This window comes from Helianthus annuus, chromosome 10 (assembly GCF_002127325.2).
Source record: "Helianthus annuus cultivar XRQ/B chromosome 10, HanXRQr2.0-SUNRISE, whole genome shotgun sequence".
Classification (NCBI taxonomy): domain Eukaryota; kingdom Viridiplantae; phylum Streptophyta; class Magnoliopsida; order Asterales; family Asteraceae; genus Helianthus; species Helianthus annuus.
This window is the reverse complement of record NC_035442.2, coordinates 30,216,938-30,289,026: the sequence shown is the minus strand read 5'-3', so window position 1 is coordinate 30,289,026 and position 72,089 is coordinate 30,216,938. Positions and strand designations below refer to the sequence as shown.

At 34.9% G+C, this 72,089-nt stretch overlaps 5 protein-coding genes and 1 long non-coding RNA gene across 6 annotated transcripts; 2 read left to right on the top strand and 4 right to left on the bottom strand.

Moving 5' to 3' along the window:
* Nucleotides 1–14,166: 14,166 nt before the first annotated feature.
* LOC110881081 lies at nucleotides 14,167–15,609 on the top strand. The gene is made up of 3 exons (XR_002559581.2): nucleotides 14,167–14,255; nucleotides 14,916–15,003; nucleotides 15,518–15,609. It is a non-coding gene; the product is annotated as an uncharacterized LOC110881081 (long non-coding RNA).
* A 15,018-nt stretch (nucleotides 15,610–30,627) lies between these two features.
* LOC110884354 (two-pore potassium channel 5) lies at nucleotides 30,628–35,250 on the top strand. Its single transcript, XM_022132061.2, has 2 exons — nucleotides 30,628–31,746; nucleotides 34,917–35,250. The coding sequence occupies exons 1-2, from the start codon at nucleotides 30,758–30,760 to the stop codon at nucleotides 35,065–35,067; spliced, it is 1,140 nt and encodes a 379-aa protein (XP_021987753.1). The 5' UTR covers nucleotides 30,628–30,757; the 3' UTR covers nucleotides 35,068–35,250.
* Nucleotides 35,251–49,694: 14,444 nt separating this feature from the next.
* LOC110880916 (ATP-dependent DNA helicase PIF1-like) lies at nucleotides 49,695–50,099 on the bottom strand. The gene has a single exon (XM_022129343.1). It carries the CDS (start codon nucleotides 50,097–50,099, stop codon nucleotides 49,695–49,697), a length of 405 nt encoding a protein of 134 aa, XP_021985035.1.
* A 10-nt stretch (nucleotides 50,100–50,109) lies between these two features.
* On the bottom strand, nucleotides 50,110–50,754 carry LOC110880915. Its single transcript, XM_022129342.1, has one exon. It carries the CDS (start codon nucleotides 50,752–50,754, stop codon nucleotides 50,110–50,112), a length of 645 nt encoding a protein of 214 aa, XP_021985034.1.
* LOC110880914 lies at nucleotides 50,751–53,322 on the bottom strand. Its single transcript, XM_022129341.1, has 4 exons — nucleotides 52,926–53,322; nucleotides 52,580–52,759; nucleotides 51,540–52,472; nucleotides 50,751–51,298 (listed from the first exon to the last, which is right to left on the bottom strand). The coding sequence occupies exons 1-4, from the start codon at nucleotides 53,320–53,322 to the stop codon at nucleotides 50,751–50,753; spliced, it is 2,058 nt and encodes a 685-aa protein (XP_021985033.1).
* A 33-nt stretch (nucleotides 53,323–53,355) lies between these two features.
* LOC110880913 lies at nucleotides 53,356–56,942 on the bottom strand. The gene is made up of 6 exons (XM_022129340.2): nucleotides 56,790–56,942; nucleotides 55,762–55,858; nucleotides 55,379–55,669; nucleotides 54,555–54,833; nucleotides 53,986–54,424; nucleotides 53,356–53,866 (listed from the first exon to the last, which is right to left on the bottom strand). The coding sequence occupies exons 1-6, from the start codon at nucleotides 56,940–56,942 to the stop codon at nucleotides 53,356–53,358; spliced, it is 1,770 nt and encodes a 589-aa protein (XP_021985032.2).
* Nucleotides 56,943–72,089: the final 15,147 nt, after the last annotated feature.

Genomic DNA, 72,089 nt, shown 5'->3' with positions numbered 1-72,089 from the left:
TGGTCATATGCTAGGAGACGAATAGGTGTTTGACTAATCGCCATCTTAATGAAACTATAGCTTGTGGGAATGTGTGCAGGCGTTGGGTACTGTCAGAAGTCATTAATGAAATCAATGATTACTGTAACGTCGCCGTTCAGAAGGTGGCGATTTGACATTAATCATTATGATTTCTTACACCTCCCTTAATTATGCTTACGTCAACTCGTTTCAGCCTTTATATATTTATTATTTCTTTTTACCAGATTTGGTAAAAAACAACATGAGTCGCAAATATTGTCTACGGAGGGTTTCCGAAATCTTGAAGACCCTTGACGCTGCTGATGCTATGGTCTGTCTTGGAGATCAAATACCGGACAAAGCTGCCGGAAGTGAAGGGTTTCTTTGCACCGTACCTCGCCTGGGTAAAGGTAAAGATGATGCCCCATTCCTTACTGGGATTGGTGGCAATGCAGGTGTCATGCTATTGTTGGCAGATGCCTTGATGCAGGTTTTTTCGTTCGATCGGAGAAGTCGATGTACGATGGTGTACAAACGGCGCCAAAATGATCATCGTTGTGCAAATCCGTCCAGAGCCCAGATGATGACGTCTGCTGTGGGTGATGAGGAGAATGATAACGACTGGATCGTTGACCCTCACCCTCTGGAATGGTATGGTGAAGCATTACACAGTCCTGTAGAGGTGTTGGCCATGTTCCCAGATGTGTAGTTTATTATAACTTATTTTGGGATGTATGTTCTGTTTTGTAAATATCGTTGATGCACTGTTGTGCTCATGTATTTTGTTAATGTGCTTATTGCACAAGTAACTTGTTGATGCACTGTTGTGCATGTAAATTTTTTGTTAATGCGTATGGTGCGCAAGTAACTATAAGATGTGTTTGAATTACAATGTCTTGCATGTGTATAATTACTTTGTTTAGGTAAGGCGAATAAAGATGGTATAAAGCTCATGTGTGAACGTAGGTCTGGATCGTGTGCGGGACTCGTATCCGTGGACCGTTCATGAGACTTGTAATGTGTTACCATAGTGTTTTCGCGCTTAACAAAAGAAATTACATGCATTTTGTAATAAACAATAGAACATAATGGAAGTAAAACTTTGTACTGATTGGATAAGGCGCGGGGGCCAGTAGATACAAAGTAAATAAATATGATAATTATGTTGCATACCCAAGCGCTGACTGTTGTACTGTGTTGGCGTTCTATGTTGTGCAAGTACGGATGGGCCAGCTACATATAGCATATGCGCAACTGTTGCGCGTTCCAAGTGCGTGGAATGTCTGTTCCATCAAGCTGTTTTAGGTTATACGCGCCTTTTCCTAGGACTTCATGAATGACGTATGGTCCTTCCCATTTGGGCGTGAGTTTTCCTGGCTTCTCAGCGTTGGAGGCTTCATTGTCTCGTAGAACGAAATCTCCTGGTAGAAAAGTGCATATGCGCACTCGAGCATTATAATATTTCTCTAGCTTGGATTTGTACCTGGCTTCGTTGATGGCTGCGTTTTCGCGCCTCTCTTCAAGGAGATCCAGGTCGATTCTGCACTCCAATTCATTATTTTGCGTTTCCATGGCTAGCATTCGTGGTGATAGGAGGCCAATCTCCGCTGGAATTACTGCTTCTGAACCGTAAACGAGGCTGAATGGTGTTTCGCCTGTGCTGGTTTTCGGCATAGTGCGGTGTGCCCATAAAATGCTTGGGAGTTTGTCTACCCATCTGTAACACCCCGTGTTTCCGAATGTCAAAGTCAAAGTCAAAGTCCAAGTCAACTTTGACTTCTTTGACTGTAAGTAGTCTATTTTATGTTTTACTTGTATTATGTGGAGTAAGTGTTGTTAACCAGAATGAATCGGAGTAATCGAATGTTTAATCGACGCGAACCGACTTACGACTGTGAATAGTAGGAAGTAACAATGCGATAAAGTTAACTAATCAGTAATCAAACCGATCTAATCATTATCGAACTCGAATCTCGAATTACGCGAACTTTGGTTGTTTTACGTGTGTGTGCCTTATGTGGTACCTGTGCGTGTTTACTTTATGTTTTGTGTGGTGATCAATCGAAACTCGAGTCGAAACTCGAAACTCAAATAGAATGCAATCGAAATTGAATGGTAACGTAAGGACGGTGTGAAATATAGATGATTGTATGTTAGATATAGTAGTTGGGACTGAAAGTAATTTGAATAGAAAACTCTATCGTACTCGTATCATCTTCAATCGAAATCGAAATATCAGAGATCATCGCACTGAACACTCGAACCAGGCTGTTGATCGATCAGGCTGTCAGCCGATCGAACAGCCCAGCCGATCGGACGAACTGTCCGATCGAGCAGGCTGTCCGATCGGGATGCCTGGCTGATCGGCCAGCCCTTTCCTCTTTTGGAGCCTATAAATAGAGTTGTCATTGTCATTCTTTCCACTTTTGGAAACTCTCTGACCGACCAGCTCGTGCTCCTCACCTTTTCTCAGATTTCTTCCAATTTCGGTAAGTTTTCATCCTAAATCTTGTACTTTCTTGATCAATGCACACTCCTACACCTTTCTATTTTTCAAATCTTGATTTCTAACCGTGAAATCATCAAGATCTAAGCATTCTAGGGTGATGTCATCATGGTGTTCTTCAAGAACATCATGTTTTGGCCTCAATCCACCATGAATAGCTCGGATCTAACCGATTTCCACATAAACAAGCTAGGATCTATAAAAGATTTGAACATTACATGGTGTGGAGGATTGAAAGAAGGATGTCCAACTTTCTTTCAACACTTTTACACTTAATGTCGTCAAACCGATAAAGACGGAGCTTGAGTCAACTCACCAATCATTCTAGTGGATGAGTGGTTCAAGATTCGGATTCTATCTACGAGGTTCACCGACTTCGGGTTAAGCATCAAACTGCCGTTCCGAACAGTTCACCGGCTGGACTTGGGTGATTCCTGTCCGAGCAGGGGAAACAAGTAAGAACGAAGGTTCCATGGTTCAGCTCGTTGTCAAACTACCTCGAAATAACGTCAAATAACCAAACAGCCAAGTGTTAGACGAACAGGCCGACCAGGTCAGGATGCTGACCGAACGGTTAGGCTGTCCGTACGAACAGCCCAACCGATCGGACATGTCAGCCGATCGACCAGGCCAGCCGATCGGCTAGCAAGTGGCCCCACACTTTGACAAATTCCATGAAGTATAGTATTGAACGAGGTGATGTTCGATCGAACGAGCCGTTTGATAACATTGCTCATCGGATCATGAGATACTATGCTACAACCCTTAATTGATTTTCAATTTGTTCGACGTATTGGAATGCCACCCGATCGAGCATGCTGTTCGATCGAGCATGCTGTTCGATCGAGTGACATCCTGCTGAGGACCACTACTGAAGTTCCTAACCGATCGGTTAAGTCGGCCGATCGAACAGACCGTTCGATCGATCGACCTGAAAGGTTAGAACACTTCACTGTTCTCAAATACTACAACGAAAACTTCAAAAGGTCAAACCATCATACACAAACACATCTTACTCAAAGGAAGAAACAATCCAGTCGAACAGTCCAGCCGATCGAGCCCACCTGCCGATCGAACAGATTGTCCGAACAGACCTTCTAGCCGAACGAACAACCCGTTCGATCGAACTTGTTGTTCGATCGACCAGGCTGTTCGACCCACTTACACTTGTTTCCATGTTACGAGTATTCACCGTTATGCTATCGAACTGTTCAGGCTAACCCTACTCTCAAGCGCTCCCTTCAATCCATCAACCAATCGCGGTGAGTATACTCGATCCCTTTTTGCTTTTAGCACTTTTGGGTGTTACATACGTTGCTTATATCAAAACACAATCGATCACACTACTCAAACTATTTGAACGCTAACCGACTTGCATGTATTACGTGACTAAATGAATGCTTGTTGATTGTGTTTACACGTGGAATGCTGTCTACCTGCCTTAACGACGTAGTACTATAGTTTGGACTCAGCACCCGTTCACACGGGGGTTGTTAAGGACAATTACTTGCATGGATTACGGTGGTAATCATGTATTGCGAACTGTCTTGGACAGTCAACCCGCAGTCATTGGTATCGATAGATCCATGTCGATAATTAACATGCTTCGTTTTCCTCTATGTACGTGCTGGTTATGCGTAAACTATTCGAAATCTATATGCTATTATCAAACTTGTATGCTCACCTTTACATTATATGTATTGACTTTATTTTAACGTATGTGGCAGGTGTTTAAGATGTTTGCTTGCTAGGAAAGCGAGGCTAGAATAAAGCTCTAGAGGCTCCCAACAAATAGTTGTCTGTCAGGAAAAATCAACTAGAGTATAGTTGTCTGTAGATCTTGTCAGGCTGGGTCTTTAAGAGCATTTGAACAATATTTATTTGTCTTATTTAAATCTGAGTTGTTGGAACAGAATATTTGACTGGTTGTTATCTGTAATAATTTGTTTGTTATTTGGGACACGGTATGGGACGTGTTATTTAAACTGAATAGTGATGATAATTGTTATGGAAACTTCTGGACAATCTGTTTCGCTCAGTTCCATGCCCCGATGATTCCGCCATCGGTTGGGGTATGACACCATCCCCTTCTTGCGGTTCCTAGTCTTGCTTTTATGCCGTCCACGATCTGCTTGTTGACACTTTCGACTTTCCCGTTCGCCTGTGGGTGCGCCACAGAGGCGAAACTATGTTCAATGTTCATCTCCTTCAACCATTTTTGTAGATCTTCTAATGCAAAGTTGGTACCATTGTCTGTAATGATGCGCAATGGTAATCCGAAACGGCAGATGATATGCTCCCAGATGAATTTTCGGATTACCATCGCGGTAGTTGATGCGAGGTCCTGTGCTTCTACCCATATAGTAAAGTAGTCCACCACTACCACTATATATTTTACTGCGCCGGGTGCGTCGGGGAAAGGACCTACTAGGTCGATGCCCCATTGCTGGAAGGGCCATGTTGAAGTGACTGGGACCAAAGGGTTCTTTGGGCGGAGTGTCTTTGGAGCATGGCGTTGACATGACGTGCACTTGCGCAAAAGTTCTACAACATCTACATGCAGAGTAAAGGATTTGAGAGAACCTCGATGCGGACTTCTTTTGCGAGGTGTTTAAAGCTTGTAGCAGCTAATTTGCTTAACGTATCCGCGTGTTTGTTCTCGCTTCTGTTGATGTGGATTCTCTTGAAGGTCTGAAACTTGGTTGATCAGAATTCTTGCCTGTTCAAGGTATAAGGCCATTGCTTTGCCTTTTGCGTCATAATGGCCATTGACTTGCTCTACTACTAATTTGGAATCGACATGTGCTTCAAGATTTTTTGCTCCCATCTTGAGTGCCAAGCAGAGACCTGCTAGGAACGCTTCGTACTCAACTTCGTTATTGGTACTCTTAAAGTCTAGACGAATGGCATATGTGAGTTCATGGTTATCAGGGCTAACTAGGCGAAGGTGTGCTCCTGCACCGTCGTCATTTGAAGCGCCATCTGTATGTAATGTCCAAACGCTGTCATCGAAGACTGGGTTATGATTTTGTATGGCTTCACATTCCTGGAGCTTGTTGTCGGGGACTTCGGTAACAAAGTCTGCTAGGACTTGTCCCTTAAAAGCTGGTCGAGGTTTGTACAAGATTTCGTACCCACCTAGCTCGATAGCCCATTTGGCTAACCTTCCCGCGACATCTGGTTTAGACAAGACTTGTCCTAGATGATAGTTGGTAAGGACGGTGATAACGTGGCCAGAACAATATCATCGCAGCCTGCGTGATGCGTGAACTAGTGCGAGGACAAGCTTCTCCATGATAGAATAGCACGTTTCTGGACCAGTTAGCATTTTGCTAATGTAGTATATCAGAGTTTGAACTCCGTCCCTTTAGACCATTAGCACTGCGCCGACTGCTACTTCTGCTGCGGTGAGGTATAGGATTAATGGTTCATCTTTTCGCGGAGCTGTTAAGGTTGGTAGTTGAATCAGACATTCTTTCATTTGCTGGAAAGCTTTTTCCGCTTCTGGGGTCCATTGAAACAAGCTCTTTTTAACACAGTTGCGTAACGTACTGAAGAATGGATATGACTTGGCAGCGTGATTTGCCTGAAACCTGTTGAGCGCCGCTAACCGTCTAGCGAGACGTTGCATCTCTTTGATGGATGCTGGTGACGGCATCAGTTGAATGGCTTCCACTTTCTCGGGGTTAACCTTGAAACCATCTTTGGTTATGATAAACCCTAGGAATTTACCTTCTTCCATTCCGAATGAACATTTAATCAGATTTAGCTTTAAGTTAACTCTGCGCAGGTAGTCAAAGGTGCGCTGAATGTTTGCGAGCATAGATTCTTCTTCCCGACTCATGATAACGAGGTCGTCCATGTAAACTTCTACTGTTACGCCAATATCGTCTCCAAAGACTCTGTCCATCAGACGTTGATAAGTGGCTCCCGCGTTGCGGAGGCCGAAAGGCATTTTTTTGTAACAAAATATACCTTTGTTTGTGCGGAAAGCCGTTTTGTCTTCGTCCTCTTTCTTCATTTGTACTTGATGATATCCTTTATAGCAATCCATGAAACATTTCCAACGGAAGGATGCTAAGGAATCTACCTTCTTATCTATCTTTGGAAGGGCGTAACAGTCTTTTGGGCAGGCTTTGTTAAGATCCTTGAAATCGACGCACATGCGCCACCCGCCGTTGTGCTTCTGCACCATTACTGGGTTAGCTACCCAAGTTTGGTATTGTACTTCGCGTAGAATCCCAGCTTGAAGTAATTCGGCTACTTGTTCGTTCATTGCGCGAGCCTTTTCTGTACTAAGACTGCGGTTCCCTTGCCCGACTGGTTCTGTAGAAGGTCGAATATTTAAGCAGTGCTCTGTTATTTCTCTTGGTACTTTGGTCATGACCGCTGGGGACCATGCGAAAATATCCATATTCTCGGATAAGAGTTCTTTTAATTTTGCACGGATTGCTGGTGAGATGGTATGCCCTAAGAGAATGGGTTGGTCAGGGTACTCTTCGTTGAGGACCCACTTCTCTGGTTCACTCGATAGTGATGGCTTCGCAACTTTGACTGGTGGCTCGTCGTCCACATACATCACTTCTTTGCTGGAAATTAGAATTGCTACTCTAGTTTTTGTTGGGAAACCGCAAGCGGCATGTGGTATGGAAGTAATCATGCTAAACTCCCTCTGTGAACATCTTCCCAACAATACATCATGGCGTGATGTAGCTGGCATAACTATAAAGTTGACTGTGACAGTGCGCGAGTGCTCTCCGTCTGAGAGTGTTACAGGAAAGGAGATTTGTCCCAGCGGAAAGACGGCTTCATTGCAGAAACCAGTTAGAGGAAAATCGATTGGTTTCAAGCGCGCCTTGTCCTCTGGGTCTAATTGTTTAAAGCATTACTCGTAAATTATATCCATGGAACTACCCGAATCTATGAACATGTAATAAGTATTATAATGACCGAAGATACCAGTTATGATTATTGGACGTTCCTCTTGAGGAACTCTTGGAACAACGGGGAAGACTACTTGTTGCTCTCGCCAGTGCTGACTGTAACATCCCGAAAACGGGTTTGGTAATCAAACCATGTTAATAATAATGAACGGGTAAAATACCATTAGTGGTAAAATTAACCGGATGAATATAAGGATTTAAATAAATAATCCAATATTAATTAAAAAGGAGGATAAATACTTTGAGAAAACAAAGTATATAAAAGGCCCGAGTTAACGGGACCTAAAATAAAACGGGATAAGTAACACCCCAAAAATATATAGGTTTTATATACATATTAAATAGCGGTTATGAACAAGATAAAAATTAACTAGGAAATAAATAACCTAGTTAATTACAAGTCTTGTAGTTATGAGAAACCTTGGTTAAAACATGTTATATGCAACAAGGGTAAACTAGAGGGGCCAAAAAGGGAAAGTTAGAAACTAAATGTTATTAAAATTAAAACACTACACACATTGTGTGTGTGTGTGTGTGCGTGTAATCGACCAGAGGAAAGGAAAAGGGAGCTAAACCCTAAATTGTCAAGAATCATCAAATTGAAGCTTGATTCAAGGCCAAATCGATGCATGAACATGAATTAATGATCACCCAACCTAGGGGATCATAAGGTATGTAAAAATTTGATGATTCGTGAAGTTGCAAAATTTGAGTTAGCATCATAATTCGCGAATTATGTAAGGATTAGAGGAGCTATGGCTAAATTAGTGATGTATACATGCTTAGGAACTAAACCCTAAGTGAAAATCATACATATGATGCTATGAATTGAATGATTTGGTGATAACCTATATGTGTGCTAAGTGGGTTTTATGACAATAGGATGAACACTTGAATTAGAGTGTTAAATTGATGAATAATGATGTTATGATACTAGTACTAGGTGTAGTTCATGAACACTAGAGATGGAGGTTTGAATTTTGATGTTAACCTTGGTAAAAATAACTAGTTATGAACTAGTTTGTAAATGTGTAAAAGTATGCCCATTAGGTGTTTGATAAAATGCCTAAATGAATGCTAAAATGTGGAAATTTCGGGTGAAACACATATTTGAATTATATGACAAAGTATGAGAAGTATGAACCGATAAGGATTCAAAGCGTAAAGTTAATCTAGACTTAATTGCGTAAATGATCAAAGTAGTTAACTTTTGATAAGTTAAGTTAACACATATTTGAATTATATGACAATAGTTTGACACCTAACGAGCTAGGTGGAGGCTTGGGAAAGAAGCGGTCAAACGAATCAAGCATGAGAAGAAAGGCGTATTCGGGATGCGAGGTAAGTTAAAGCTTACACCTTTTTATTTAATATCTATTGGTTTTATAGATTATGAATAATCAGAAGTCACATTTGACTTATGATGTTTTGACCAGACATGCGCGGTTCGAAACAAAATACAATAATGATAAACCATGTTGAATGGTTAAAAAGAGCTAATAAGGTCATTTAGTCATGCAATGACTAATAAATAACGAGTTTTGAATGATTTACCTTATAAGGTAAATCAATACAATTAATAAGGGTAAAACGGCAATGTGGTCACTCGTTGACGATAACCGTTAGTTTTGAAGGACACTTTATGGCGTAAGATATAAATGGGTCAAAATAATCAAGAAATAGATTTATAAGTAAAATTGACCGTACGGTGTAAACCGGTATAAGTCATGTAGACGAAATAATAATAAATCCATCTCGCAAAAGTAAACGGTCATATAGACCAAACGGGTCAAAAGGTGAAAATATCACCCTTTGACAATATCGGCTAATGTTTTGTCGAGTTGCATGATTACAGGAATAAATATCGATTGAATGTTGACATCGCTATTACTTAGTGGCTACTAAGGCAAGGTATCAAAACGGGTCAATATATTGATTCGAGCCAGGTATGTATAATTGGTCAAATCATCATTAGAACTTGAAGTTCAATGAGGGCTAAACAAGTTAAAAGGGACATTGGGTTATCTTTTAAGTAAACCGAATGATTTAAGTTATAGTCATTGTGTTTTGTAAACATAATGGCTATTAAAACAAGAGCCTAGTTTTAAAGTGGAATTTTGGTCAATTATGACATGAAAAGTCTTTTGTTGTAAAGAAAGGATTTAAGATGACCAAAACGCCCTCGTAAGCAAAATCGAGAAAATGAACCTTAAGGGTTGTTTAAAACAAGTTATATGATCAAGCAAATACTTTGAATAAGCATAAAGAGTGAAAAGGGTAAATCTTGGGTCAAATGACTCAATATGGGTCTTTGCCGTAAAATGATAGTCCGAGGGATAAAACTCGGAATATATGGATCTCCACATTAAATCCGCCACAAATATAGTTGTGGTGGAAAATTACTTGGTAAGAAATGTGGAAATATAAAGCTAGATACAAATGAAAGCGAATCGTGTTTAAAATATACTTAAATACCCTTAACGGGTCAAAATAAGCATATGAGCGAGAACAGGTTAAGAATACGTAAGAAACACGTGATTCGAACCTAATATGATGGTCAATATTGAAATGATGTATCTCATGAGTTTATAGGTCTAATAAACATGTTTGTTTGATATAAACATGAACGGGTCAAAATTTGGTAAAAAGGGTAATAAGTCGAAGACTTAAAAGTCTGAAATTTTATTAATCCGGATGTTGGGTTTTAACTCCATGAGATGGAGAATTAAATTACGGACGCGTAGGAAAAAGAATCGTGTAAAACGGATCAATAACGAATGAGTTATGTCCGTTTTCGTAAAACTTGGTTTGGCTGTAAATATGCAGCAACATAAAATGAACTTGTTGTAAAAAAAGGGGCTAGGTGGGGCGTCTAGCCCCCCCTGAATCCAAAAATTGTTAAATTTTGTTTATTTGACCCATGTAACTTGTTTAAACTTATTATTTAACTATCAAAACTAACTTTTAAGTTGGTTTTGATCATAGGTGAATGTCAAGAGTGCCCGGATGAAGATCAAGCTCGATGAGGAACCGAACACGATAACGTTAAAAGCTTCCGCATGATATTTCGTCGCAACTTTTAAACGACAAACTCAAGTTCATTACGATGTATATAAACCTTCATTTGTAAAAGTTTTAAATTAACCGTATTATTCAAAGTACATGTAATTATAATTACATGTTCATTTCCGTAAACTATACGAAAACCTTAAAATAATAACAAGGGTGTTACAAGTTGGTAATCAGAGCTCAAGGTTAAAAGAATAAAGTGTTCGGTTCGAGGCTTGATCGCAAATCCGGTAAGTACATGAATATCAATGGTTTAGTATGATTAAAGTGTTGAGAACAACATATATGGTTATCGTGTAATACACGTTAGACCAATAAAAACGATATAGAATAGATATAGTCAACGAAATTACACGCGTTGATGCGTATAGTAGAAAAGCCTTGTATTATAATACGGGCATCCTTTAATGTCGAAATTACTAGCTGTTGTATATGTTTTAGTTGAAGGACACTCGCATATGAAGATAGCGAGAGTTTACAAATCGCAGATTTGACAGAGGAACGGTCCAAAGAGTATGCTCATCAAGGACCTAAATCGCGTAACGGTCGCGAACATGGCTAACGGCAAGAGAAGCCCGTTAGGGCAAGCATTACCAGGTGCACATTCTAAATTTAATTGCACAAATAGTAATATGCAACAAATATGTAGAATTGAAAGTTGCATATGTATATTAAAAACTTGGAAAACCCCGAATAGAAAATGTATTCGGGATATTGTTTCCAAGAGAAACAAATAGAGGCATTACTTACATAGGGCGTGATGTGAAAACTATAAAAAGGTCATGCGTGTCATGTGTTAATTGCTTACTCTGGCCAAGTAAGTAGTGGCATATGATACCATGAACTTCTTATAGCGGACACATTTACATCCGATGTAGTAAGGACGGGGTGAATGGGACAAATTAAAAAGTACCCAAATGAAACAAATGAACAAAATAGTTGATAATAATGTAAACGCACAGCCGGGTGACGGAAGCGTATTACATTAGTATGATGAGCCCGAGAGAAGGGACAAGGATTAATGTAAATGATGATATAAATGAATGATCAAAAGAAAATTCACGAAAATAAGTTATCTTGGACGAAAGGGCCATGGTGAACAAAATGGGCAAGTAAAACCAAAGTATAGATGATCCGCCGGGTCATAAAAACAAAGGTGTTGCCCACACAAAAAAAAAAGATAATCAAGGTTGTTAACTTTAGTCGTGGTAAAGAAAGGATAACGATGATAATCGTCAATCATAATTAATAAGGCCGCCAATGGTGGTCACGTAAAGAATAAAAGACATGGTCGAATAAAAGCGACGGATTTCGCTAAGATGACCAAGTAAATCGAAATGAAGTCTTAATGCATACCGGAAGGGGTGCAATGATAACGATTTCAGTAAAACACCCGGTTGGTGGGTGAGGAATTAAACGCATGCGTAGACTGAGAAACAGAAACGCGTATGGAAAGTCAAAAAGACTCGGGTTTTGGGTCATGACTAAAGGACGATAAGATACTGCAAATAGAAATTTTGATAAATTATGTTCAACTATTTCAAAGCTGAACGGGTCGAACAAAGACTGAAGTTTAACATTCATAAGTGATGAATTTTCACACGAACAAGTCAAACAAACTTAATAAAGGATGACACTTGCTAAAGTAAGTAAGCGCGAATCGAATAAATAAAAGTGTGAAATATCAATGAACCTATGTGATAGGTCGTAAAAAAAAGTATAGAAAGAAAAATGCAAACCAGTGAAACTGGACTGTTAAAACATTAAGATAAAGAACACGGGTAACGGTTTGAAAGGAAATAGAGGCGTAAACTGAATAGCGATAAGAATGAGACGAACCACGTGTAAATGACGGAAGAAGTCATAGAGTCGGAAGAATAATTTAAAAGAAACCAATGTAGCCTTAGACTACGGTCAAGGTAAAACGAAATGCAAAAGCGAAGATAAAAGATTTGAAAGATAAAAATGGTACCTTGACACCGTAAATATATATATATATATATATATATATATATATATATATATATATATATATATATATATATATATATATATATACACAGTTGAATAATGACTTGGATAAAAGATGATCTACGGGATCATCATAACCTACGGGATTAAAAGTAGTGTTGAGGTCTACGGGACCAAAAAGACCTTTAGGTCGCAAATAAAAGGAAACGAATTGTCGGGGTCTCACCTTGAAAAGGTAAAAAGTAAAAACCTAAATAAATAGCCTACGAGGCTAAGTAAAAGAACCTACGGGTCATATGGGTTAAGCGTGGGAATTTGTTATAGTACCCCGCATTAAATAATAATAGAAAGGATTAGATCCTCAGAAGTAACATTCCTAGAAACGAGAGGAAGATGTAAGGCAAAGAGGAAACGTAAACTAAAAATTTAGTTTTTAGTTAAAACAACGTTTTAACAAAACATAAGTGGTATGAGGTGAATTAGGAAATCTTAAACATACATAAGGCCGGAGATGGTAAAATAGAATACCCGGGTGACGGGGTATGAAGTGACGGCGACTGACAAGTCTAACCGCCAAAATAGATAATTAGTAAGGATAACGGATACGAGCTGAAAGTAACGGCCCACGAGGCTTTACACAGGAAAGACGTACGCGTCAGTATCAATGAAAATTTTTAACCAAAAGAAATGGGAGCCTTGAAAACGAAACTACGTTCGTTTGATAAACCAATGAACTACGTAAATATGGTTTCGGGGACGAAACCTCTTTAAGGGGGGTAGACTTGTAACATCCCGAAAAAGGGTTTGCTAATCAAACCATGTTAATAATAATGAACGGGTAAAATACCGTTAGTGGTAAAATTAACCGGATGAATATAAGGATTTAAATAAATAATCTAATATTAATTAAAAAGGAGGATAAATACTTTGAGAAAACAAAGTATATAAAAGGCCCGAGTTAACGGGACCTAAAATAAAACAGGATAAGTAACACCCCAAAAATATATAGGTTTCGAGTTGAAAGTAACGGCCCACGAGGCTTTACACAGGAAAGACGTACGCATCAGTATCAATGAAAATTTTTAACCAAAAGAAACGGGAGCCTTGAAAACGAAACTACGTTCGTTTGATAAACCAATGAACTACGTAAATATGGTTTCGGGGACGAAACCTCTTTAAGGGGGGTAGACTTGTAACATCCCGAAAACGGGTTTGGTAATCAAACCATGTTAATAATAATGAACGGGTAAAATACCGTTAGTGGTAAAATTAACCGGATGAATATAAGGATTTAAATAAATAATCTAATATTAATTAAAAAGGAGGATAAATACTTTGAGAAAACAAAGTATATAAAAGGCCCGAGTTAACGGGACCTAAAATAAAACGGGATAAGTAACACCCCAAAAATATATAGGTTTTATATACATATTAAATAGCAGTTATGAACAAGATAAAAATTAACTAGGAAATAAATAACCTAGTTAATTACAAGTCTTGTAGTTATGAGAAACCTTGGTTAAAACATGTTATATGTTATATGCAACAAGGGTAAACTAGAGGGGCCAAAAAGGGAAAGTTAGAAACTAAATGTTATTAAAATTAAAACACTACACACACTATGTGTGTGTGCGTGTAATCGACCAGAGGAAAGGAAAAGGGAGCTAAACCCTAAATTGTCAAGAATCATCAAATTGAAGCTTGATTCAAGGCCAAATCGATGCATGAACATGAATTAATGATCACCCAACCTAGGGGATCATAAGGTATGTAAAAATTTGATGATTCGTGAAGTTGCAAAATTTGAGTTAGCATCATAATTCGCGAATTATGTAAGGATTAGAGGAACTATAGCTAAATTAGTGATGTATACATGCTTAGGAACTAAACCCTAAGTGAAAATCATACATATGATGCTATGACTTGAATGATTTGGTGATCACCTATATGTGTGCTAAGTGGGTTTTATGACAATAGGATGAACACTTGAATTAGAGTGTTAAATTGATGAATAATGATGTTATGATACTAGTACTAGGTGTAGTTCATGCACACTAGACATGGAGGTTTGAATTTTGATGTTAACCTTGGTAAAAATAACTAGTTATGAACTAGTTTGTAAATGTGTAAAATTATGCCCATTAGGTGTTTGCTAAAATGCCTAAATGAATGCTAAAATGTGGAAATTTCGGGTGAAACACATATTTGAATTATATGACAAAGTATGCGAAGTATGAACCGATAAGGATTCAAAGCGTAAAGTTAATCTAGACTTAATTGCGTAAATGATCAAAGTAGTTAACTTTTGATAAGTTAAGTTAACTAATGAAAAAGTTGAAAAGAAGTTTCGACATAGAAAATAAGTGAGGTGGAATAGTCGTGATTTTTAATGACTAATTTAACCACCTCGTAAATGTTGACAATAGTTTGACGCCTAACGAGCTAGGTGGAGGCTTGGGAAAGAAGCGGTCAAACGAATCAAGCATGAGAAGAAAGGCGTATTCGGGATGCGAGGTAAGTTAAAGCTTACACCTTTTTATTTAATATCTATTGGTTTTATAGATTATGAATAATCAAAAGTCACATTTGACTTATGATGTTTCGACCCGACATGCGCGGTTCGGAACAAAAGACAATAATGATAAACCATGTTGAATGGTTAAAAAGAGCTAATAAGGTCATTTAGTCATGCAATGACTAATAAATAACGAGTTTTGAATGATTTACCTTATACGGTAAATCAATACAGTTAATAAGGGTAAAACGGCAATGTGGTCACTCGTTGACGATAACCGTTAGTTTTGAAGGACACTTTATGGCGTAAGATATAAAGGGGTCAAAATAATCCAGAAATAGATTTATAAGTAAAATTGACCGTACGGTGTAAACCGGTATAAGTCATGTAGACGAAATAATAATAACTCCATCTCGCAAAAGTAAACGGTCATATAGACCAAACGGGTCAAAAGGTGAAAATATCACCCTTTGACAATATCGGCTAATGTTTTGTCGAGTTGCATGATTACAGGAATAAATATCGATTGAATGTTGACATCGTTATTACTTAGCGGCTACTAAGGCAAGGTATCAAAACGGGTCAATATATAGATTCGAGCCAGGTATGTATAATTGGTCAAATCATCATTAGAACTTGAAGTTCAATGAGGGCTAAACAAGCTAAAAGGGACATTAGGTTATCTTTTAAGTAAACCGAATGATTTAAGTTATAGTCATTGTGTTTTGAAAACATAATGGGTATTAAAACAAGAGCCTAGTTTAAAAGTGGAATTTTGGTCAATTATGACATGAAAAGTCTTTTGTTGTAAAGAAAGGATTTAAGATGACCAAAACGCCATCGTAAGCAAAATCGAGCAAATGAACCTTAAGAGTTGTTTAAAAACAAGTTATATGATCAAGCAAATACTTTGAATAAGCATAAAGAGTGAAAAGGGTAAATCTTGGGTCAAATGACTCGGTCTTTGCCGTAAAATGATAGTCCGAGGGATAAAACTCGGAATATATGGATCTCCACATTAAATCCACCACAAATATAGTTGTGGTGGAAGATTACTTGGTAAGAAATGTGGAAATATAAAGCTAGATACAAATGAAAACGAATCGTGTTTAAAATATACTTAAATACCCTTAACGGGTCAAAATAAGCATATGAGCGAAAACAGGTTAAGAATGCGTAAGAAACACGTGATTCGAACCTAATATGATGGTCAATATTGAAATGATGTATCTCATGAGTTTATAGGTCTAATAAAAATGTTTGTTTGATATAAACCCGAACGGGTCAAAATTTAGTAAAAAGGGTAATAAGTCGAAGACTTAAAAGTCTGAAATTTTATTAATCCAGATGTTGGGTTTTAACTCCATGAGATGGAGAATTAAATTACGGACGCGTAGAAAAAAGAATCGTGTAAAACGGATCAATAACGAATGAGTTATGTCCGTTTTCGTAAAACTTGGTTTGGCTGTAAATATGTAGCAACATAAAATGAACTTGCTGTCAAAAAGGGGGCTAGGTGGGGCGTCTAGCCCCCCCTGAATCCGAAAATTGTTAAATTTTGTTTATTTGACCCATGTAACTTGTTTAAACTTATTATTTAACTATCAAAACTAACTTTTAAGTTGGTTTTGATCATAGGTGAATGTCAAGAGTGCCCGGATGAAGATCAAGCTCGATGAGGAACCGAACACGATAAAGTTAAAAGCTTCCGCATTATATTTCGTCGCAACTTTTAAACGAGAAACTCAAATTCATTACGATGTATATAAACCTTCATTTGTAAAAGTTTTAAATTAACCGTATTATTCAAAGTATATGTAATTATAATTACATGTTCATTTCCGTAAACTATACGAAAACCTTAAAATAATAACAAGGGTGTTACACTGACTGTGGCTCCGCTTGTGTGGTTTACGCGAGGGTCCCCCTTGCACCATGTATGTTTGTTCCGTACTGTTTTTTTTTGTTGTGGTTGTCCTCCGTATCTTGTTTCATATCTCTGAATGTTTCTAGATATCCTTTGTTACTGAGCTGGATGTCCCACTGATGTGTTGATCGTGGGTCCAACACTGTACTATCGGATTTTTTTTTCTGAAGCACGTACTCTACCTAAGACTCCTGATAACCAGATCTAGCATGGAGAGATTCAGATCTGGTGTTTGCTTGAGGGTATACCTCTATTACTTTAGTCGGCAAGTTTGAAGAATTATCATGAGATCCATTAAATGTGTTCACCATTTGCATTGGAGTGACAGATTTTGGTGCAAAAATTTCGTTTATGGTATTTTGGAATTTGGTGAACCAATACCCTGGGGTTTCTTCTAAAGGTAGATCTGGAGGAATCTGAATTTCAGATTGCATTTCTGAGGCAACAGAGCTTTGTACCCCATGACGATTTTTGTTGTTAACTGTTTTTCCCATGATTCTGTCGATCTGAGTAACCTGGGTTGGATCACCCCTGTTTTCGGATCGAGGACTTGATGGGAGATTTGACGGAGTCTCTACCATGGAAAACAGAGATTGAAGTGAAATGAATCAAAATGAGAAGATGAGAATGAAAATTGAAGAATCGGTGGGCGCCAATGAAGAAACAGTGGTTTGAATGACTGGAATCAATTGGACCAAGGGTTTAGTTCTGCATAAAGGGGTAGGTCCTCTCGTTTGATTCGGGGTTTAGTTGAGCTTCTTCTCCGAACGATATCTGCAAAACAGACAGCCGTTAGACTCGCCACGGGGAGAATGGGGGTTCTCTCCATGACCACCCTCCGGCGTGAGAATAAGTACAGATCTCAATAAAGAAGAAGAAGTAGTAGTGAAAGTGAAGTGAATGTAACTTGGGAGATTATACATGAGTTGTCTTATTTATAGCCGGATGTAACGCCCTGCATTTTCATACTTCTATATTTGGAAACCCTTGCTTGAAATTCTATCTTTGGAAATTTTTGTGTTCTTGTAATCATCGTTTCGATGTAATCTTTGTAGAATCCGAGACTTAAATCACAGCAAAATTCTCGTTTGAACGAAGTATTATTCAAGGATTCTTGATTCTTCACTTATCGACACTTGATACTCGTTAAACTGGTTAAAACTCTTAAAATAATGAAACTCGAAAGCTTAATGAAATGAATAATTGTTTAAAGATTTTTATTCGTTATAAATATGGTCATTATTAAGTTTATTTAAATTAATTAAATTAATTAATTTTGTTATTTAAAAGTTTACTTTTTTTAATAATCTAGTTAGTTCCATTAGATTATAAAGTTAGTAAATATAAACTAACTTAGTTAGTTTAAACTACAAAAGATAGTTCTTTTAAAACAATAAAACTTGGTTAATTAAAGTCCAAGTGTGATTTGTGTAATAAATGAAAGTATAAGGTTTTTACTCAAAAAATAAAATAAATAAAAAGTTGCTGACCACGGGACTCGAACCCGGGTCAACAGCCCCACCAAACAAGCGCCTAACCAGCCGAGCTAGAGCTCCTTATCGAACTAAACCCGGATCAGTATATCCTTAAACACTCGCTCGAACCAAACCTGGCAGCCGCGAATCAGCTCCCTTTCAGCGCGTTTTTAAGCGGGTTTTTTGTGTTTTTCTCAAGTTTAAACTCACTTTTAACATTAATTAACCAACCACCAACCACCAACTAACCTAAACCCTCTCCTATAAATACACACCCCTTCCAAGCATTTTTACACTTTCACAACTCTCTACAACTCACAAATTCACTCTCAAATCAGTTGCAAATCTGCTTTTTCGGACAGATTCATACTCTTGCACTAAAGTGAGTATAACTTGCTCATTTCTCAACGAAAGTACTTGATTCTTCTTCCTACTTGCTTGGATAATCATGGGGTTCGATTCCTTGACTTCTCCTTGGAGAATTAGACCTGGAACTGCCCTGAAATGGTCCATAAACTTTCTGTTTTGTTTTAAGTTCTTCAAAAGCTTGTTTAAACTTATCCAACTTGTGTCTAACACATCTCATACCTATGTCCCAATGCTTACAACCTATCTCATGGTTGGTTAAGCTTAAAAACAAGGTTGAGACACTTGAAATCAGAGGATTAAACCTCATAACTTTCTGTTTTGATTAGGGTATTTTACCCACAAGTCATGTTCGAGCTTAGATCTTGATGTAGAGTGATTGTGGAACAACTTGGGTTGCTCCAACATAAAATCCTCACATGATTTGATGATTTCTCTTAGTTTAGATTATTTACATACTTGTATTAATCCTAGTTCTTGACCCTCCTTGGTTGTCTTTACATCAAGTGAAGTAGTGAACATTCAAGGGGTTCCTAAATGGAAGCTTGTCTTCCTACCCCATACATGACATCCATGTTAACTCGAGGTGCCTAAACGAAGATCCTAATCTTCTACCACCTACATGAATTATTGGACTAAATAATACGTAATACTTAACCTAAATATATATACCCCCATTCGAACCTTTAATGTTAAACTTGTGTTTATATGTTAAAGTAGTAGGATATCATCTAAGACCTAAAATCTCGATATGATTCTAATGGGTGTACTACCCATGAAATACAATATAGCCCTAGTGGTTACATAGTGTCATATAAGAGTTATAAGCTGAAGATGATTATTTTTAATATCATACTTTATGTTACGTTAAACTCCAAATTCTTAATCTTCCGTAAACGCCAAACTCACACACCTACGTTTCCTCGTGTAGAAGAACTAGGTGCTCCAAGCTAAATCATCCACCAAACTTACTCTCGGACCTTCAAGTCAAGACTTGTAAACCGTGAGTATACTCGATCCCTTTTCCCCTTTACACTTTGGGATGCAACATGTATACCTATTCAAAACAACTTTTATGCTTAAACAAAACATACTCTATCTATGAACGTGACATGAAACTATTGTGAATATTTGCTATGCTTGTATGCTCTATGAACAATTTGGAACGTTATATGCTCATTAACTTTGCTAGCCCACCTTAACAATTATAGCGCTATAGGATTGACGCCCCGCCCGTTATTCTTGTGGGTATTGTTAAGTTAAACTTTACCATCCCGCTAAACTTTTGGGATTAGGCTTGTTATGCGTTGTATTCTTGGGTTTGATCATATTGTACGCCAAAAATTGCATTGCTAGTAAATTTATTCATTGTGTAACATGTTGGATATGAGTTTTATTCTATTATGCTATGTAAACGAACTTGTATACTCGCCTTTGCTTTTGCATTGAACTCTATTTTAATACATGTTGCAGGTTAATTGTTGAAGTATGGACATGATGAAACGAGATTTAGGGTGGATTAGATACACACCTAGATTAATCTATCTTTTGTTGTTATGTTACAATTTGAAACAACGTTGTTATTTCTATTTGAATCTTGTATGACAAATTCAGTATTGCAATGAAATTTGAATTTAATTAAATATTGTCACATAGTGTTATGACGTCTCTAGCAATCTATACACACTTCGTCTCATCCCGATGTTTCCGCCATCGGTTGGGGTGTGACAGATTGGTATCAGAGCCATAACTCTAGGGAATTAGGAAAAGTAGGAATGCTTTTACCTAGTCTATAGTTTTAGAGCCTTATTCTTTTGTTTTGCTTGAAACTACATGCATGCCACTTTATGTGTTTCTTATTTATTCTCTTTGAGCCTTTTAAACATATATGTCGTTTTACCCTTGTGTACCATACTTGACATGCCATTCCTATGTGTTAATTCTAGTTTTATTATGTGTTAATATTTGTTTTAATATTTCATTCTTTATGTGCCATTCTTGTCAAGTTTATACTTGTTTATTTAATCTTCAACATACGCTTTTCCTCATACATTTTACTCGACTATTCTAAATCCACAAAACACTCGTATTATATAAAACGAGACAACTTCACCTAAATAGGCGTGAAACCCACAATTTGGTGAACAACTCTCAATCTACCTATTCTTTTTTTTTTACACGAGATTCGTCATCAAGTTAGGAGTGAACTCCTCACCTTGATGAAGAATTTAAATTTCAAATTCTAGTGGACCCTCGTCAATGTGTCGAAATTAAATTTTGACCCGACGAGTACCAACCACATTTAGGGTACAAAGTCGTCAAGTTAGGGGTGAAACCCGCACCTCGTCGACTAGTCCCACGCCTTGATTTTCCATAAATCTCGCCAAGTCTCGAATTTTCGATTGAATGGGAGCATGTAGTAACCGGAAGGGTGAATACCGTTAACCGACTTGTCGGCGAGAGTATACCACCTATTAGGCCAAAGCATGCTTCTCAATTTCAAAAGACTTTTCGACCACTTCGGTTAGTCAAAGTTCCATTTTGGAACTATCCAAATTTTAATCGAACTTACACTTTATTATTTTCGATCTCTTATGATGCAATTCTCTCTTCTCAATTTTGAACCATTTTTGAGATTTCACTTTTGCGCATACATCATACTATTACCTTTCATACGATTTTACACTATTAACATGCATAATTTCACGTAATTTTATTTACACTTTTTGTAACAACAAGTGGAGACATATCATCGAGATAGGAGTGATTTCCTTACCTTGACGGTTAACTCCGCTTCTTTTTCTCATCTTACAACGACCTCGCCAATGGGTTAGGGGTGATTCCCTTACCTAGGTGATCGTTACCGATACTTTCTTTTAATAGACTATATTATGTAAACACCATCATGCTTATATCCAAATCGTTTATCATTAGCCAAACCTCTAAATAATTCAACATGCATTGTTTATATGAACGAATTTCTTATCCTACAATCTATTTTCATATAGCTCACACACAATATTCTTAACTTTTACCATAAACGCTTATTCTTCGATTTTCAAAATTCACGAAATGCTACTTATCAATCTAGTTGGTCTAATAAATCCATTGCCCATGAAATTTTGTATTCAATGTAACTATTGAAACAAGCTAATCTCATATCATTAAACTAGAGTTTTCTATCTTCAATTGGGAATCAAACCAATTTTTTTCGCATATACCTATAAAATATTACCAATATTATTCAATCATTTACTAAAAAAAAATTCTTTCAAAATCAACTAAACGTTTTATTAAAGACGCTTTTTCAACAATCACTAAGTTCGTATACCAAAATCCTCTTTTCTTAAGAATCAACGTTGTCACAAGAATCTCTAAACCCCGAAAATTTTTGTTAATGAAAAGTTATTTAAAACAATGCAACCTTGTGTACTTCTAGAACCTTTTCAACCATTATTCAATATGTCAATTAAATTTAAAACGTATGGGCACGGAAACTTCATAAGAACCAATAATTTTTCAACTTATGTAAAAAAAACAAGAGTAGCATTTCATTCTTTTACAAAGTACCATTTCACGCAACCAATAGATATTGTATATTCTCTACAACTTCACAACCTAGACTCCACATTCCAAATCGAATCAATCTATTTGGATTCCATTTTGCTCAAATGACTATACATACATACCATCTTACACGTTTTAGTCAATATATCACAACAATCGCACGCATACGATTTGTTTTCTTTTCTTTCCTACCTAAAACTTCATGCTTAAATTCGTATATTACGATTAATATTGTAAACAAGAATCATTATTACTTACACTCATACTTGTATATATATATATATATATATTTGTCTACACTTATATACATACTTACACATTTATGTTATAACCCAAAATTTATACATTTTACGTTTACACCCATACTCACAATTATACATTTACTTCATACTTATATCCACGTTTATATTCGTATCCATGTTCATACATTTTACGTTTATATTCACACTTACACACTTTTCACACTTAAACGTATTTTACACTTATATTCATATTCACATTCATCTCATACATTTCATTTACACCTACATTTATACAAATTATGTTTTCACTAATATTCACAACCATGTTTATACTCATACCTCCTACTTATACTCATACTTATTCAATTATGCTTACACTTATCTTCATGTTCATACACTTTGTTCACACTTATACAATTATTCTCAAACTTATATTTACACTCATACATTTTATTCATACTCGAACCTTCATGTTTTTCACTTATGCTCACATGTATATTCATGCTCATGCATCTTATGTTCATACGTATACTTATACTCGTATTCATACTCACACGATTTGTATCTAGTACTCATCACAACACATTTATACTCATATTTGTACTCATATTTACACTCACATTTTTACAATTTATGTTGTACTCGTACTTGTATATATACTCTCGTTTATACGATTTATGTTTGTGCTCACGTTCATTCGTTTATGCTCAAATTTGTACTCACATTTATACTCGCTTTTCATATACGCTATACTTGTGCTCATACTCTTAACATGTGCTTTGTGTTTATGCTCGTATACACGTTCATATTTAAGCTTATACTATGCTCATACTTATACTTATACGCATACTTATATTCATACTCATATTCATGCATACGTACCTATACGTGAGCGTAACCCGAGGGTTTCACTTACGTTGGTCTCATACATACTTGAGCATATACTTGCTTATATACTACACTTCTATACACACGCAATCTTTTTTTCGGAATTTATGTGTACCTTAATTCATACGCAATTAGTGCAAGCTATGCGGATCATGCGACGGTCAATATAATCGCGGGTGAACACGGGATTATAATGATAGGCGTGTGAGAACCATAGAGTGTACTATTGTGTATGGTAAGACACGGAACGTAACATTGCACCAAATAACGAAACGGACGTAACGATCGAAATATGGTGGATACGCCGCTGGTACATCCTATATATAAGTGTTTCCATCGTATTACTAAACTTTCGTAAAACATGCCATGAGAAATTCGGTGTTTTGCAGATTTTTTTTTGGACCTAATACAAACTTTAAACAACTCACAAACGCATTATAACCGATTATCCATGACGAGACTTCATCCTTAAGCACGCTACTTTCGTCTATCCAGCACTTATGCTATTTCTGACACTCGCATTCGCGTAATCAACATCAATCGTTCACTTTTATACTCTCATTATTCGCTATTATTCCTTGTCCTCTTATACGAACCTCGTTCACAATCGCATCGATTTAAACATTCAAATCCTAGCTTATCTCTTTACCTTTAAAACCATCTTCCTATTCTTTACTCTTATGTAAACATACTTAGCAGACCGATATCACTCTATTTAAAGTACCCAAACTTCTCGTTCCTCTTAATGAACAAATTCTTTTCAAATATGTGATTTCAAATAATCCTTAAAACTTTCTACGCAAACTGCACCGCTTTCATCAAATATAAACCGTTGTGATTCAAAGATCTCCTTCGGGAATACAATAAGCTTTTTAATCAACTCACGCTTATGCCTCAAAACCATTTTAGCCAAACAAATTCTCCCACAAACCTATTTTGTTGTTCTCCAAAATTCCTCACTTTTCAAAGATTTCAAAATTTCCAAGTCTCATTTTTCGCCTTTTACCCAAAAACGCTTTCAAGTCTTCCTCTGGAATAAATTTCGGGACGAAATTTCCTAAAAGAGGGGAGACTGTAATGCCCTGCATTTTCATACTTCTATATTTGGAAACCCTTGCTTGAAATTCTATCTTTGGAAATTTTTGTGTTCTTGTAATCATCGTTTCGATGTAATCTTTGTAGAATCCGAGACTTAAATCACAGCAAAATTCTCGTTTGAACGAAGTATTATTCAAGGATTCTTGATTCTTCACTTATCGACACTTGATACTCGTTAAACTGGTTAAAACTCTTAAAATAATGAAACTCGAAAGCTTCATGAAATGAATAATTGTTTAAAGATTTTTATTCGTTATAAATATGGTCATTATTAAGTTTATTTAAATTAATTAAATTAATTAATTTTGTTATTTAAAAGTTCACTTTTTTTAATAATCTAGTTAGTTCCATTAGATTATAAAGTTAGTAAATATAAACTAACTTAGTTAGTTTAAACTACAAAAGATAGTTCTTTTAAAACAATAAAACTTGGTTAATTAAAGTCCAAGGGTGATTTGTGTAATAAATAAAAGTATAAGGTTTTTAGTCAAAAAATAAAATAAATAAAAAGTTGCTGACCACGGGACTCAAACCCGGGTCAACAGCCCCACCAAACAAGCGCCTAACCAGCCGAGCTAGAGCTCCTTATCGAACTAAACCCGGATCAGTATATCCTTAAATACTCGCTCGAACCAAACTTGGCAGCCGCGAATCAGCTCCCTTTCAGCGCGTTTTTAAGCGGGTTTTTTGTGTTTTTCTCAAGTTTAAACTCACTTTTAACATTAATTAACCAACCACCAACTAACCTAAACCCTCTCCTATAAATACACACCCCTTCCAAGCATTTTTACACTTTCACAACTCTCTACAACTCACAAATTCACTCTCAAATCAGTTGCAAATCTGCATTTTCGGACAGATTCATACTCTTGCACTAAAGTGAGTATAACTTGCTCATTTCTCAACGAAATTACTTGATTCTTCTTCCTACTTGCTTGGATAATCATGGGGTTCGATTCCTTGACTTCTCCTTGGAGAAATCAGACCTGGAATTACCCTTAAATGGTCATTAAACTTTCTGTTTTGTTTTAAGTTCTTCAAAAGCTTGTTTAAACTTATCCAACTTGTGTCTAACACATCTCATACCTATGTCCCAATGCTTACAACCTATCTCATGGTTGGTTAAGCTTAAAAACAAGGTTGAGACACTTGAAATCAGAGGATTAAACCTCATAACTTTCTGTTTTGATTAGGGTATTTTACCCACAAGTCATGTTCGAGCTTAGATCTTGATGTAGAGTGATTGTGGAACAACTTGGGTTGCTCCAACATAAAATCCTCACATGATTTGATGATTTCTCTTAGTTTAGATTATTTACATACTTGTATTAATCCTAGTTCTTGACCCTCCTTGGTTGTCTTTACATCAAGTGAAGTGGTGAACGTTCAAGGGGTTCCTAAATGGAAGCTTGTCTTCCTACCCCATACATGACATCCATGTTAACTCGAGGTGCCTAAACGAAGATCCTAATCTTCTACCTCCTACATGAATTATTGGACTAAATAATACGTAATACTTAACCTAAATATATATACCCCCATTCGAACCTTTAATGTTAAACTTGTGTTTATATGTTAAAGTAGTAGGATATCATCTAAGACCTAAAATCTCGATATGATTCTAATGGGTGTACTACCCATGAAATACAATATAACCCTAGTGGTTACATAGTGTCATATAAGAGTTATAAGCTGAAGATGATTATTTTTAATATCATACTTTATGTTACGTTAAACTCCAAATTCTTAATCTTCCGTAAACGCCAAACTCACACACCTACGTTTCCTCGTGTAGAAGAACTAGGTGCTCCAAGCTAAATCATCCACCAAACTTACTCTCGGACCTTCAAGTCAAGACTTGTAAACCGTGAGTATACTCGATCCCTTTTTCCCCTTTACACTTTGGGATGCAACATGTATACCTATTCAAAACAACTTTTATGCTTAAACAAAACATACTCTATCTATGAACGTGACATGAAACTATTGTGAATATTTGCTATGCTTGTATGCTCTATGAACAATTTGGAACGTTATATGCTCATTAACTTTGCTAGCCCACCTTAACAATTATAGCGCTATAGGATTGACGCCCCGCCCGTTATTCTTGTGGGTATTGTTAAGTTAAACTTTACCATCCCGCTAAACTTTTGGGATTAGGCTTGTTATGCGTTGTATTCTTGGGTTTGATCATATTGTACGCCAAAAATTGCATTGCTAGTAAATTTATTCATTATGTAACATGTTGGATATGAGTTTTATTCTATTATGCTATGTAAACGAACTTGTATACTCGCCTTTGCTTTTGCATTGAACTCTATTTTAATACATGTTGCAGATTAATTGTTGAAGTATGGACATGATGAAACGAGATTTAGGGTGGACTAGATACACACCTAGATTAATCTATCTTTTGTTGTTATGTTACAATTTGAAACAATGTTGTTATTTCTATTTGAATCTTGTATGACAAATTTAGTATTGCAATGAAATTTGAATTTAATTAAATATTGTCACATAGTGTTATGACGTCTCTAGCAATCTATACACACTTCGTCTCATCCCGATGTTTCCGCCATCGGTTGGGGTGTGACACCGGATTTGGGCGGGAAAATCTGTTGACGGGGATATTGACGGAAAGCATTTTTCGTAAGCGGTTATGTTAATTATTAACGTCCGTTCAAGCACACGGATTGTGAACGTGATCAATGGCAAGGGAGATGCCACGTGGAAAGTGGGTTTGTATGGATCCTTTTCCAAGTCAGTGCGATCTCGTGACTTAGATGAACCCTTTCGATTATGCCACGTCACCATTCGGTTGTAACCGAATGGTTGTGCACGATGAGGCCTTCTAGAAGGTTTACAGTTGTAACCCTTTATGCCTCTGCCACATGCCAATTCTGTTATAACAGAAAGGTCACTTTTGTTTAGGTGTTGGCTCCAAGCGCGCGTAGATGTTTTAGGGTCTTGTTTCTAGTCTAACTGTTTTCTTGCATGAGTTTGCGCAAGGTTGTTAGATTAGTTCACTTTCTATTTGGCGCACAGATATTATAGATTGTTTCTTTCTATGTTTCTGTTTAGAACCGGTGCGCAGCCGCGCGGGATTCCTTTAAAGATGTTTATTGTGATGAGGTTGTGGCATGGTCCAACATGCTTGCGCAAGGTTTTTTGGACCATACCCCTTCACCGTCTTAAGAATTTATTGGTTCAGTTATATCTGACTCCAAGTTGCGTTCATGAAAGGAAATTATATTCTTGACGGCCCACTTGTAATAAATGAAATTCGTAAATGGGGCAAGAAGTATGAGAAAAAGGTGTTTTCACAGTTCTCGTCATATGGGTGGGTGGTGTAACAATCATCTTAAAATTCCCAAATTATTTGTAATCGAAATCCTGAACGCACACAACGAGGGCTGATACGAAAAAACAAGAAAACAAAACTCAGCATGTCCCCGCGCGTCGGGGGAACATACTGTCACCCCGGCGCGACAGGGTGTAACACGTGGCAGGTCAACGTGTCACCACCAGATGCCATGTGGCAGAGCTAGGGTGGTGACCGAGCTGACCTAAGACCTAGCTCACGATTCTGCGTGGCGTGGGGGGCCACCATCCTCTGCCACAACGCGCAACCGAGTTCAAAAATTGGTATAATTAGGGTAGGCATGAGATGTAGGGGTGTTAATCGTGTCGGGTTGATGGGTTGGCGGTGTCTCGCCCCAGCCGATGGCGGAAACATCAGAGTGAGACGAAAACGAGATTGTTCATTGCAACATAACACTAAAAGTGACAATAATTTAGATAGACTGATTTCATTGCATAAAACTCATCATGTTACAATACATAGAATTTCAAAATACAACATGTTCGAATACAAAAAAACAATTACAACAAAATAGAGTACAAAACTGATACAGCAATTTAGAACCTAAGACGTCTATGTGTGTATCTAAAGCATCAACACTACTCCAGTTCAATATGATCAGCATCATCCTGCAACATGTTAAAAGTATAGTTCAACACAAAGAATGCATTGGCGAGTATACAGGTTTTCATACATAGCATAAGTAAATAAGTTTAAACAAATCCACATGGCAAGCTAGCTATTCAAGATAAACAATAAACTGGCATGTGCATAAACTAGTCAACCTAAAGTTTAAATGCAATAAGCTCTTAACATAACCCAACGTTCACATGTGGTAGGGCTGACAATTCTGACACGAACACGATAACACGACACAAACCTACATGAAGTTATCATGTTTTGTATTTGACATTAACAGGATTCGTGTCTAAAACAGGTCGACACGATGAGACCTTAACAGGTTTCATGTCTAAACAGGTTAAAACTCGTTAACCTGTTAAGACCCGTTAAGTACATGTTAATAATTAAAAATTAAAAAAAAATATTATATGTGGGTGTGGACATGGGGTCATCATCAATCGTGGTACCTGAGATGAATTATACACAAACACACACGTTTCTTTTTCCACAATCCAATCCCTAATTTTTAATTCTCTCTCACAAACACCACCATTCCCTATCCGGTTCACAGCTTCCCCAATTCGGTCATGTTCGTGTCTTAAACAGGTCGTGTTCGTGTCTTAATAGGTCGTGTTCGTGTCTTAAACAGATCATATGATACGTTGGTAAATTTTTCGTGTCTTAACTGGTCGTTTCGTGTAACCTGTTTATTAACAGGTTCGTGTTCGTGTTTTAAAAATCTGACACGCTAAGATTTCGTGTTGTGTTCGTGTTTACGTGTTTCGAGTTCGTGTCTTATCGTGTTCGTGTCTTAACAGATCGGGTTAACCCATTATGCCAGCCTTAACTGGTGGTGCGTTACTCCTATAGCGCTATACATGTTAAGGTTAGGCTCGTACGAAGTTAATGAGAGTTCAACACAAAACGTACAAACCTAGATTAAAGCATCAAGTATAACGTATGCATGCATGTATAAGGATTGTTTGTGCATTTTAGTATAACAGTATCAGTGTAGGTTTAATAGATTAACATGTTACACCCCAAAATGTGGTAAAAGAAAAGGGGGTTAAAGTATTCTCACACTTTTGCTAACTTTGAGCTAGAATCCCTGTAAGCGTAGTTTTGGCGGGGGTAGACGAACGTAGTACATGAATGCTGAGGTTATGATGGATCTAGTATAGGAATGACGAGGTTACCCTACAGGCAAACGAAGGAATGAGTTGGAGGATTTATGTTACAGAATTTAAGTACTTAGTACGTTAAGAAAATAGTAAGTAAAGTAACAAGAGTGTATTCTGACTATCGGCGATGAGTAACATGAAATCAGAATGCAAAACAAATTTGGGTAGTTGCACCATTAATTTGGGTAGTTGAAGGTATGTTTGAACTGGCTTAAGGATGAGCTCGGTATCAGTACCGAAGGTACCGGTATTCAAAATCGTCAAAATAATGGGATCGAAAATGTTCGGTATACTAGTATTTGAAAGTGAAAATTGGTAAAATATCGGTACCAAATCGAAAGTACCAACACTAAACATTAAAAAGTGGGTACCGAATCAATATCAAATACTCGTCTCTAATCAAATCTCATTGGTTGAATTTTAGATCAGTGAAGGGCACCTAGAACCATGGTTGTAAAAATCCTTACTAGTCTCCGATTAGTCGTCGATTAATCATTAATCGGATGTTCACTGATTAATCGATAGGCGGTCAATGGCGATCCTATTCTTGCCAAATTTTGGCTAGATCCCGGCTAAATTTTGACCAAACCTTATAAATTCCCGCCAATTACTTGAAAAATGAGTCAATGAGGGGTTAAAAATGTCTTCTTTAAAAAACGACATATGAAAATGTGTGTCTATACATATAACAAAAAATACATATAAAAATCCCAATCTAATTAATTCTGATTAATCCCTATTAGTCTTGATTAATCGCTAATCGGTACCCTAGTGACCGACTACTACTTAGCATAACACTACATAAAAGGTGTCCCTCACACCTTAATTATAAGTTTGTGGTAAATGCGAATTCTTGATTTTTAAGGATATTTTTTGGCAATTTATCCTCAATTATTAAACCCACCAATCATTAACGTCTGCCTCATCTTCCTCTTGTGTCTCAAATCCCCCCAATTGGCAATCCCACTCCCCAGTCTCCTCCGCATAGCAGCGGCGCGTGACTTTTGTATGCATTCCTCACCACCAAATGGACTCAGAACCTTTCCTAGGGTTCCGCCGTACCCTCACAGCCCCTGACTCCACCTCCTCCGACTCCCAACCACCACTCGCCTCCTCCTCCTCCGTCGTCCTCCTCCTCAACCACACCAACTCAACCAAACACCACAAACTCAACCGCTGCAAAACCGCCCCAGCCATGGTAGTCATGCGCGACATCCCAACCGATACCTCCACCAATCCAAAACCAAATTCCGCTTCACTTCTTCAACAAGCTGCTGTTTTATTAATAATCTACCTATCAATTGGCGTAATCATCTTCTGTTTCAACAGAAATCACTTCTCCGGACTCGAAACTCACCCGGTTGTTGACGGTTTATACTTCTGCATCGTCACCATGTGCACAATCGGTTACGGCGACATCGCGCCGGTTACTCCGTCTGCGAAAGTATTCGCATGTTTCTTCGTATTAATCGGATTCGGATTCATCGATATCATGCTCTCTGGAGTTGTGAACTACGTTCTAGATCTCCAAGAAAACATGATAATAAACGCAAACAAAGCGAATCAGAATCATAATAATAATAACAGTGTTGTGCAACATAACACAAATAGATTAAAACTGTCGCCTATTGATTACATTTATGATTTTGCGAAAGGGAGGATGAGGATCAGGTTGAAGGTTTGTTTGGCGCTTGGTGTGGTTTTGTTAAGCATTGGAATTGGTACTTTGGTGTTGTATTCGGTTGAGCGGTTGGATTTGGTTGATTCGTTGTATCTTTCGGTTTTGTCTGTTACGACGGTTGGTTATGGTGATAGAGCGTTCAGGACGCTTCGTGGTAGGTTGTTTGCGTCTTTCTGGTTATTGTTTTCGACTTTGATGGTGGCTCGGGCGTTTTTGTATTTGGCGGAAGCGAGGATTGATAAGCGGCACCGGAGAGTTGCTAATTGGGTGTTGCACCGGCAGATCACGGTTGAGGATTTGCTTGCTGCTGATCTTAATAATAGTGGATTCCTCAGGTTTTGTTTTTATGCTTGTTTTTTTTTTTTTTTTTTTATCTTTGATTTGTTGTTAAAGAGGTTTTTCAGGGTTGTTGGGGGTGTGGGTTAGTCTGTTTTAGATCTAAAAAAAAGTAACATGAGGGAAAATAAGATTTAATATGTATCATAGCGATTATTAGGCTGGAAGGTGTGGTATAAAGCCTCTAGAGGCTTTATCACGTCATGTTAGATCCATCTAGGCGTCACGTCATATGGGGGGCTTTAAAACCTCTTCCTTTAACTTGCATGTAATGATTTAAAGTTCCCTATTAAACGAAATAAAAAAAAATTATTGGTTGAAAAGAGGTGGGCCCCACCTGCACACATCTTTGACGCTCGTTAGCACCATGGCGGAGAACCCATAGCGCCCCCCTTTAAACAAGCAGGGGGTGGTTGATGGCATCCCGGGGCACTAAAGTTGGTGATGTGGCGGGGGACGTCAAGCCACACCTTGTGGCCTTAATAAACTAACTCTATTTTAGATCTGAAAAATAGTTATAAGAATATATGATTTGAAGGAATACCCAACTATTATTAATAAATAAACTAGTTTATAGTAATACTATGTTAGGACGGGATATAGTAGAGACGTAAATAGTTCTGGGTTGATACGTTGTTACAGTGGTGAATCTAGAAAAAACGTTAAGGGGCAACATTTATAAAAAATTCTATAGTGGCAGGGAAATCAAAAAAACATCAAATGGCAGAGCGTCAAGGGGTAGGAGAGTCTACCCCTTGTTATATGGTATCTCCGCCACTGCACGTTGAATTATTCAGCTCAAACAAGTTATTTATTCTTATTTGTGTAAAGGAAATCAAATATAATTTGTACACAATAATATCATGTGTATTTTGTTTTGGCGTTTTATAACATGTTTATACAAAAAAATTATGAGAGGTAATAAAAACAGAGGATAAGTGGGGAGGGAGAAAGAAACAATTTTTTCAATTTTACCGTTATTTTAAACACTATGTATATTTGGTTTTCTCTTTTTTAAAATAGTATTATTCATGTAATGAATTCGCCTACTTATATTAATTTGGCTAATCATTGTTAGGTATTTGATGCTCTCTATGGTTATTTTTCTATTTTATTTTTTCAAGTACATGAAACGTTTTTCAGTTATGACTTGTGAATTTTTTTTAATAAAAAAAATGGATGGGATTTGGCGCCTTTCACGTATATGTATATTGTTTGTTTTAATTATTGTATTAGGTATATATTTATTTATCGTAGAATAAGGACTTTTCTATAGGCATCTTTATACTTTCTTTTTCCTAGTGGCTATGTATTTATTCCATTAAACAGGTGTGGGTTTGAATCCTATAAAGTATGCAATAATGGATTTTAAGTCTAGACTTTACGAAGGTGTGTATTCATCGTTAAATAAATGAAATATTTAGACCGGAGGGTATGGGGGTCGGCCTTGGCCCGGCGAGGCTCGTCGCCGCGCACCCACACCGCCCCCCTTAGCTTTGTCCCGGCTTCTCCGTCGCCCCAAGGACGGAAGCGACATGCCTCTCCTCCACACACATAACTATACATACATACATATATAGGGGATGGTTCAAATGAAAACCACTTTTATTGTGAAAACTCGAAAACTAACTAAAAAAGCCTAAAAAAACCTAAAAAACATACAAAAAAATTTTTTTTTTTTTTTTTACAATTTTTTTTAAAAAAATCGCTACTTTTTATATATGGAAAAAAAATTTTTTGGTTGTACTGCACATGTGCACTAATACGGAAAGCCTAAACCACTTAACCCACCCCCCACCAACACCCCCCAAAAACCTAAACCCCCCACCCCCCCCCCCCCAAAAACCTAAATTCACCCTCCCACCAAAAGCCTAACCCCCCCCCCCCCAAAAAAAAAAACCTAAACCCCCCACCCCCACCCTCCCGAAAACCTAAAACTAAACCTTAAACATAAACCCGAAAAAAACCTAACCCCCCCACCCCCACCCCCCAAAAACCTAAACCCCCCTCCCCCCCACACCCAAAAACCTAATCCTAATCCTAAACCTCCAAAAAAACTAACCCTAAAAGCTAAACTAGAATCAAAAAACTAATTTTAAGCATGTAATGCACATTGTAGTACATGTTATATTGCACATGTGCACTACTATAATAATAGTATTGAAAACAAGACGACACCATAAATCTTTTTTTATGTCATAAAAAATATGCTCGAATATACTTGAATGAAAGATAAGAAAATTTGTGATCTTATGGTGCCATTTTTGTTTTAAAATGATAACGTATGGAGAAATGAGAAATGTTTGAAAAGTTATATATTTTTTGTTCCAATTTTACCCCTCCTTCATTAAAAGTCTTCCCTCCCTCCTTTTTAGTGGGTTTTAGTTAGTTTTCTAGTTTTCACAATAACTAGTGGTTTTCATTTGAACCTTCCCCTACATATATATATATATATATATATATATATATATATATATATATATATATATATATATATATATATATATATATATATATATATATATATATATATATATATATATATATATATATATATATATATATTTAGCCCCATCCTCCACCCTCTTGGTCCATCCCCTTTAAACCCATCCTCACTTCCGGTGACGTGGTGGGTGACGTGGCGGCCCATCGTCCGTCACCATACATTATAGATACCAATCCCAATCACCTAATTTACTTTGTATCACAATTAGACAATCCAAACACCTTCAAAACTATTAATGGGGTATGGGGGATTGCTTACTAATTTAATCCTTTTTTTAATAAATTTGTAAGCATTTTTAAGATAAACATTTTGAAACAAACAAATCCAAACTAATTTATTATGTTTTAAAAATAAAATTTGTTTGTTTCCTAACTTTTTTTCAAAATAAAAATAAAAATTTGGATAGAAAGTTTGAAATAATATCAAGTTGCTTATAATTAGAATAATCAATTTTAAACATCTTTTTTAAAAATGACATTCTAGAAATAAACATTTTCATATCGTTTATTCTTAATTTCAAATTGCTTTTAATGTCGTCTGAAATAAGCATTTTGGAATAAGAAATTTCAAATCGTCTACATAAAATATTTAATTTCTGACAATTTATTGTATCAAAACTTAATAAACAAATTGGTGAATATGAAATTGTGGTTTGGAATGCAGCAAATCAGAATACATAGTGTTTAAGCTTAAAGAAATGGGGAAGATTGAAGAGAGAGATATATTGCAAATATGCAATCAATTCAACAAGCTTGATAGTAGCAATTCTGGGAAGATAACGCTACGCAATCTTTTGTCAGGTCACTCCATTTAATTTATTTTTATTTATTTTTTAATTTATTACCGAAAATGTATAAAAATGCTTGTAAATAGATTTATGGCCAACATTTATATTGTATGCCTACATCTACATTATGTATGTGCCATATAAAAGATTATCAATAGTGTTTTTGATGTGGATTCTTATAAGAGGTTGTTTAATATTTTTTAATCTTAAGATCCTGTATCAATACATTGCAAATCAATGAGATTAAGTAAAACTTGACACATTCTCATTTTATACATTTCAATTAGCGGTGGGATTAAGAGGGGTTTGAAGAGTCGGGCCATCTATTTATTGTGTATTTATTGATGTTCTTTCTTTTAGATTGACTTCAAAATTGTCGGCGGTAAACGCATTCAAACAATGCAGAAAAATGTTAATTGTAATTTTATTGTTGATTTTTTTCTCTGCCTGTCTCCTTACGTTGTTTTTTCATAATAATCTAATCTTACTCACAATTTACATCTATGGAACTTGAACCCAATATCAGATAGAGAAAAACACAATGATACTACTAGGGCAAATGCCTTTTGGTATATATCACGCATTCTTAGTTTATTATGTACCACGAATAACTATGAAGATTTAACATTACTTTTTACAATATTTTGATTACCATTTAAAATTCTAATTTTTTTCAACATAGTGTTAGGATTTGTCAAATTTATGGTATCAAAGATGCAATCAACACAAAAAACCAAACCAATGCTTTGTTAAAACCCTAAAAGATCTCTGATGATTACAAACAAATAATGAACCGGATGATACGATATAACGACATTCTCAACTCTTACGTAGAAGGATTATCAACACAATAATCCTTTGAATAACACCAAATCTCACACCCTAAATCTCGGATTCATGATGAATCAAAGATGATCAATGAAACCCTAGGTATTTCCTAGAAAGAGAACCGAGAGAAATTTAACCAAGTATATCTTGCTGAATGAATGAATTATGACTAGGTACAACCTTTATAGAGGGACCCAGAACTTGACAACTATTGTGAACTATTCGAGTGTGTAACAATCCGCTCTTCAAACAGTTTTCATACGCTCCAAAACTATTAAGCCCATTAATCAGTTGTTGCCCATTCAGATACCCAGCTAAGCATGTAGTCCACCCCAATCAGGTACCCAACTACGCATGTACTCCAGTCCATCCTCATCTATTTTGATTTTTAATATGTAACAAAGAAACACAAACAATTATAAGAAAAATAAAGAGTAAACTGCCATTTTGGTCCCTGTGGTTTGGGCACTTTTGCCATTTTAGTCCAAATTTCAAACTTTTTAAATCTGGGTCCCTGTGGTTTCATTTTTATTGCCATTTTAGTCCAAAATTCAAAAACTCTCTTTTTTACTGTTCCAACATGCCTATTTTGTCTTTTTGTGAAGGGGTATTTTTGTCCAAGTGTTTTTCATTTAACATTTTGTTAATTATAAAACTAAATTAAATAAATTATTAAATACCCTTATTACTTCTCGTTTCCCCATTTACATCATATTCAACCCGCAATTACAGAGATTATCTCCAATCATCTTCCCCCCAAAAATCATCGCCGACATCTGCAATCTTGCCAAGACCAGAGACGCTTCCGATGGACGACGATGGGGATGATTTTAGCTGCTGTGTTCGAAAACAAGGCTTCAATTTTGACCCAGAAGTAAAATAAAGTACGTATTTTTCGTTGATAAGATGGATTTGAAAACCCTTTTTTATTGAAACTTTTTTTCTTATTCCACAGCAAATCATCCTGAATTATTCACCCTGAAAGTGCACCGTGGTGGTGATTTCACTGACGAGGATGATTTTGAATACGGCGGGGGTAAGGTAGACTACGTTGATAATGTGAATTCTGATATGTTTTCATCGATAGTGATGAATGACATGTTGTTAGTGGTTATTCAGAAGAGGATGTTGTGGTTTACCATTTTAGGGTTCCAGGGGAAGATTTAATGGTAGGTTTAAGGCCTCTAGGCACTGACAGTGATGTATTGAGAATGATTAGCTATGTTGAAAAAAACAAGGTGCTAGATGTGTATATTCAACATGTTAGCAGGTTGTCTAAAAAGGATGTTGAAAAGGAACCTGAATATGTAGACCTTAGTGATGATGGAAGTTATGAGGGTAGTGATCAGCAGGATGAAGATAGTGAGGATAGTGATCAGCATGATGAAGATAGTGAAAGTGAGAGTGTTGATGGTAGTTATGAAGGATCCTGTGAAGGTAGTGTAGGTGAGGGTGAAAAGGCAGAAGGTGTAGAGACCACCCCTAGCAAACGTGTAAAGTCATTTTATAGGAAAAGTGTAAAGGCTAAGAATAGAAAAGATAGAACTGATAAGGTGGGTCAGGATGAGGATAATGAAGATCCAGATTACATTTTTGATAAAGATAATGTAGTGGAAGATTATAGTGTTGATATGAAAGAATATTATGCTGAAGTAGATGCTGACATTAGTGAACAATATGAACAAGAAATTGATGTAGATGAGGATGATGAACAGGTTGATTTAGATGGCTTTGAAAGTTTAACTGACTCAGATGGTGACACGGCTCTTGAAAGAGCTTGTAGGAGTGTTAGGAAAGACAAGAGAAGGTCTAAAACATCTGGTGAATGTCCCTTTTATCTTAGCCAGTCATTTCCTGATAAGGGCAGTATTAAGTTGATGGTCAAGAATCATGCAATTGATACTCGGAGACAACTCCATATTACAAGGAATGACAACACCAGATTTCGGGTCATATGTATGGGTGGGATTCCAAAACTGAGTAGTTGTGAAATAAATGCTGAAGGGCCCTCTCAACCAACTGCATTTAAGGGTAAATCGGGAAATACCCAAAATGCAACTGGGCCCTCATAAGTGGGAAAAACAAATGAAGATGGGCCTAACCCTAAAAAGAATATACCACCCACTTGCCCTTGGATGCTTTATGTTTCTAAAGTTAAAAAGGCAGGCTCTTAGGTTGTGAAAACCCTAAACAAAGAACATGTATGTTTGAACACCAGATATGTTAGACTGTGCATAGTTGCCTGGTTATCCAAAAAAATCCAACACACTGTGAAAAACAATCCTGGGATACCACTTAAAGCTCTACAGGAAGATCTACAAAGGAAATATCAAGTGGAAGTGACTTTGCACCAAGTTTTTAGGGCTAAGACGAAGGCAACAGAGAAAGTGCAGGGTCACTATAGGGCTCAACATGAGAATCTCAGGAATTATTGTGAGGAGCTTCTCAGATCTAATCCTGGAAGCACAGTTAAGATAGATGTTGAACCTTGTGGCAATCCTAGCAGTCCAACAAGGCAATTCAGGAGGATATATGTTTGCTTATGTGACAACTGGCACAAAACCGGTAATTTCCATACAATTTAATTAATACTTAATTTCTGCAATTATGTGATTAAATGTCAACATTGTCTGATTTCATGCTATACTTGTGAATTCATGCACGTTTATACTACAAAAATTGCTTTATGCATTAATGATAGCGTTGCGTCAGAAATACTGGTAAACTCACTGGTAAGACACATTGTGTCAACAATTCTGCAGAAAGCAGTCAGACAATAGAATTGGGGCCTAGGTGTAGGTCCAACGTCAAGAATACATTAAAACCCAAGAGTACATACAAGGGTTAACATATAGACCTCCCGAAAGCTAAAATACGCACTAAAAAGCACCCGAAACACACTCTAAATGCTGAATTTCACATATTTCAGCAAAATTCAGCATTGTAACAAGATTGTACCACGCAAAAACATGATTAAATGGTCCAGAATACTTTCCTAAGTGTCAAGAATTGCAAGTGTCACAAAAGAATACATAAAGGACACTAAACAGTGCAATGTAGCACTTTAAAGAACCGGTATCTAACCGAACAACCGGACATTATCCGGAACATCAAAATATTGCTAGAAGCATTGTTTTATTATTTCTGAGCTAATCATGATCCCCGAACACCCTAACACCCACTAAAATCATCTAGTAACTAACACATATAACTAGATGCTTGGAATTGAATTATGAACTAACTAATTGGTTAAAAATTACAATTAGACCCCCCTCCCCCTAGCTAGAAAATCGGCCCACATGTTTATTAGTGGGATTTTGTTTGATTTGTTTAATAAGATATGTTGTGTACTCTAAAGACATAATACCCAATGGTTAAACTCATGTTGGAGGTTATAAGAACAATCCTTTAGATCACAATCTTCACTTCACTTCACACACTACACCAACCTTCTTCTCCTCCCTCCTTCCCACCTTTCGGCCGAGATCAAGTCCCCACACCACCACCTCACCTTCAAACCTTGATCATCCATTCCAAGTTTGTCACAAGGTGCAAGAAGGTGTTTAAGAAGGTTTAGAGCTTGTGGATCTTGAAGGACCTTCTTCATTTGCTTTTATCCAACCATTTTGTCATCTTCAACTTCTAGTATTCTTCCCTAGCCTTGTTGCTAGTGGTGAGCCCTCATAATCTCTTATTACTTCATATGTTGTTGGTTAAAAGATGATATATAATGTTAATCACAAGAACACAAAAGAACATGATCATGATACTTTAACATAAGCTTGAAAATATAAGAATACGTGTTGAATATGTTGATTTGCTTCTTGTTGATTGATTATTAGTGTTGGTGATGTTAGACATCATATGGAAACTACTAGATTGTGATTAAACACATGATCTAGTAAGTTAAGGTGGTGATCTTGTGAAAGACCAAGATCATCATACTATATGTCTTCATGAACTTGAATAATGAAAGTGATCTTCATATGTAAAGATGATTTAAACAAAATACAAATCTTGTAAATAGATGATTACAAGAATAATTTTCCCAAGAAACCAAGTTTATTTACAAGATTTACAAAGTCATGATTTCTAAATAAACTAACCATATTTTTAGTGTTTAAACATGACTAGAAACATGTGAGTAACAAGAAAAATACAAAAGAAATATTTTTAGAAAAATCATCTTACAAGTTATAAATGACTAAATCTTTTAATAAAGTGATTTACAAACAAATAACCATGTTTTTAAGGGTAACTAAACCTACTAAATAACATGGTAAGTTACTACAAGTTTTTACAAAACTTCAAGTTCATGATAAACACATGTTTTGAAAACATGGGAAACCTCCATTTTGACACTCGGAAAGTGTTGAATAAGTTGATGATTGTTGTGATGATTTCAAAAGAAAATAAACATATGTTTTGAAAACATGGGAAACCTCCATTTTTATGGGAAACAGTGTCAGAAAAATATAAGTTTGGTGAAACTTATTCCCTAAAAATTTACCTAAAAATGTTTACCAAGGTTTCCCTAATTTTTATGTAAACTTCAAGTTAAGAAAAGAGGATTCTTCAAGATAAAAATTGATATTAAGTATGTATATTTTTGAGGAAAATATATATATTTATTGATCACCAAAATTTTGTGCTAAGTGTATGTAGTATGCATTATGTGTAAATAGTGTATTAGGACTTGAAAATACACTAAATACTCCTGAGGAGTGAAAATACAAAAATACACATGCAACATGCTTAGACAAATACAAGAGAATATATTTATGAAAATATATTACTTGAAAGATTATGTAACTTGGACAAGTTATGAACTTAAAGTGAAGTTTTGGACAAAATACATAACTCAGGTGAAAAATACAAGATACTTATATTTATTTTTGAGAAAATAATATAAGTAAGATACATAGTTAAAAATATAAATTATTTTTAACACAAGAACACATACATAAAAGATGGTGACTTGTACTTGTGCAATACAAGTCTAGTGACTAACGTTAATAAAACATGTATAGGTCACGACGCTATATAAGCAAACCCGGTGAAATTTACGGTGCAAGAACGCAAAATTGTGAGTTCATGCTCCCCCTTTTCTTTTAACTGTTTTCAATTTTATAACTTCGGGGGTGAAATACATGTTACTAAATGTTTACAGAAAAGTGTGTTCGTGTCCCCACTTTTAAATCTTTTACATACTTTTTAAACTTGGGGAAAATACATGTGTTATGGTATGATGGATACAAGAACTAAGGAATGAAACTAGAAATCGTGTCACGAATAGGGTACCAGAAGCACCATTAATCGTGTACATACTATGACCGCAGAACAAAAGGTTAGATCTAATGGGTTTTCAGGCAGCCACACTCTTGGTGAAAACTCGTACCAAGTAGTGCTTTTGTGTCTCGGTCGTGAATCGACAACTAGAAAAATGCTTATGGTTTGGATGCTTCCTTTGTCGTGTCACATGTTAATGGCCTTGCAACCCATTAACAACCTCGATACATACGGAAATACTTGATTTAAACAAGATACATACCATGTTTTCATACAAGTATACAAGTGTTCAATACAAAAACTGCATGAATTCACACCAACATTATGTTGACGATTTTCCAAAAACTCACATGTATTTCAGGTAATTAAAGTGGATGTGCGCGCGGTCTTACTCTTGCTCTGGGATGTCGTTTATGTTTATCTATGAATAATGTTGTAAACTTTTCAGGCAACATTTTATGATGTGATGTAAACTCCAAACTTAACCTATGTTTTCGGTTATGTAATGTTAATGGTATTTGAAGTCATTTTTACGAGCATGTAGTATGTTTACCATTCGTATGCAATGAGAACCTTTCATGATCACACCTCATACTTCCGCCTAAGAAAGGGGTGTGACAGCTTAGGTGCATTAAAGGCTGGATTTAAAAGCTGTTGAGAATGTCAACAACATGATCCCTACAACTAGTAAGTTGCCAAGGAAGGGAGGCTCAGTGACATGTAAAATCTGCAAGGGTGTGGGGCATAACAAGAGAACTTGTGGCAAGTCTGGAAGGAATGGGGCACAAGCAAAGGCTGGGTCATAAGCACAGGCAGGGGCACAAGGTCAGGAAGGGGCACATGCTTAGGTTGAATGTTCAAGCACAGGCTTAGATTGACTACAGTTGACATTTTTGCAGTTTGTGTCAAACTGTGATGTTTATAGTTTGTGTCAAACTGTTTTGGTACATTAGTTCATGTCAAACTGCTTAACTCTGTTTAACTTTTAGTGTTAATGGTTGTTTGGTACTTATATTTTGGTAGGATGAAACTATTTATGTATGTTTGGTATTGTACTTATATTTTGGTTGGAACATGTTGGTCATTTGTAATGTTAAAGACTGCACTTTGCAGATCTGTTTTGGTATGTTAAACGTTGCACATTTGGTATGTTAAACACTGCACATTTGGTATGTTTGGATGCTCATTTGGTATGTTTTGGCTGCACATTTGGTCATAAGCATCGGCACACATCGGCACATGTTGGTCATTTGGTTGTTGTCATAAGACATTAGATGCACAAGACATTTTGGTCATATGTCACACCCTGCTAGTTGCGGAAGCGTGTTGCATGTGACGTAAGAAAGGTAATCATTGCATCCAATCATGTATCACCGGCTCAAGACTTGTTTCCTGAAATACATGTAGTTTTAAAAAGTCAACAAAAGTTGAGCGAGTTCATGCAGTTTTTGTTATCATATGTAATCGTAGTATTCATGAAAATGAAATCTTGTAATCGTAGTATTCATGAAAATGAGATCTTTGCATTCTTGTATTGAAATCCAGGTATGTTAATAGCATATATGGAGTTTAAGGATCTATCAGTGGGTAGCGAACCCCTGACATTATGTACCATAAGTTACGTAACCAACCCGAAACAACTTTGACATTTTCCGGGATCAGAAAAGCACTCCTATGGCCTATCAAAGGAGTGGAGCGTGTCTCAAGCTCAATAGATCTACACCTTTTGCACCTTGGTCACTAAGTGATTAATGGTTAGTATGTTATCATCCTACTTATGTACATTGATCGTGTTATCATCTAAACCCATAGCTAACATACCCATAGCATTAGCATGTATGCTAACATATCCGTAGTTTTAGCATGTATTTCCCCTCGATTGTTTTAAAAACCAAAACTTTGAAAACATTGAAAGGAGGGACATGAACTCACAAATTTGCGTTCCGTGTAGTATGAAATCGAAGTGAGCGTCCGTACGTGTTAATAACCTACATGTGTACTAATCTCGTTAGACACTAGGTCTTTCAGACCTCGTACAAGTTGTTCATCTTGAATTCTTTATTATGTTCTCGTTTGTCATCTTTGGAACAACTTTGTATTTTAGAGTGTTGATAGTTTACTCGCTCGATTGTTATGTATATACATGCATTCTATACTTATTGAATTATATGTGAACGGCTTTGAACCTATGTCATTGGGCTTACCCCACGTTTTATTGTTATTGGGCCTAGCCCTAGTTTTATGTCATTGGGCCTAGCCCTAGTTTTCTTGTTATTGGGCCTAGCCCTAGTTTTCTTGTTATTGGGCCTAGCCCTAGTTTTTAATGTCATTGGGCCTAGCCCTAGTTTTCTTGTTATTGGGCCTAGCCCTAATTTTCTTGTTATTGGGCCTAGCCCTAGTTTTTAATGTCATTGGGCCTAGCCCTAGTTTTACTGTCATTGGGCCTTGGCCCATGTACTTTAGTAATTTGGGTCTTGGCCCATATATTTGCCATTGGGCCTTGGCCCATGTATTTTGGTGAGTCCATTAAATATACTCTTGCATTTTTACCAAAAATTCACCAAGCATGTAACTTAATAAGTTCGTTTTTCACATGAAAAAAATCTTGGTAATTTTTATAGTTTTTGACTTTCCGGATTCTTGTTTTTGACCACTTAGATATGTGTTCGTTTTAGTGTCTAAAAATAAGTTATTTTTAGACTCGACATTGTAGTAACTTGTTCACGATGTCGATACGCCCAATTTGTCGTCATCAAGTGTTATGTGTTTCCATTTCGGCCATTTTATTTAATTGTCTGATTTACTAGCATTTCTTGGACCATGTAGGAACATGTATGTGTATTTATTTTGATCACCCTATAGGTATCTAGTACATACACATATAGCACATAATACATGCACTTGACAAGTTTCCAAAAAAATATATAATTTTTTTACCAAAAATTACATATACATATATGGTTACATTTTTAACCATTTATTTTTGTAAAAGAATAAGTTTTAGTCCATAAAACTTATTGAATATTTAAGACTTAAATATTCTCACTAGTGCTAATACCCGCGAATTTCGCGGTGTTGAAAAATGACATGTTTATACTTCTTATATAAATGATTTATGTTAGTTATTATAAATGGACTGTACGGATAAAATTATAATGGCAATCTGAATTTAAAATACTAAAGATAACAAACGCATTGTACCGCAAACGTAAATAAAGGGGGATCGAAAAGTAAATGTAAGATATATGTTTTTTCGGGTTTTAAATAAAAACTGAAACTGTATTACTGTATTACTGTATCACTTATGCTTGCTGGAGTTTCGTAACCAATAACTTGGAATTCGTTTTCGACCAGTTGAAAAAACAATCGTCACCTAAGGAAATATGTTCAGCTTCAAGTATATCATGCCATCCAACAACACCGTACCTATGGTAGATAAAATATGAAAAAAAAATTGTTAGTAATGCATATACAAATACGGTAAAAGATAAATAATAAATAAGATAATAAATTGATTGACAAACCTTCTTTGACCATCAATATTGTGTGTACGAAGATTCTTAACCCAAGTATTTCCTTTAACAACTTTGATCTTTACTTCAGAAAACTCATTTAAACCACTTAAGTCAGTAATCAATTTGGGAAGGATCTACATTTTGTAAGAACATTAAAAATATGTAAATGTTATTAAATGAAAAACACTACAAATTAACAAAAAAATAAACATAAAACAGCATAGTATAATACCAATTCATTAGTTACTGTCATTGCGAAAAAAGGATAGTTAGGATCGTCACTAACTTGTCGATAACCTTCCACATTGCTAATATGTTCATATTCTTGCTCAATCAAAGGGTGTTGTTTAACAAAACTTGGCGACCGTGTTTATTGAATATGGTAATATTAAAATGTTTCACGTCGTTTATTTTAAAACACAAAATATCCCATGATTTAACCTTAGATCTTCAATAAATTTAAACCAACCATCAGCAAAACAATAATTTGGACCAATCTTTCTAATACCGACTTCCCATTTATGATTCTCGGATACGTTAAGTATAACCTTGTTATCCGGTAAAGGATAATCATAATGTTTTGAAAGAAAAGTATCTGGTAGAACCTGTAAAAAAATCAATTATTACAAATTTATGAGTATTATGTTTTTAATAAATCGAGATAAAAAAATAAAAATCTATAATAAAATTACATACCATTTGACTTTGTAAAGGATTTTGAATAATTTTACCAAACGGTTTCCCCCACTCATTATTTGGATCATGACAGAAGAGCTTGAACTTGAAAGTACGATCACCAAGATAGTTGAAAATAATAAAGAAATATCCATGGCAAAAGTAATTTAAAACCTCAGACCATCCATCCGTAAAGTAGAATACATCTTCTATTAATTTGATAACAACACACCATGAATGCGTTTCATCAAATTTAAGACTAACAGTTGAGGATTCTAACTTATTCATCCATATAAATCTATTCATACATATAAGTATAGCCTGAAAACCAAAAAAAGAAAGGGAAAATTTCTTTCGAGTAAAAGATCAAACAATACTAATCATTAGTTTAAATAAAATAATAATGAAAGTTATGTACATGTTGAAGGGATAGCAGATCAAGTATAGTTATGATAAAATACGGATCATGACGATACATGTTAACCGAAACACGAAAGTTCAGAAAGAAGACTAACAATCGAATAGTACTGACAACACATAGAATGAAAGAAAAAAATTACGAGTATGTATTTATATGAGAAAATTGGCAAAGTATAATTAAAAATACTATAGAACCAAAAGTTGTTATAACTATTTATGTAAATAATTATTCAACTAAATATTGACAAAAAAATATAGAAATTAATGTAAATGTGTAATAAAAATTTAATAGATTTATAAAATCTTGCTAGTAATAAAAATTTAACAGATTTTTAACGGATTTATGAAATCTTGGTAGTAATTAGTTAATATCTATTTATGTATAATATTCAAATAAATAATGGGCAAAAAAAAACAACGTTTATGTCAAATTATGAAATAAACGGATATATACAAAATAAAAATATCAATACTTAAATATTAAAATTAAAATACCTACTACAATCATCACATATCAACTCAATACTCCTTCAACACTCATATCATCTTCAATCAAAAATCACAAAGCTCAAGAAACGTAAAACGACGGTTGAAGAAGAAATTGGTAAAGTAACTTTACCGACTTATTTTCCGATCATTTTAACGGCAATCTTCGCTTTGATTTACACACTTATTATCAAATCACTTGAACGCCAATTTTCGCTTTGAGTGACTTCACCGACTTGTTTCCGGCGATTATTGATAAATTACACGTGAAATCAGGTTTTACTTTTTTATGAAATTAAATGTTCTGTATCTTATGTGTATCTAAAAGAGATTAGATTCTATCGCATGTGTTTCAAACTATATAATTTCTGTTAATTAGATGACTTGGTTGATATATTTTGTGGATCTTGTTGTGAAAATTAAAATTTCTTGATTAACATTGTTATTTGGATGATTGAATAGGTTATAACATAAAATTTCTTGATTAACATTGTTATTTGTTGTGTATGTTATGTGTATCTAAGACGGATTAGATTGTATTGTATGTCTTTCAAAGTATAAAATTTAAGTTAATAAAGTTATTTGGTTGATATATTTTGTGGATCTTCTTGTGAAAAAAGTTATGATTTTTTTGTTTAACATTGTTATTTGGATGATTGAATATTTTATCAGGATTACATAAAATTTAATATTGATAATATTTTTTTGACTTATATTGAAATAGGATTACATTGATGTCATATACTTTTCTTTTTCATTATATATGAGAGTATATGTATACACTAAGATTAAACACTAAAAAAAGAGGTATCTTGTTATAAATTGATGAACTAAATAGAGTATTTATTTAGTTGTAATCAAATACATTGATCAGATAACAGTTCCTTTGTTATTGTTTATATGTAGATTGTATACTGTATATTGTATTATTGTATATTGTATATTGTAATCAAATATATAGATGCTATGTTACAGGTATATAAAAATGACTTCGTCATGCGTAACTGTGTTAGATGAGGATTCCTCGATGAAACTGGTATGCTACAAATGTTACAAAAAAAGTATATCTAAATTGTGTTAGATAATATCTAAAACATAAATTTAACCACAGGTGCTGCCAATTGACTTTGTTAAGAGTGTATATGGTGATTATTGGCAAAGAACTAAACTAATGATACATCATGAAAGTCGAAGAAGTTGGCCAGTTTATTTGAGAAGTATAAGCGGGGAATCTGTTATAACTGACGGTTGGAATAATGTGGTAAGGGATCTTCAGTTGACAAAGCAGACATTCTTGCGCTTAAGGATAATCGAAGATAAAAATATTGAAATGGATTGTTTCATCGAGAACATATGTGGTGAATCTTTTTTAACAGTAAACCGTTACGACATTTTAAAGATAATAGTAAGTATACGACTATGTATGAATCTATTTTTTTATTATAGTTGTAAAATAAATGATATACATATATATTTGAGACTAAAATGCTACATAACTTTTCAGGTGATTCCAGAAGCTTATGTCACAAAATGTTACTCTTACACGCCAGTCAACGATTATTATAACATATGTGCAGCAGGTCAGATTTGGAAAGTTGAGACGGACAAAATAAATGATAATTATGTTTTTACAAAAGGTTGTCCGAAGTTATTTGATGATCTTGGGATAGAAGATGATGATATAATGTTGTTGATGAAGACGGACAGCAAAACATTTGAGTTAAAGATTTATCGTCGAGGAGTTGAGGTTGTTTTGACCAACAAAGAAGAAAGTGAAGATGAGTCTATACTGGAAATACCTAAAGACACATACTACAAAAACGTCCAGTTTGTAAGTATTTTCAACTTCAACTATAACGGTTTACTAATAAATATATCTCTTTTGCTAATATCTTATTGTATACCAGACATTCTATGATGATGATGACTCGATAGATGAGATGATTTCTGAGGTACAAAGCTTATATTTATGTAGATTAAAATACATTACAATCCGATTTTGTAATTTTATTAACTATCATACACAGATTCATGAAGGTAGTAAAAAACAGGAGGTGAATAAGAAGATTGCTGGAAAAGAAAAGTCGAAGGTAGAAACAAAGATTTCGATGACAGAGGAGACAAACAAACCAACAAAACATGATGTAATTATTTCAAACATAATAATAGATGATTAGTTTCATTAATATATGTAGACATATTTAATTAATAGTCGTTGGTTATTGTTATCTAAAGTTAGTGGTTCTCTTAACAGGTTAAGAAGAAAGGAAAACAGGTAGAGGCATATTGTCATGCGGAGGTCAGTAAGGAGCTGATATGCGGGACAGAAATTGAAATGCCAAATGTCTCAACAGTTGGACAGAGAACTCGGAAACGGATGGTACGTATATGATAAAATAACAATATGTAGTGATCAACATTTGTTATAATTTTAGATATTAGTCTAAATATAATGTATGTCTTAATAAATAAGGTAAACGAAAAAAGAAAGAGAGATGATCATGCATTGAAGATATTGGATGTTAAAGGAAAAGTTGTTGCAAGGACAAATACTGTTGAGAAAATTGGTAAATATGATTTCACACAGAAAGGAGAAAACCGCATGGTATGTTTTTTTACACAATCAATAATAAACTGAAATACAATAACATGGATATGGCTGATTTACTTGTTAAATACGGCATTCATGCAGAGAATGCCAGCTAATGTTGTAAGACTTTCCGGATTCAGAAATAAAGTGCATGAGTTAAAAGTGAGGAACATGAATGGAAAAACCATCAAAATGAATCTTAGGCGCCAGAAGAATGGAAATGCTGTAAGGTATGCAATAGAAGGTTGGCCGATGTTCATGAAGGAGAATGGCCTTCGTTTGGGTGAGACACTGCATTTCACATTTGCAAGTTCAGGAAATCTCCTGATCTTATCACACGTGGATGGGGTTAATGCATGTTAACAGGTAATCTAATGATGAAGGTGTTTGTGTAGAAGAAATGATGACTCTTTTCATGTTTTTATGTTTACTCTTTTTTGGACAAATCATTTATGGTTATCATGTTTTATTTTGTTCCTAGGTAGTTTAAGGTTAAAGACAATTACTATTATATCATCCAACCACGTACCATATTTTTGAATGTAATTAACAGTTGGTATCGTGTATAAACACTTGTTGGTTATCAATGTTTAAATATATCTATTTACAAACTAACATGTGTTTGTTTATATGTGCTTCAGACTGTTTATATAAATTTTATGTAAGATATATTACAAATGTAATGTAAAAAAAAATTCTAAAGTAAAAAGTAAAGATAAATATCGGAATAAAGCAAGGAATAATATCACAGTTGGAAATTAATATTAAAATAGTGAAACTATAAATCAAACTATAAATTTGAGAATATCTCTTTGTACACAACATTTGTAGTTTTATTCGTAACGTTCCCATCAGCGTCTAATATTAACATCCTTAAACCATCCATGCTTTTGACTCTTGAAAACTGCAACATATAGTTGTCCGTGAGTGAAAACAGGCTGCTTTAGAAACAAACCAACCTTCGATAATGACTGTCCCTGGCTTTTATTTATCGTCATTGCAAAACACACAGCTATCGGGAATTGCCTTCTTTGAAGCTTGAAAGGTATTCGTTTGTCAGAGGGCGAAAGATTGATCCTTGGTATAAAAGTTCTAGTACCAATATTATTACCAGAAATCACTTTTGCTTCAATAATCCAATCACCAAGTGTAACGACTTGTAATCTTGTACCATTGCACAGACCGTTTTTCTGATCAAGGTTACGTAAAAGCATGATGGGAACACCAACTTTTAAAACCAACTTATGATTCGGCATTCCTGAAACTTTAAGACCATTTAGAACATCGAGGGGGGTAAACATTGTGTCGAATATGGTCAGTTACATTCTCAGATTGGCAGATAGAATCTGAACTTAGATACTCTTTATGATCACCAGGAAACATTGCTAATAAGGTATCATTTATCTCGTGAACAACGTCGTTCTTAGGAGAACGTATGGCTCTTTCTTGAAAATAATTTGGATCATTGAACGATTCAAGTATCGAAGGATACATAAAGTTGATCAGACTACCAATAGGGTTAGTGGACTCAGTAATCAACAATTCTTGAGGTATATCAATAACAGCTTCTCCGTCGTTGCGACCACCAAGTTTTCCCTCGCCAATATCCAAAAGCCATTTAGCAAACTCTTTTGTCTTGTCAATATCACCATGATTCATGCCAACAGTGAGCCTCATGTTTTTTGTTAGCGTTAGTAACTTGCATTTATTCCATATATATGACGAACTCAGTGAAGCATTCACGATATCTTGTCTAGAGCCATTAGGAACAACAGGAAGAATCTGTCTAAAGTCACCACCAAATACAATTACCTTTCCTCCAAATGGTAAAGCTTCGCTATTTGAACAATCAGGCATCAATATATCTTTTAAGGTTCTATCCAATGCTTCAAAGGCATGTTTATGAATCATTGGAGCCTCATCCCATATAATAAGTTGTGTTTTTTTAAAAGACACGCAAGTTCAGATCCAGGCTTCATGCGGCAAAGAGAATCCTCATTTAGATTCAGAGGGATGGAAAACCGAGAATGGGCTATTCGACCTCCAGAAAGTAGCAAAGAAGCTATACCACTTGAAGCAACATTTAAAACAATTTCAGACTTACTTCGAATTGCTGCCGACAATGTCTTCCAAAGAAAGGTCTTACCGGTGCCACCATATCCGTAAAGAAAAAATACACCGCCTTTGTTCGTTCTAACAGATTCCATAATCTGATAAAAAACATTACGTTGCTCATCTGTTAAAAGTACTAACATATTATTCAACTCATCTTTCATGGTATTTTGGTAATAAGATAACTCCTCGTTGATCAATCGATTGTTAGACGAAGAAATAGACTCATCATCAGGGTAAGGCATATTTGAATAGTTCCTCAGCGATGAGTTATTACGAAGTAAGAACTTCTCAATCTCTAACAATGCCAAATTCTTTATTTCTTCGTCAGAGTAATGTAAATCTGCAAAAAAAAAAGAAGAAGATGTATTTAATAATACAATAAGTCGTACATTTGAGTATTAAAATATATTTTGGTAAATATGATATAAATGAATTTGAAGGGTAAATAATAAACATTTTTTTGGACAAATGAAGTTTTTTTTTATTTCATTCAGATAATAAATTTATAAACAAAAAATAATTAAATTGATAAATATATTAATTGAATATTAGATAACATGCAAAAATTAAAAAAGACATACCATCAACATTTAAATGTTTTTCTTGTCTATATAAAATGTCATCCGATAAATATGTCCATATCTTCTCCCATACAAAATCAGGTCTAGACAAACTACCAGACATCAGCATTGTTCCAAATAACGTCCGTAGATAAGTAGCGCTTCCATACACATTAGCTTCTTTAATAGCTTCAATGTACTCGTTATCATCATCCAAAAGCCCTAGCGCATAGCATGCGTCCCTGAAAGTTGGATACAAAGTACCATTTACAGTACGGATATCTTCAAAAGATTTTGGTCCCTTTACTTTGTTCAATAATATTCTGAGGTAGTATGCTTCACCAGCTGAAGGAAACACCGAATGAATCCTACCGATTGAAGGATGTCGTTTCCTTATATCCCAACTGCGAGTACTTAATTTAAAAACAAACTTTGAAGGAAACTCAACATAAGTAAGCTTACGTGCCTCAGGTAATCTTTCGTTACACTTCATCCAAGATAAGAACATAGTAGAAGCAACAGATGGTTTGTTAAGAACCTCGTCAATGTCATCGTCTGCACCATATACTACGTTTTGCTGACCAGGTAAATGAAACGGCAATCGAATAACTGCGGGATATCGATAATGAATATCATAGGAAAAGATCCTCCAAGCAGATTCGCATGCAGAAATATACCGGCAATCGTAATACTTTTCTATCTCATCGACTACAGGTTCCTGCTCATCCTGATTTCCACTTTCAACAACTCTAAGAGTAGTTCTATCTGGGCCTTTGTTAATGTACTTGAACAAATATTTGATATAACCAACTTGATTGCACCATTCAACGTTAATATGCGCCTGGTATCTTTTTAGCAGCACTTTACTATATGGAACAACATATCTATTGTCTACGTTCACACGTGATTTAACAACAGATAGGCTAGAATCCCTTCTACGATAAACTAGAAATCCTTTTTTTTATCCAAACATGTTTCGTTAACAATTTTTTGAGGAAACTTCTTCGAACACTTACGATTGATCATGCAAGGACAATTCATATTGAGAGGACCACACGGACCATGAATCATGTAGTCTGCTAAAAGTTTATATAACTCTGGATCCTTGGCTATGTCTGGAATTTCGGCAGAAATGATTGGATATAGTTGGTCAACCGATAGTATCTTGTTGTCAGAATGCATGAATACACATATGTGTGCATGAGGAAGTCTGCGTTTTTGAAATTCAACAGTATAGACAACTACAGAGTACAATAACAAAAATATCATAAATTAGAAAAAAAAATATATAACTAACTTATATTATCAACAATAAATATAGATTAATAATAATAAAATTAATAAAAATTAAAGTAACGTTATTTAAAAACATTAGCCTTTAAATGTTATCGTATAAAAGAAACATACCAGAATTAACTCTACCCAGCAACTTGCCTTCTTTCAAGTCTTTTGTTATGGAATCTAGTTTTATCTTGAAAATTCGACACAAAATGTCCGGTCTATCTTCAGGCCTTATCGTCGTATCTTTTAAAAACCTTTGCACTTCCGGCCAATTTGGATTACATGTAATAGTGATGAAAAAATCTGGATACCCAAACCATTTGCACAAAGACATTGCATCTAAGTAATTTTGCATCATATATCGAGAACCGCCAGTGAAGGAAGATGGAATAAAGATACGTGTTCCAATTTTTGACATATCTTTTTTTCCAGCATTATTTGCATTTTGTATATTCTGAACAGTTTCTGACCTCAAATGCGTTTGTTGTCGCCGTATGTAAAACAACCTTTCACTCTCGATCATAGTGTAAGCATCAACAACAAATTGTTGGAAAAGTCATTTTGCATTATGAATAACAGAAAACTTATCGACACGATCTTGTAATCTATAAGCAAAGAACTCACGCATAGTACACATTGGACGTTTGCTGTTCGTGTCTGGATTGAGACCTCTATAAAGAATGTCAACCCTGTACATATCTTCTCCATATGGAAATAGAAGAGGGTATTGTAGAGAAAGATAAGAAGGATGTAATTCACTTATGCGTTCAATCCGACCAGATCTTCTTTTCACTACTATATCACGACTCTCAACAGCTTGAGTCAGATCTCCAATAACTAATGCAACAACTTCAGAAGCTTCAGGAAGGTTATATGTCCTACCATCTTTGGATCTTTTACCAATAAGACAAAGCTTCAAGTCGATGTAAGGGTTTTCATTTAAACAGTTTCTAGCTTGTCTATAACTTTTAACCAAAGCGTTGTTAGTGTCTAACATAAGTGTAAGTTCCTCAATGATCTGAACATCAAAAGCTGACTCAGTTATTGTAAAAGAAGTGTTTGAGCCCCTGTAAAATTAACAAAATGTATGGATTAATAATGTTTATATCTGTATTACAAACATTAATAGCATATAAATAAATCCACCAATATAGGTAATTATAAAGACTACGAAATTAATACATACCCAACAGCATTTTGTCGATTAAATATTTCATTATCTGTGTCGTATATATACAACTGGTTGAATTTTGGCTCATTTCCATCATCAGGTAATAGACTCCCAATAGTATGATAATTTTGACCAATTAATCGAAAGACATAAGGTGCATTTCCACGGTTGATACTTTTGTCAATCCTTCCTCCCATAGATGTAATGGAGAACATAGAATTATAACACCGAATGTTTTTTAAAAAGAATTTGCTCTTCGCACTGACGCCAACATATAGATCTTTCAAAATTTCAGGAGGCTGCTTAAAATCAGGTAACAAAACTTTACCGTATGAACAACAAATGAAATAGTTAAGTTTATTTCGCTTATGTTCTCCCCTATCCGCCTCTGCTTTCCATAGCTTTGGGTTACACGTTCGACAAACGATGATCTGGTCACCATGATCCAAGTAGTCTGTATGTTTTTTTTTTTTGTATTTCAGTTAAAAGATTAATATTATTAAACATAATAAATCTATGTTGTTCAAAGTCAATATAAAAATAAATATGTGAAGCAGTAATAAATAAAAGAGGATTAGCTTTACCTTTTGAAACACCTTTTAAATGTTGATCTATGATATCAGCAACCTCGTTATCATCATCTGTTGTCAAATCAATAATAGGTATAGGTGTTAAGTTTCGTCGTTTTCTTACTAATTTACGCTTTCCTGATGACATTCTTGTCAATGGTGAAAGTTCGTTTGATGCGAGAACAGTATTTGGTGGAGTTCTAGATGATGACGAAGGTATGATGTCAAGACTTAAAGTAGATGCTGAGTTGCTTGTAATGTTTGTTGGAATACCACTGGAAGATGCAATGTTTCCTATAAAATTATTATAACAAATGATATAAAATCATATAATAAAAAACAAACTGAAAAAAAAAATATATAATTTCTTTAAGTATATATAAAAAAGTTTGATAATAATAATGTTTCATCAACCAAAATTAATGTACAGAAATGACATGGATTAGTAAAATTAGAGAGAAATAAAGTTGTTATGTTTTTTAAAACACTTGATGATAGACGAAAAAAATCTTATTTCATAATTTGATAAACACGACATTCCTCGCGTCTTACCTAAATTGAATTTAGATGAACTGGAAGAGACATTGATGCTTGATAGGACGCTAAAAGATGATCTATTCAACGTAAAAGTTGTGTTCGGACTAATATTCTCTTTATTGAGTCTGTGTTGAGATTTTATTTAATCTTTTGCTATTCAAATAAATCCGTCTAGCCTTCCTTCTTTTTGCAGCCTCATCCTTGTCTACATTACGTATAGCAACTAAAATGACATATACATTAGTTAAATTTATATCAATAAAATATTTGTAATAAAGTAAGTAATATAGATTTGAAAATACCATTGGAAATATCATGTGAAGGATATGTTGAAAAAGGAAGATTCATCTTATGAATTTCCGAAGATGATAAACCGCAAGAAAAATTGATGTTTATACCACGGCTAGAAAATGATCTGTTATACATGGGAGATGTGGATGAACTTAAATTCTCTTTATTATTAGAAGTTGAATAATTTAGTGTGGATTGACTCTGCGATGAGGTTGTATTGAATCTTTTACTATTGGAATATATTCTTCTAGCTTTTGTTCTTTCAAAAGCTGCAGATTTGTCAGTGTTGCTGCATATATCAACTGAGATGATATATGAATTAGTAAAACAATGAAATGAAATGAAAAGACAATTGAATAAATAATATTTCATAAAAAATACTTTAAGAACATACCGTTAGATATATCAGACAAAGGATTTCTTGAATTCACATTTATGTTACGAAAATCGGGACTTGATGCGGATGAACCTTTACGAATGTGAGACATTTTCTATAATGCAAAGTATAATTACTTGTCATATATTGTTGCACATAAATAAATATATAAAGTTAGATACACTAAATGTATAATGAGGATAGAACACGTACCTTATATCACGTGAAAGCGGTAAGTATAATAGTATACTTTATCAAACTCGATCAGTGACTTCTTTGTTGTGAGAACAAATGATGTACATATAAATAACAATATATGAGAGTGTATTCAAGTACTGAAAAGGAAATAACCTTAAATATGGATATAAATTTAATTGATACTAATTAAGAAATAATGCGTTATTGTATTCCCTAAATTTATGAAATCTGCATTTTAGGTAATTACACGTTTTTTAAAAAACTTATTAGTTGGATCGTAAAATATATATGGAATGCAGAAAAATTCTATATCGGACAGGTATGCTTTCTATAATTATCACACCTTAACTAATTTAAATAAAATATTATTAGTAACTATAAGTGGACAGCATAAATTTCTCTAAAAAATATATTTAAAATAATTTTCTTTGTTTTTTTTAAACATTGGAAAAATTCGATATATGTTATCATAATACATGTTCAAGTTATATGAATAGTTATAATAAAAACCACATACAAAATACACATATACTATTAGTTAGAGTTAAATGAAATGTAAAGAAAAGACATTAAAATGGAACTAAAATTAACAGGTACATTAAAATAATGATTATTATTCAAAACCAAACATCAAACTTTCGGAATTCAAAACATGTATTGTCCGAAAGAAACAAATAAAAACCATAAACCAAAACCACGAATTCAAACAATCAATTGTATTAGACGACATCAACAAAAACCAACTTTTAAAAAACAACCAATAACTTAATGTTATTAAAACTTCAAAACTATTTCTCAATTTTAGGAATTAAGAGGTTCCTCTTCTCTGCATTATTGACATCCTTAACCTCGCCAGACTTACGGAGCTTCGTTGCAGATGTGTGAGAATCTTCTTCAACGTCATAGACTTGAACCAAGTTCCGCTTCACTTCATCCTTAGCTAACATGGAATCAGGAGTATCAGTGACATCCAAAGAAACAGGTGAAACGGTGCTCGCCATGTTAAATACAGGAGTAGTGTTTTCGGTTCATTTGGCACCAGAGTCCTAACAAAAGACAAATTTAACAGGTTACAAACGCAACTCATAGTTGAACATATAAATAATAAAACAAAGACTAACAAAACACAAATTCACACAAATACCTTGAAACCATCAGATGTCTGAGATTCAAATTCTGAAGCATCAATATTGAGAGAGATATTCTGAGAAGACTGCATATTTTTTAAATTAAAATTAAAAAAAAATGAAATATAAACTTTAGGAAAGTAAAATGTTTAAAACGTAAACCAATAAGGTAAGAAAATTTATGTAACATACAGTTATCTGTGAAGAAGATTGCTTGTCTTGAAGTACAGATATAACGTTAGGATCCACAGTCAGCTTGAGTATACCATACTTATGGATGTTATACTTCAAGACGTAGCTAGTAACGTCTATTTTAAAAGCAGCAGTCTAGCCAACCAATGCGTCTACTTCAGCAGGAATCTTCATGGAATCAGAACACTGAAAATAGTAAAATATTGATCATTTATCAAGAAATATTAACTTTTATGTAAATATAAAACATAACCAATATGAGTACAAAAAGAAAACTTACAAATTCAGGGTTGGCAGTAAGAATATCATCAACAGACTTTCCTAATAACTTCCGTGCTTCACGATCAAACAAAGTAAGTGTAACAGAGGCAGAAGGGTCTTGAACTCTAAGTTGAATCTTAAACCTATTGAATGTTGTAATGTCCATATTGTAAAACAAAATAAACGTCGTGCATGAAAAAATGAGAGTTCAAAAGGTATATTGACTTACTTGAGAGAAGAAGTTACAGTTTTAAAAGCACAACGATCAGAGAGACAGGTAAGAACCTCCTTTGTAACAGCTGAACCTGATTCCTGGGTGTCATCACTCAGATTAACAACTTTGTTGATCTTCTTGTTACATCTGTTACAACCCTCATAGAACCATCCTTCATCTTTGTAAACACCCATTATATTACCCAGAACAATGACCTTGCAAACCTGCATATTTATATGATAAGATAAAAATATATACACTAAAGTTGTAGTGTAAACTTTTCAATTATCAAAAAATTATACCGTCTTAAGCGAAAAGACATCACAAATATTGAAAAAATCTTTGCTCTGCAAGATTTCCTCTTCAACAGATTTTGCCATGGAACCAAGGCTCGTGGATTCACTGACTTCAATAGAATTTGCAAACAAATTGTTGAAGAAAAAAAATAATGTATATTTTAATAAGGTATACGTTCATCATAATATTGATAATAATTCAATCGATAAGGTAAATAAGAAATAACGTGTACAATCTTTTTTCATACCTGTTTCTGAACTCATCGACTTTAGGACAATCATGATTGCAAAAAAGACGACTAACCGTGTATGAATTGTTAACATACGCAACCCCTAGTAAGAAACAGTAGGAAATTAGAAATGAAAAATATATAACATAAGAAAAATTAGACTAAAAAAAGTTACTAAGGAAAGAAAACAAATCATTCCACCACTTGACCTTGCCAAACTGCAATATAATGATTGCATGAACATTTTTTCCTTTGATACTCTCAAAAAACGACAAAACTTGATCACAGTATTGATCCCACAGAGTAAGAAATATTGTCCGACCCCTAAGTAATTAATCAAATTCAAAAAAAAAAAAATTGGTATAAATAAAGTTGCATAAGTTTCATTATATAAATATGGTAAAAAACTACAAACATATGTTTGCTATCAATTGTAACAATAATATGTATACTGGATTCTAAGATAATCGTTAAAATGCTTACTCCAGATCAGATATCTGTTATAGTAACTTTAACAGACTGCTTTCCAGTTGATTTGTTAGTTACAGTCTCTTTTAGAAATGATCGACTCAAATAACCAATAACATCTACAACAATACAATATCGATCAATAAGATGAGGTTACTAAATGAAAAAAAAATATTAATGAAAAAAACAATAACATATTTTGAAAAAAATATTTCATATACATACCAACTGTAGAGTTTGAAATAGCATTACTGTTCAAGATGTCCGCAAAACTCAAGAAATCAGAGCCATACGGTGATCCACCAATATCTTCACATGGAATAACTTCGGTTGTACCCTGGAAACATAGCATATTTTGATTGTCAACATACCTGTACGTAGAGTTATTAAAACCTATAGTTGGATTCCTGATAATCAAACATTTCTTTTCAACTAATGACGGGCAAAATTGTGGTAAAACTCTATTCAAGCATGTTGCCTCCATCTTTGTCCCCTGTATAACGTATGAACACTATACTTAAATAAATATAAATAAAATAGTATTAAATATAGTATAATAAAGTATAAAATTTAAAAAAATTTCATATATATATTGATAAATTGATAAAAAAAATAAATAAATAAACCTCTTCATCAATTAGAATCATGTCAAATGAGTATAATTGACTGGGATTCCTCCTTTCAAGGTGTTCCCAAACCCTGATCACCCTAACCTTGACAGAAAACTGCTCTTGAAATGCATCAACAGCTCTCAACATAGTAATGTTATGGTTCTCCATTATATCTATCAGATGGCATAAAACGTATTTCAATATACGAATCAGGAAAACTAAAGAACAATGAAAAATAGTAAAACAAACAAAATGCAGAAACATTTTCGAAGGAAAAAGAGATTTTAAAAAAGTTGTTTTTATTCAAAGAAGTTTATCATATGGTTCTATAATATATAAGAATTGTAAGATGAAAGATTAAAACGTAACCAAATAAATGTAGTAATATGAATGACACAATGCGGAAATGAATGGAGTTTTGAAATAATATTTATAGTACCAAAATGAAAAGGTATAGAAGGAAACAATCAATCATTATAATAAACATGATAAACATTGAACAATCAAGAATCAACAATCAGCAACCAGCAATCAAGAATCAACAATCAGCAATCAAGAACCAATCAATAACATCTTCTACATCAATACCAAAAATAATAAAACATATGAATATGGATAGTATTAATTTGAATATTCTTTAAAAAAATAGATTAAAGAATTTTTTAATATATATTTTAGTTCGAAACTTTAAAATTGATTATATTGATAAAATCAATTTGCAAATTCTTCCCAAAAATAAATGAAGATTTTACATATTATTAATAACATCAACACAATTTACGGTTGTTATATAATTTAAATAATATAGTAACCACCCTTCCAAATAATTACATATTATTTCTAAAAATAAATAAACCTATTTTAGGTGAGCTTATAGATGTCAACGAACAGTATGAAGAACACATATATATGAATCACTTTTTTGATTTACATTTTTTATATATAATGTATAATCAAAATCAAAATATTTAGGTTTATAACAATTGCTAAAATATTAAATAATTATATGACAAATATTATATTGCCTATTATTATTATTATTATTATATATTTTTAAGCATAATACAAAGAGTCATAAACAGACATGGTAAAATATCTTAATATGTTAATTTATACTTACTAACTATGATGTTAAAAGTAGTTATTAACAAATGTTTTCTATATGTAATATGGTTTAATATTTTAAAATTTATTTCTTTATGGTTTATTTGGATCAATCTTTTTTAACATTGTAATTCTATTCTAATCATACACAGTAAAATTTTAATATAACTTGCTATTGCGATAATTGGCAATTCAATAATGGGAATAAAAAGTACTTTACAAAATATTTTAATATGTTGTCCGAATAATTGTTCAGACCATAGGTAAGATAATATAAATTGTAGTAACTTAAAGTTGAAAACCATATATTTTCTGCTAAAAATGAATAAACATACCTAACTTAATATATATCATATGAAAACCATAAAAAACAAAACCACAATGTCAAAGAACTACTAACTATGGATCACAGGAGAAACAACCCTTTCTACACTTAAAACTTGTTCAGTTTCATCAAAACAAAAATAAACCGTGTCACCCACCTTAATGCCAGCAATGTTCATGAATCTCGACCACCTCCTTAAAGCATAACAATAACCTTCGAGTCTTTCTTCACGTATCGTACCATTAGGAAACTCCTTTGGAGGATTAAGATGCAAAAGTCTGATTGTGATACTTTTAAAACCCAAATCCAGTTTAGCCTTACTCGAAACATCATCAGGCAGCCGCTGTATTGTATTTCAAAAATGAAATTAATAAGAACATCAATCTTAAAATATTTATGTATTATGTCAAAAAAATAATATAATATTTAATATTTAGTAGTAACTAAAAAGATATTACAGCTTACAAAATAGTCAGCTGCCATACGAACAAACCGAATAATATGTCCATTGGCTTGTTCAGCAATAGCAGACGGAGGCACATCTTGAACAGAATCAATAGGTGCAATATCAACCTGAAACTTACATATAAAATTTCTGAGATTTATTAATTAAAAAAATATAGTATTAAATTTAAATATAAAGAATAAACAAAAATTATACTTACATCGTCGACTTGTACATCATCAAAGTTCATTTCAATACCATTTTTATCAAATATTCTTAAATGGAAAGAATGGCTAAACCATTTTGTAAATAAAAAATAAGAACCGGCCTCCAATTGATATTGAGTAACAATTACATCAATACCCGCTGTAAAACAGACTTTACCATTAAAAGTTTCAACCTTAACATGAAACTCTTTGTTGCCTAAATAGATAGTTGAAATTAAATCAGCAAATGTATAATCATGTGACTTTGGAAGGATACAATCAGGTATCACCTGTAGGAATGAAAACAAAAATTAAATAAAACATTAGACTTGTAAACAATTCTGAAAAAGTATAAATATAATAACAAAATAAGAAAAATATACATATATTAAAAAATAATCTTACAGTCAAATGAGAAGCTGTAGATACCATGGATGACCAGAAACAGATAGAACTCACACCATTTACAAAATATGTTAACTTGAATCTTGTAGAATCCAAAGGAGTAAAGATTACAAAACTGTCAGATTTAATTCCTAAATGTGTAATGACATCAGACCAACCATCGAAAAGGAAAAACTTTCCTTTTGATTCACTTATGTAAACAATAAATTTACGCCCGTCGTCTATTTCTATCAGAACATTAGCAGGAGCCTTATAGACACCCCATAATTTAGTCATCGCGTCAGAGGGAAGAGGCTTATAAAGCAAACAATTGAAAATAAAGTATAATTAAAAAAAATAATAACAAAAGGAAATGAATGAAAACGAAAAATATATATATGATTGATGTTAGAAATTATCAATTACCATAATAAATTCATCGGCTCTATTCAAATGCCTACAGAAAGATGGCTCCCTGATACTGATTAGAAATATATATATATATATATATATATATATATATATATAAGATATTATTAATAAACATAAACAACAACTATATAAACAATACAGATTATAAAATTCTAAACAAAAACACAAAATTTAAAATAAACCTAAACAATTTTAAAAAACAACAACCATGTAGAACAGACAAATAAAATAAACAATTAAAAAACAACGATTAAAAAGATATGTTAAATGAAAATAACAAAACAGATGATATATAGAATAATAGATTCAACAAACATAAATAAACGGATTTTATACATAAAAGAATTATAATTTTACATGAATGTTAGTAATTTGGGCCTAACCCAAATAATTTATCTTTGGGCTCTAGCTCATGCATTTTAGTAATTTGGGTCTAGCCCAAATCTAATTTTGGTGAGTCCATTAAATATACTCTTGCATTTTTACCAAAAATTCACCAAACATGTAACTTAATAAGTTCGTTTTTCACATGAAAAATTCTTGGTAATTTTTATAGTTTTCGACTTTCCGGATTCTTGTTTTTGACCACTTAGATATGTGTTCGTTTTAGTGTCTAAAAATAAGTTATTTTTAGACTCGACATTGTAGTAACTTGTTCACGATGTCGATACGCCCAATTTGTCGTCATCAAGTGTTATGTATTTCCATTTCGGCCATTTTATTTAATTGTCCGATTTACTAGCATTTCTTGGACCATGTAGGAACATGTATGTGTATTTATTTTGATCACCCTATAGGTATCTAGTACATACACATATAGCACATAATACATGCACTTGACAAGTTTCCAAAAAAATATATAATTTTTTTACCAAAAATTATATATACATTTATGGTTACATTTTTAACCATTTATTTTTGTAAAAGAATAAGTTTTAGTCCATAAAACTTATTGAATATTTAAGACTTAAATATTCTCATTAGGGTTTCCAAAATGACGTTTATGACCACTAATCGCGTTTAACATTGTTAATCACCCTTTAATCCCATTTTTAATCGCGATTGGATTTTTAGAAAAATTTGCTATAGTTTCCCCTAAACTATGACGTTTCCCACGTTTTCAAAACGCGTTTAAACCATGTTTAAACCCATAATCATAATCAATTTCCAAATCAAGTTTCATTACACCAACTTTGCATACATCATTCATGCTCTTTTAACCATTGGGTGTCAGCCCAGTGGCCACCGCACCCCGTAAATACCGTGGGGACGTAGGTTCGAATCTCGAGCAACACCCGGAACCTGTTGTCCACTCAGCTGGGGGACTCACCGCCAGGCGGCGTTGCGGGTCGCTAGCCTGGGGAGGGAGAACCCTCCCGCGGTTAATGGTACCGTGCACCTACCATTTTTTTTATGATTCGTGCTCTTTTCTTCTTTATTTCCATGAACTTTTATAAGTATATTTTTAACAACTTGGTTAAAAATAATGAAATCTTCACATAATTATTAGGACCTTAAAGGCACCATTTTCATTATATTTTCTAATTAAAATATCCTCTTTAAACCACTTTGTTTAGTAAACTTTTAGGATGATCATAATAAGAATCATCGTGGTTATTCTTTATAAAAGTCACTTATGTGTAATAAATCATTTTTAAGTTGTATTAAAGTTCATGGAACAAGAGGTTGATGATCTTGTTTAGATTTAAACATTACCATGTTTAAATCATCATTTATATTATTAATCATAAAAAGATCACCCACTTAGAACAACTTACTTTAACATAATCAACATAAATTATGCTAACTAGCTATCACAAATCTAATAAATCTACACATAATATAGTTATATTTAGTGTTTATTATCTTTTGATGATCAACTTGTACTTCCATAATCTACTAGTAATATGAAGCTTAAAAATGGTGATTAGAAGACTTACAATATTGCACAAGCCAAAATAAGAAAATAAGAAGAATATTATGCTCCAAGATGCTCCTAGTGAAGCTCCATGTGTAATCTTTGCATAAGTGATCTTGTAGTGGTTATTATTTAGTGAAAATGAGGTGTTTACTAAAGCTTGAAGGTGGGTAAATGGGGGACTATGGCTGCCGATTATAGAGGTGCACAAGGAAGGGTTTTTGTTATTGATAAACTTCTTGAAAAAGGATAAGAATGAATGGTAATAATATGTAGTATGGTATGGTTAAATTTTTCAACAACAACTATCAAGTAACCATACTTCTAATCATCAAATTTCAACCAAGATCAAAAGTGTGGGGCCCCAAGAAAAATCGGTCATAGCAAGGGGGGTAAAATGAAATTTTTTATTTTATTTTTTTTTTATAAAACTTACTTAAAAACTAGATATTTTGGTCATTAGGAGGTGTAGAGTGATTAGTATTTTAAGTACATCATTAGTAGGGTAATTAGGGATTCGGAACCAATATTATTATTAACTAGTTCACTAGACTAGTTAAAATAGTGTTTAACTAGTTTAAACGGTTCCCGGTTAAGCGCCGGTTCACCTATGATGCTTTTATGTCGTACCGATAAGGATTTTCCCTAAGTTGTTTTTCTTGCATCCGAAAGTTGTATGAAGTGATTCCGAGTCCCAAATTAGGCTTAACTAGTTCACTGGAGTTTTCATTTGGTTGTTACGATGACAGAAACACTGCTTACTAGCTCGTCGGTTCGCTAACGGACTAGTTTAATGCATAGCGATATAATATCGGAAGCTTATGATTCTGGTCATCTCATTGATATCCTTAAAATGTTTAGTGTGTTTTTCATCAAGTGACATAATTCCGAAGTCCCGGAAATGCTTTGTTATAGGTTCGGACAAGTTAAAAGTGCTATATTTTTAGCCGAAATAGACATTTTTGAGATTAGGGCGTTATACCGGAAAGTCTTGTTCCTTTGCAAGATGTGTTTTCATAATAATGTTTCCTTATATAAATGGACTCAGTTATGTTATCCGAGTGTCGTTTTCTAGTGTTTCAGTCTGATTTCACGGTTTGCTGGCATGAATAGTGTAACCGTGAATAGTGCACGTGGCACTTTCTACCAACACTTTTAGGACATTGTTTGCCTGGTTTCACAATGTGGCGAAAACCAACATATGTTTTAGCATTGTTTCCTTGTCCTAACTTTGTTATCCAATTAATGACACTGTTACGTGATTAAATTACGCTAAATGCATGAGATTATGTAAATAAAATAGTGATTAGTTTGTACGGAATTGCCGGTTTATTGCCATTTGTCACATCATAAGCCCCATACATTCCATTACAAACTTTGGTCATAATTCTGTTACAAAAGACCCATACATTCCATTGCAAACTTACAAAACATCTGTCTTGCATTCTCAAGCTTCATAATCCGAGCAAAACATCTGTCTTGCATTCTCTTCATGCCGCTTGATGGTGTCCAACAGTGCAGGAATCATCACAGTCGGGTTCTGAATCTTCGGTGGCTCGGCCCAAGCAACGAATCCACAGCTTGATGGTTTGTTGCACCGGTGAAATCGACGACCTGGGTTTTGTGTTGTCCATGAAGTTCTCAGTTGGGTTGAGGCTCCACATATGCAAACCACCATTGTCGTTGCTTCGATCTCCTGTGGGTTAGGGTTTTATTTGGGGAAGATGATGTGCTTCGATCTCCTGTGTGTTAGGGTTTTATTTGGGGGTTGAAGATGCCTCTGGTTAGGGTTTTGATCGAGGGGTTGAAGATGAAGTAAATAGGGATATATAATAAGGGTATATAAAGGAATTAATAATGTATTTAATTTAGTTTTTTAATTAAGAAAATGTTAAATGAAAAGCACTTGGACAAAAATACTCATGCACAAAAAGACAAAATAGGCAGGTGGTAACAGTTAAAAATGAGAGTTTTTGAATTTTGGACTAAAATGGCAATAAAAATGAAACCACGGGGACCCAGATTTAAAAAGTTTGAGATTTGGACTAAAATGGCAAAAGTGCCCAAACCACAGGGACCAAAATGGCAGTTTACTCAAAAATAAATTTAATTATATAATTAAGTATTAAATTGAAGATGTGCATATATATAGTTCTTAACAACCCCCCCCCCCCCGCCCCACTCAATTTAATATCCAAACGAATCATGCATATTAATGTTGGAACATAATTCGTTATGTTGTCCTATTAAATGACCTTTAGTTATCAAATATGTTAGTTGTCTTTTTTATTCAATACCTACTGCTTTTATCAATCTTTTAGAAATGAGATCTCTCAAGAAAAACAAATCAATTTCAAAATGTTTGGTCCTGTCATGAAAGGCATGATTATATGCAATAGATGAGGCAACATTATTATCACGAAAAGTTCAATTGGTAAACTCACATTAACACCCAGTTCAATCAGTATATTTTTTAACCATATTACTTCACAGGCTGCAGCACACATAGATCTATACTCAGCTTCTGCTGATGATCTAAATATTGTATCATTTTTTTTTACTTTTTCCAAGAAACCAATGAGTTTTCAAGAAAAATGCAAAAACTTGTTACATATTTCTATGATTCAAGGTACTTTGCCCAATCTAAGTCTGCATATGCAGTAATACAAAAGACAGACCCTTTAGCAAACAAAACCCCTTTAGTAGAAGCTTGTTTTAAATATCTAAGTAGTCTAAATACAACTTTCAAATGACCACTTGTATGACTATGCATGAATTGACATAAAAATGAACAGTGTATGATATATCTGGTCTAGTATGAGCATGGTAGATCAACTTGCCTACTAATTTTTGATAACCGGTAATATTATCAAGAAGATCACTATTTTCTTTGCACATAATTATTACAAGATGATTTTGTTCAATTGGATTGTTTACTGGTTTGCATGCATTCATGCCATACTCAGTTAACAATTCCAAACAATACTTCCTTTGTGACAAACAAATTCCTTTATTTGTTCTAATGACTTCTATTCCAAGAAAATATTTTAGTTCTCCTAGATCTTTTATTTGAAATTTAGATCTAAGACTGTTTTTTAACCATCTCTATATCATGAATAGAATTACCAGTAACAACTATGTCATCCACATAGCCAAGAAGGTACAAAACAATAGCTTTAACTACTTTATAAAACAAAGAATGATCACATTTGTTCTAACAAAAACCTAAATCACATAACACAGTTGCCAGTTTCTCATTCCACATTCTAGGGGCCTGTTTCAGCCCATAAAGAGATTTTTTAAGTTTACAAACCTTATTTTCATTTTTTGAGAAATAACCATCAGTCAATGTCATGTACACATCCTTATTTAAGTTACCATACAGGAAAGCGTTATTAACATCTAACTGAAACAATTTCCAATTATGTTCAACATCAATAAACATAATGCACCTAATAGTAACCAGCTTTACAACAGGATAAAGTTTCATCAAAATCAGTTCCTTGTTTTTTACTATAGCCTTTGGTAACCAGCATGGTTTAAACATCTCTATCTCACCAGTGGATTTATATTTTATTTTATAAATCCACTTACAACCAACCAAACTTCTACCAGGAGGTAACTCAACCAGATCCCAGGTAACATTCCTATGAAGAGCCTCAATCTCCTCATTCATAGCAGATACCCAATTGGGATGCTTGGCAGCCTCACTAAAATCTTTTGGTTCACAACTTTAATCTAACACAAAGGTAAAACATTTATGTTCAAAAGACAGATTTGAGTAGTTTACTACTTTTTCTATCCCATATTTAACCTTGCCTTCTACTATAAAATCACTAAGACTTCTAGGAAGTGAAGAACTTCAAGTTGACCGTCTGAGTTGATTTTGATCTCTTAATTCTCTACTCATTGTTCCCTCAGAACTGGATTGTTCTTCAGTAACAAGTTTCGCACACTCAGCCCTATTTGTGTTATGTTCATTGTTACTATGTTGCTTATCTATAGCCAAGCCTTCAGTGTCAGTACAACTTAACTCAGATTCCTGAGACTCATGTGTCTTTGTTTCTCTAAGTTCTTTTCCTTCATCATTGTGAATTTGAAACTGTTTAGTGTTTGTGTCTTCATACATGTCAAAGAAATTTAAAGTATTTACATCAATAAAGATGTTTTCATCAAACTTTTTTATGATGTTTTTATCCTTATAAGGAACCACATGTTCAAAATAAATTTACATCTCTAGAAAAGAAAACAATTTTTGTATCCAAATTCGGTAACGGATTACGTCACATCATAAATTGAACCCTTTCACATTCACTTCATATTATATTATAATATAATAAAAAATAAATAAAAAAACAATGAATCTATACAAAAAAAACTCCCATCCAAAGATTCATTTCCAACCACCACCGTACGCCACCTTCTCCGATGACAACTTCCGCCCTCTTCCACTGTCCATTCTTCAACCCTAACCCAAACCACCCCCTCACCCCACCCTTCCGCCACCATCCAATCCCCCAATTCTGTAACAACCCGACTTTTGATGTCAAAGTACAAGTCAAAGTCAAAGTCAAAGGAAGAAAAGATTGCAATTCAGATCTGTCTTTTCTTACTTAATTATTGCTTGTACTCTCCGACTCGATAATCGATGTATATTAGTTACGCTATTTTTTGTTTTACGGTTTGTTAATTATGAAGTAACAATGCGATAAACGTAATTAAACGCTAATCTACTTAACGCTATGTCATCGCTGTCGCATGGCAAATCGAATGGTTGGTATTGTTATATGTGTGTGTCTTATGTGTTACTTGTGCATGTTTATATATGTTAAAGGTGTTATTCGTAAACGCAATCGCAACTCTATCGCAACGCAATCTCATCGCAACCCGATACGTGAATTTACTTACTTGTATGTTGTTATGTGTTAGTCATGTTATTTGTGTAACTATTGTTTAATACTATCGCATCGCTTACTCGCACCTCACTTAAACGCAATGCAATGCTCAACGCACGAAACGAAAGTCGGAAAACCAACTCGCGAAGGCCCTCCAATCGAACGACCATTCGATCGAATGGACATGCGCCCGGATGACCATCCGATCGGATGGCCATCCGATCGAACAACCGTCCGACCCGTCCAACCTTGCACCGCCTTTCACCTATCCCCCTATAAATACTCAGCAGTCACATCAACTGTTCACTTGATGTGACAGCTCCCTCCGACCTGTGCACTCTCAGCCACTTTTCTCTCGATTCCTCGTGATTCTTGTAAGTTTTCACTCCAAATCTTGTACTTCTATCATCTACACACACTTTTCCATCAGTTTCACCAACAAATCTTACTTTTCCACCGTGAAATCCACTGATTCGGGCTGTTCTAAGGTGACGTCATCATGGTGTTCTTATGAACACTGAAGTGTGACCTCATCTCATCAAGAACGGTTCGGATCTAAAGGATTTCTATGATTTCACTTAAATCTAAACATTTTTCAACTAGTTTCAAACTTTTCTTCAACATCTTTTACTTTTCACTCAAAACCGTTAGAATCTAAGCTCGTTCGGACTCTCTACTCATTCTCTAGTGGAGAATCGGACCGAGGACGGATTTCTATCAAAGAGACGACCGATTCACGAGTTGAACAGGAAACTCCGTCAAGAACTACTGATCGGACGAGGTGATTCCCATCCGATCGGATGACTTGGAGTTGATATGGTTTCCGTTGTTTGACACGTTGTCACACCGTCTCGGTCAAACCGCAAACTTTCAAACTTAACTGATTTTATAGAAGTTTCAAACAAACAGTTGCTCGATCGAATAGCCATCTGATCGGACGACGATCGAACGGCTATTCGACCAGGGGACTTGGAGTTTCAACACTTAAACAATTTTTGAAAAACTTTAAGGAATATCAGCCTCCAAACGAATAGTCATCCGATCGGATGACCATCCGATCGAATGACTATCCGGACAGGAGACTTAACTCTTTGAAACTTTTCACTCAAACGAATTGCCATTCGATCGAATGGCCATCCGTCCGAATGACCATCCGATCGAATGACTTTATTTATACTACAATGAAAACTTCAAAAGTTCAACATTTCACAAACACACCTCCCTCAGTCGAATGACCATCCGACCGAACGGCCATCCGTCCGTATGGCCATCCGATCGAACCATCATCCGATCCAACATCTCATTCGACGCACTGTTTTATGCTTATATTGTCGTACTGTGATCATGCTAACTCTCCAACGCTCCCTTCAATCCAAGCTTGTGTTTATTTATTAAACATGAACCGTGAGTATACTCGATCCCTTTTTGCTTAACGCACTTTTGGGTGTTACATACATTACCTATATTAAATCACATCGACACACAACGCAACTACTTTTATACGCTAACCGTTCTACATGTTATACGTGTTATTCGATGAATGCTTATACGTTATGTTTACACAGTGATTGTTGTCTGACACCTTAGCAACGATAGTACTATAGTTTGGACTCAGCACCTGTCGTGGACAAGGGTTGTTAAGGGTTTTACTTCACGTGTCACAGTGGTGATATGTGTTGCGCATTCTACAACTCGCAGTCATGTCTGAGCATATTTCATTGTCGATAGCTTACTTGCTTCACATATCTACGTGTTACATGCTGGTTACGCATAAATCGCTTTTAGCTACTATATACTATTAAACTTGTATGCTCACCTTTACACTATGTGTATTGACCTATTTTAACGTATGTGACTGGTTTTTAGGATGCTATTCTATGCTTGCTGTGATGAATCAAGATTAGGTGGTCTAGAAACCCACAAACAATGTTTGAGTTGTCAAAATAGTTTATGTTGTTCTTGAGACAATTATCTGTAATAACTATTTTTACTTTATCGGTTAGTAGTATGGGATATTAACGTTAAGGATTTGGTAATATTATAGTTGTTGTGGATTCTCTTGGACAATCTGTTTCGCTCAGTGCCTCACCCTGATGTTTCCGCCATCGGTTGGGGTATGACAAATTCTACTCCAAATCCACCTCCAAAGACCACAACAACCTCACCGCCTTCGATCAACCAACGCAATCCACCAACCGCTTCTTCGCGGTGGCCACCGGAGAGCTCTTTCTCGGAATCGCATCTCGTATTATCAAAACCGGCAATGCGATGGAGCAGTGGCTGGATCCAGCGGAGAATGTTAGGATGTTTGGTGAGGAATTTAACGGTAAAAAGGAATCGGAGTTTTTGAAGAGGTGGCGGAGGAGGAAGGTGGAGGAGGTGGTGGTGGTGGTGGTGGCGGCGGTGGTGGAGCCTCGTCGGAGAAAACACTCACCACACCCTGAAGCAACAAACTGGATGTCAACGCCCATGAGTGACCGGAGCCTCGTCGGAGAAACCAAGTTACTCTCCGGTAACCCTTTCCGGTGGCCAATGGTGTCCTACGCCATCGTACCACAGAACAACAGCTCCCCACCCTTCACCTCCTCCTCTTTCTTCTCAGTCTCCGTTGACCCTCCGATCACCCAGTTGATCAAACAGCTCAACTAAAGATGAAATTGGTGGCGGTGGAGGGTAGAGGCGGTGGTAGAAGATGACAGTGGAGGGTAGGTGGCAGTGGTAGAAGACGATGTAGAGGATGACGGTGTAGGTGGTGGTAGAAGATGATGGTGGAGGGGAGGGTGGGTGATGTTTTGGTTAAAAATCACACAAGGCTAATACAACCAAATCCGATTTTATGAGGTGTGATGCTTGAATAAATGGACAAATGTATGAACAAAATATGAAAGAAATGAATGTGTGACACGAGGATTTATACGAGGAAAAATCCCTTGATCAAGATATGATCTCCGGCACAAAAAACCTCGGGTGATGGAAACTACCGATCACCAAGTATATTGCAAAAACAATAATGATCCTTGTACAACTTCGGAAGAAAACA

Bases quoted from the DNA above. Each gene is read 5' to 3' on its own strand.
- LOC110884354 (XM_022132061.2), top strand. From the start codon at position 30,758: ATGGACTCAGAACCTTTCCTAGGGTTCCGCCGTACCCTCACAGCCCCT. The intron at 31,747-34,916 runs GTTTTGTTTTTA...TTTGGAATGCAG, and splicing joins AATAATAGTGGATTCCTCAG to CAAATCAGAATACATAGTGT.
- LOC110880916 (XM_022129343.1), bottom strand. From the start codon at position 50,099: ATGCCGAATCATAAGTTGGTTTTAAAAGTTGGTGTTCCCATCATGCTT.
- LOC110880915 (XM_022129342.1), bottom strand. From the start codon at position 50,754: ATGATTCATAAACATGCCTTTGAAGCATTGGATAGAACCTTAAAAGAT.
- LOC110880914 (XM_022129341.1), bottom strand. From the start codon at position 53,322: ATGATCGAGAGTGAAAGGTTGTTTTACATACGGCGACAACAAACGCAT. The intron at 52,760-52,925 runs GTATGTTTCTTT...TGTACTCTGTAG, and splicing joins GCTGGGTAGAGTTAATTCTG to TTGTCTATACTGTTGAATTT. The intron at 52,473-52,579 runs GTCCGTGTGGTC...GATAAAAAAAAG, and splicing joins AGCAGACTACATGATTCATG to GATTTCTAGTTTATCGTAGA.
- LOC110880913 (XM_022129340.2), bottom strand. From the start codon at position 56,942: ATGGCGAGCACCGTTTCACCTGTTTCTTTGGATGTCACTGATACTCCT. The intron at 55,670-55,761 runs GTATGTTCTTAA...ATATCATCTCAG, and splicing joins TTTGTCTGATATATCTAACG to TTGATATATGCAGCAACACT. The intron at 53,867-53,985 runs GTATGTATTAAT...TTAATTTTACAG, and splicing joins AATCGACAAAATGCTGTTGG to GGGCTCAAACACTTCTTTTA.